The following is a 71,292-nucleotide window of genomic DNA, read 5'->3' as shown; positions in this document are numbered from 1 at the left end:
TGTTAAAAATGAGACTATTAGTCATGAAGCTTACAATGTTACTTTGTTTCAATATTACACTTTTATTCTTGTAAAATTTATGATGAAGTTCAAAAGCATTTTGCAATGGCCTTAAATTGTGAGCCAAGATTTATAGCAAAGGTATTTGATGCAATGAAATTTAATCAGTACCTTCCAGTATGTATTTTAGTAAGGGGATTGTCAATCCCATGTTTTTAAATAGATAAAATACAGGCCAAAGTTGACAATATTACAGTTGAGAAGAAACTATTTTGTCTTAAAAAAATTTTCTTAAAATTCTGAGATCATATAATCTAATTTTCTTAATAATAAATTAGGTATATGTGTGTTGTACATACAGAATTTTGTTATGGACAAATAAGGATCAACAAGCTTCTTTTGTGCAAAAAATAAATGATTTTTTCTAGTATTAAGACAAACCATAATGTGTTTTACAAACTTAGTGGTAACAGTTTTTTTTTATAATAAAATATTTAGGAATTATTTGGGTTGTTTATCAATATATTAATGACTTGAATTTTGACAAATTGAATTTGTATCAAAATAATTTTACGAAATAAAAAATTGATGTTCTATTACAAGATTGAGTTTTTATTGTCGACAAAAACCAGGATAAATACTAATAATAATACCCTTAATAAAATCAATGATGTTTATGTATTATGAAAATATTTGTGTTAAAGACATATTATTTTTCATATTATCATATATATTTCTTATATTGTTATACATATTTAAGTTGGTAGCATTGATCGTTAAGTGGTGACCTCGGGTAGAGAGGGAGAGACCGCCATGAAATAATCAAGCGACCAAGTGTTATAAATAAAGCAGTTTTTAATTAGTGTGTGCCCTTTTGTGTACCCCATTAGATAACTAGAAACAGTGAACTAAAGTGAACTTAAATAAAATCCAGAGAACAAGTGACTAGGGTTCTAGTTATTTAACATTTCAGAAGTGGATAAAGAAATTATAGCGAAAATAGCGTGGTTGGTAACATTTGGGCTCTGCGGTGGAACTCTAAATTCACCTATTTTATTAATAAATACATACCTAGCTTTCAATATTAGTGTATATAAATCATTTGTGTCAACGAAAAACAATACTTTGTTACATAAATTATCGATAATACTTAAAAAATATAAGCCTTGATATTAAGCAAATCGGTAAATCGGCCATCTATATTTACAATTTTTCGTGCCATGTTGCCGATATGTTTTCATTTTCCTTTAAGATTTTTATTTTATTTAAACTCTAGAAATTATCAAAATACCATTTTTAAATAAACAATTACTAACACAGTAGTTGTTATATTCAATCGTTTACTTAATTAACTAAGTTATAATATAATTAATACTATCAAATATAAAAATATATTGATTTTATTCAGATTAGTGAATCATTGGTTGCATATGATATTCATAAAATAAATATAATTGTACTAGAAGGGTACTAGCAAAGAATAATAGGTATTAAGATATTCTTGGGTACTAGGGTACTAGTAAGAATATAGGTATACAGTATGTCCCCGGATTGTCTTTACAAGAGGAAAACATTTTTTATTATTGATATTTTGAGAAAAATGCATTCTTCATAAAAAATGTTTGCTTGTTCTAAAATGGTTAATCCTGTTTATACTTTTTCCAAATTTCCATACCGTTTTTTAGAGCAAAGGAAGCAAAAGAAAACATGAAAATATTGTTGAATCTTTTCCTAAGTTGAAGTCCTAAAAATCAAAACGCGTTTCTATGGTATATAAAATATAAAAATAAAAAAATTCTAACAAAATAATAATTTAATATTCTAGTCTAATATTTTCATGTTTTTCTTAATTTTCTCTAGAAGTTTCAGATCTCTATCTCACCCGGAAGTGGTCGTACCGCAGAACCCAAATAGAGTAAACGACAAAATTAAAACTTAAGTTTAGAAGCCTCAAAGTTGGTATGGAGACTCAGGAGGGGTCTCTGATACTACCCTAGAAGTTTCAGACCTTTATCTCACCCAGTGGTCGTGCCACCAGAGCCCAAATAGAGTAAACGTCAAATATAAAATCTTAACCTAGGCGCTTTAAATTTGGTATGGAGGCTCCAGGAGGTCTCTGATACTACCCTAGAAGTTTCAGACCTGAATCTCACCCGGAAGTCATTGCCGCAGAACCAAAATAAGTGAACGTCAAATATAGAACTTGCTAGCCTCAAATTTGGTAGAGACTCCAGGATGGTCTCTGATACTACCCTAGAAGTTTTCAGACCTCTATTCACCCGGAGTGGTCGTGCACCGCAGAGCCCAACAGGTAACGACGAAATTAAAACTTTAGCTAGAAGCCTGAAATTTGTAGGGTAGTATTTATAACCCTCCTGGAGTCTCCACACCAAATTTGAGGCTACTAGCTTAAGTTTTAATTTTGTCGTTTACTCTATTTGGCCTCTACGGTACGGCCACTTCCGGGTGAGATAGAGGTCTGAAACTTCTAGGGTAGTATCAGAGACCCTCCTGGAGTCTCCATACTAAATTTGAGGCTTCTAGGTTAAGTTTCATATTTGACGTTTACTCTATTTGGGCTCTGCGGTACGACCACTTCCGGGTGAGATAGAAGTCTGAAACTTCTAGGGTAGTATCAGAGACCCTCCTGGAGCCTCCATACCAAATTTAAAGCGTCTAGCTTAAGTTTTATATTTGACATTTACTCTATTTGGGCTCTGCGGTACGACCACTTCCGGGTGAGATAGAGGTCTGAAACTTGTAGGGTAGTATCAGAGGCCATCCTGAAGTCTCCATACCAAATTTGAGGCTTCTAGCTTAAGTTTTATATTTGACGTTTACTCTATTCGGGTTCTGCGGTACGACCACTTCCGGGTGAGATAGAGGTCTAAAACTTCTAGGGTAGTATCTGAGACTCTCCTGGAGTCTCCACACCAAATTTCAGAATTATAGTTTAAGTTTTAATTTTCTCGATTACTCTAATTGGGCTATGCGGTACGACAAAAAGAAATCTATAAAATATGCGTGACAAATAATTTTTGTCTTATTATAGAGAATATAATATATAGGGTGGTCCGATCTGTATTCCGGAAAGTTTGGCAGCATATTTTGCAGATAAAAATAAGTAAAAAACTTCGTAAAAATCTACTAAAATGCTTAGTTCGGAGATACAGGGTGTAGAAGTTTCATTTTTATTTCGAATTTTTTCCAAATAATTTGTGAAGTAACGTCAAAGTTTAAATGAAAATTGGTGTCTGGAAGTTTTTTGATATGAGGAATTTGATAATTTTGGTAAAAAATCGAAATAAAAATGAAACTTCTACACCCTGAACTCCCGAAAGTAAGCTTCTTAGGACATACTATACATTTATACGAACTTTTTACTTAGTTTTATCTGCAGAATATGCTGCCGACGTTTCCGGACTATAGTTTGGACCATCCTGTATATATAGAAATTTAATTAACTGCTAATGTCATTATTATTGTTTATTATAATTAAAAATGGCGAATAATCTTTTTTTACATTACAAATATTGTTTTCCAATTTATATTATAATACTACCCTATGATCGAAAAAAAACGGCGCCGGCGTCCAGTTGGCTGGGAAATGACGATCGATGACATTTCCCATATAAATTTATATATAAAATGACAGCGATCTTCATTTCATAGCCATCGCTGACGCCGTTTTTTTTTCGATCATACGGTATATATTTCTAGAGATTCAAATGTACCAGCTCTCTAATTAAAAATATCTTCAAATACCCCAACTCTTTAATTGTTAAACAACTCAATACCAATAGATTTTTTACAATGAATTATCGATTATTCTCTTTCTAAATATTATAGGCAACCCAACTTTTCCTTCTTCAATAATATTTATTAAATATGTTATTAACATATTATAGTTATAAATAAATTAAATGATAACAAAAAATAATATTACCAAGGGTTTAATAAAATCGTTAGGGAAAAAGGTAGTATAAATTAAAAACAAAAACCGGCAACATTGCACCATAATTTCTGTGTCAGAATCGGCGACAGTTGAAATATTTGAAGGCCGTTCATGTTTATTATGTGTTTATTTGATAATCAAGCGACCAAGTGTTATAAATAAAGCAGTTTTTAATTAGTGTGTGCCCTTTTGTGTACCCCATTAGATAACTAGAAACAGTGAACTAAAGTGAACTTAAATAAAATCCAGAGAACAAGTGACCAGGGTTCTAGTTATTTAACATTTCAGAAGTGGATAAAGAACTTATAGCGAAAATAGCGTGGTTTGCCAGTGTCGCGTAGTGATGTTTGTGATTGTGTTTGTGAGTTATCAGTTGAGTGATTGAGGACTTGTGTGAACTTATGTGAACTGAGAAAAGTAGACATTATTTTAAGTGAAGTGAACTGAAATTTACTGAAATTTATTGAGATTATAAACTTAAAAAGACATTAACCTGTGAAACTCGTCCGCCTTTAGTTTTTACGACTAATACGCCATCTCTTCGAATTAGTGATAACAAGAATTGATTGCCATCTAGTGAGTAACCTTGGAACTAACGAATTTCAAAACTACAGAAGTTCTACCCTATTAGCAGAAATTTGAAAAGCGCCATCTCGTAACCACAATCCGAAGCTTAGTTTCATTCGCCAGATTTTCAAAAAATTGTCAAGAAGATTTTTAAATTTTTATTTACCAAATTGTCAAGAAACTTCTTAATTTTAATTGTCAAATTGTCAAGAAAATGGCTGAACGAAACGAAAACGAAAATTTTGAAGACAGTGTTAGTCACGAATTTGAAATGCGTATGCCAGGAATTGATGAAAATCTAAATATAAATAGAATGATGTCGATAATGTTAGAGGAAAATCGAAGAAGAGATTTAGTCATGGAAAGATTAATTGATAAAGTAACTACACCAATGTCAGAGGCTGGTAGAAGCGAAGATCATTTTCAAATTATGCCCGATTTAACGAAAAATATTAGATATTTTGATGGTGAAGCAAAATCGAATGCTAGCGAATGGTTAAAAAATTTAAAGAGCATGAAATTGCTGCATAATTGGCCTGACCAATTTGTATTGGAGACTGCTCGCATACATTTAGTCGGAGGAGCTAAACACTGGATGTTGAGCAAGATTGAAGATATAAGAACTTTTCAAGATTTTGAAAATGCATTTAAGAAAACATTTATTGGAAAAGTGAGCTTAGCTGAAAAATGGAGATTAATGGAGGCCCGAATACAGAAAAAAGAAGAGAGTTTAAGTAATTATTTTCATGAAAAAGTAAAATTATGTAAGGATTTGGGATTAGAGTTTATGGATACAAGAGAGCAAATTTTAGTTGGATTATATGATAAGAATTTATGTGACGTAACTTCTGGAAAAATGCATATTGATGTAGATGATTTATTGCACTCGTTAGAAGAATTTGAAAGAATAAGTAATAGAAGAAAATTGAGACATCGAGAGATCATAAGAAATGAAAAACATTTTGAAACAAAACCTGATACTAGAAATCAACAGCAACAATCAGAGCAAAATAAAACAGTCCATGAACAACGAAGTAGATATTTGCCACCAAGAAATGACAAAAATCAACCATTATGTTTTGTTTGTAAAAAATACGGTCATACATCGAAGTATTGCAGAACTAATTCTTCAAATGGAACAAGTCAATCAAATCAAAATCAATCAAATCAAGATAGGAATGTTAATGTTTGTATTACCAGCATGGATTTTAATAAAATGAGCCAGAAATATTTTCAAGAAGCAATGATTGATGGAAAACCAATTCAAACTTATGTTGATTTAGGAAGTCAAGGAAACCTGATTAGAAAGTCAAGTGCTGAACAGTTGAATTTAGAAACAAAAAGTATCAAAACCCCACTAGGTTAGGTTAGGTTAGGTTAGGTTGCTGGGGTTTGGGATCATATTTGATCCCTCACTCGGAGGCCTTGGGCCCATTGCGATACCCCTGTATTGTTTTACCAAACCTTCCTCTCATTCTTTCTTTGCGTTAAAGCACTTCCAGCTCTTTGCAAAGTTCCCGATGTCGCTGATGTTGGCTTCTGCTGCTTCCTCTAGTCCCTCCAAAAACCTTGCCCTAAAGTTTTAATGCGTCGGTATTCCAGTGCCGGACAGTGGCACAGCAGGTGCTCTATGGTTTCTTCTTCCTCTCCGCATTCTCTGCAGTAGTCGTCGTCGGAAACTTTCCATCTTACGAGGTTTACCCCCGTGGAACAGTTTCCAGTGACGACACCTACAATTATGCGTACTAGGTCCTTTTATGCTCTAGTAGCTGTTTTGTCTTTCTTTTGCTATCTACCACTGGCCATAGTCTTCGAGCTGTAGCACAGTCCTCACGGTGTTGCCACGTCTCTTGCTGCTTGGCCTTGATGGCAGTTCCTATAGCCTCCCTTCAGTGTGTTGATCGTCAAAAGTGGTGGGTCATCTGCCACGGTTAGCTCCCCTGGCCCCGTCTTTGGCGAGTCTGTCTGCTTCCTGATTGCCCACCACATTGCTGTGGCCTGGCACCCAGCACAGAGTAGCCCCACCCCGACGCAGCCAGGACAGTGCTTCTCGGCATTCCATCACAGTTTTCGATCTCACTGATTGCATGGTGATGCTTCTTAATGTGGGCAAGCTGTCAGAGTATATCACTATATCCCCTATTGGTCTATCAGCAATTTTCTCTCGTATACAACTAGCCGCTTCCCTTTATGGCGTAAACCTCTGCTTGTAGAACATTACAGCCATCCGATAGCCTCAAAGATCGTCGGATGTCTAGTTTCTCTGAGAAGATGCCCACACCTGTGCCCCTGAATTTGCGGGAAGCATCTGTGTAGACTGCTATCTCTTGAGTGTTCATTACTCGGTTGCTTTCCCATTCTTCTCTTGTCGGAATGCGAATTCTTATCTTTCTCCAAAATCATGTTTGGTGAGCATATAGTCCGTTTTCTGGTCTAGCAGATGTGGACTCGTGTTCACCATGATTTTCCCTATCACTGGCAATATCCTCGAGTGACCGTAGTTGGTCTGGTTCCACAGATTGGATTCCCTTAATCTTAGGGCACCCTTAGCGGCCAGATCCTTTACGAGCCAGTCGATTGATTGCAAGTCCAGAATTGCTTTCTAGCGCAGCTTGCGCTGTGTTGTTCATTCTGCTCCAGTTGTACCTAGAGCTGCTAATCGCTGTACTTTTGTGAGGCTTTTTATTAGTCTCTTTTAAGTACCGCTTCCCACCATACTAGTGCTCCATAAGTGATGATTGGTCGAACTATAGCAGTGTACATCCAGTGTATAATGTACGGTTGCAGACCCCATCTCTTTCCAAATAGTTTTTTACATGCATAGAATGCATTTATTCCCTTTATCATCCTTTCCTCCGTGTTCCTTTTCCAGGAAAGCTTCGAGTCCAGAATGATTCCTAAATATTTTGTCTCCTTAGCAAGTACAAGTGTCTTCCCTTCCAGCTTTGGTAGCGTGAACTTGGGTATCTTGTATTTTTCTTGTAAACAGAATGAGCTCGGTTTTGTCTGGGTTGATGCCCAAACCATTCCTTTTTGCCCATTCCGTTAACTTCTTCAGAGCAGATTCCATGATGTCACTGATCGTCTGCAAGTCTTTGCCAACGATCAATATTACCACGTCGTCTGCATATGCCTTTATCCTAATTCCCTTCATTGTCAGAGAGAGGTCAGGATCGGGTTCATTACAATCAGCCACAGCAGAGGTGATAATACCCCTCCTTGTGGCGTGCCTCTTGTTGCACACTTTTGGCTGAGCTGTTTCCCATCTCCGATGTGATAGTCCTGTTCTCTAGCATTTCTAACACCCAGTTGATGGTTAATTGCTCTACCTTTAGTTCCTCCATGGCTTTTTGATCGCCTCTGTCTTTACATTATTGAAAGCACCCTCTATGTCTAAGAAAGCCACTAATGTGTATTCCTTATCCCTGAGGGATTTTTCAATTGTACCTACTACCGAATGCAGAGCACTTTCGACTGACTTACCTTTAAGGTATGCGTGTTGCTGCAGCACATTGCTTCTCAATATCTGTAGTCTCCTTAATATGTAGATCTATCAGCCTCTCTAGTGTTTTCAGTAGAAACGATGATAGGCTAATAGGTCTGAAGTCCTTGGGTAAAGAGTGGCTTGGTTTACCCGCCTTAGGTATGAAGACCACTTTTACCTCTCTCCACTTCTTTGGAATATGCCCCAAATATAGGCATTCCCGGAAGATCCTGGTTAGTAGGGTATTGATGCTCCTTGGAGCTTTTTGCAGCATGATTGGTGTTATTTCGTCCACTCCTGCCGACTTGTATGGGCTAAATGAACGAATTGCCCATGCTACCCTCTCCTCTGTGATGGTCCTGCTGATCTTCTCTTCTTCTGCTTCGTCCCCTGATCCATTGTCGTCTCGGCTCTTGCCGATCGATTTCGTTTGGTTCAGGGTCCTTGCAGCCAGGGAAGTGGGTCTCCATTAGAAGATTGAGGGTCTCGGCGTTGGATTCAGTCCACGAATCGTCTGGTCTCCTGATGTTGCTTGGTACCATCGGTTCTTTGACAGTACCTTCCTCAGTCTGGCCGCCTCGTTGGTGTCCCTGATGGACTCACTGAATTCCTTTACCGATACCCATTTAGCCTCTCTTATTTTCTTTTTTATATTCGTTGAAACACTTTCTATAAACGTCCCAACTTTCTTCCGTTTTCTCCTTTTGTGCTTTATTGTATAGCTTCTTTATTCCTGTCCTAGTCTGCCGTAACTCCGCGTTCCACCACGGTTTGGTGTTTTTACGGGGTCGGCTAACAGGGCATGAATTTTTAAAAGCTCTAATAAGCACTTCTCCTAATTTCTCAACCGTATTGTCTATATAGTCGCGATTCGATTTCTCCGGCATATGGGTTAGTTCCCTTCGCTAGAAGAATACCTATTCACGAGTTTTTCATATTTACTCCAGTCCGTCTTTCTAGGATTCCTATAGGGTTTAACAAGCGGGACTTCTCGTTTAATCCTAAAGAGTATTCTCCTATGGTCGGGAGAAGGATCTCTCCAGATCAACCCTCCAATCCTCGACTATCAAACCCCGTCCCTCCGTGGTCAAGGTTAGATCTAAAACTTCCTGCCTAATTTTATTTTGCAAACGTTGGCACGTTGCCTCTGTTGCATATAGTAAGGTTATTAGAAAGTATAAAATCCATTATTGACTCACCTCTTTCATTGATATCCTTGCTTCCCCATTGGACGTGATGGCCGTTGGCGTCACATCCTATCACCAGCTGTTGGCCCATTCTTCTGGCTTCTCGAACCAGATTTCGGACCGCTTCCGGCGGGGGATTCTCTTCGTCGTATGGCATGTATGCTGAGACCAGTAGAAGTTTGAACCCCTTTTGGTCCTCGCACGTGGCCACGCTCAGATCGTTTGTGCTGTAAATGGATAGCAATGTAAGCTTTAGTGCTCTTCTTGCTACTATACACGCTCTCTTTTACCTGTAATCTGTGGGTGAAGTAGAATGTATTCTTTTGACCTCAGTCCCTGGATTTTGTCTCTTGCGATCCATGGTTCCTGGACTAAGGCCACGTCCACCTTCTTTTCACTCATGAACAGCATCAAATCCTCCGTCGCGGCCTCACAGTGGTTCAGATTAATCTGAACCACCCGCAGCCCTGGTTGACTTGGTGCCATTCTTGTCGTTAGGAAGCCTCGCCTTTAGAGCCCCGAGACCAAATTTGATGCTTCCTTCCGATTTCCTCAAGCGATCTAGTGATGCCTCGTCAATGGCGATCACTATATCCCTTCCTTTCCGTTTGGACTGGCGACTGATGAGACTACCCTCCAGTCCTGTGTCCATAGGTTCTTATTTTGTCTCGCCAAGATCTTCATCGTTGTCTCATCCTTCTCCGGTACTGGAGGAGGGATCCATAATGAGATCGTTTTTCTTAGGGGCAGTTGCGATCTGGGAATGACTCTAGTCGGGCTCCTGGCCAGATGTCGTTGCAGTTGCGGATTACTTGCGTTAGGAAGTCTCGCGACAACCTGTTGCTGCAACCCACAACTTTGACACCTTTCTGCCATCCAGCCCCGTCGAAGATCACTTCCTCGTCGCTGCCTCCCTCCTTTTCGGCGATAGCCATCAGATCCTCGACTCAACCGCCATCCACCTTTCGGGCGTCATTTTGCCATCTAGATCAGCTCGATCAATGACAGCGACCTGACATTCGTCCGGCGAATCGAAGCTAGTCGAGGGTTTAGCCCTTTTTGCTACGTTTCCTTCTCTCCTCGCCAGACCGACCCTTTTAACCGGTATCTTTTCAGATTTTGGTTTTTGGGGTCTGCTGACTTTGGAGATTCCACAATAGCGTCGGACCTCTGAAGCCTTCTCACCGATTTGGAGGACGGCTTCTCCCCTTCCTCAGGAATCACCTCCATTTTCTTTGACTGTTGGTCAGCCTCGAATTTGGAGATTTTTTCTCTCGTTGAGCTTGATGAGGTTTCTTTCCCGTTCGGTCAAGTCTTCCTTCTTCTTCAAGCTCATCTTTTTCAAAAAGTCTGAGCGTTCCGGTAGACTTTTTTGGCCTTTTGGAACGCCGTTAGACTTTTCCTCTTGATGCTTTTCCCTTGGCCTGCGTCGGCTTCCGGATTGAGCAGCCCCTCCCTCAGGAGTCGGAGTCTATGGAGAGATCATCATCGTTGTCCCTCCGATCTCCATATTCTCCAGTCGAGAGGAGATACTCCCGGCGCCTTTGCTGCCTTGGGTAGCATTCTCCTGTGCACTTGTGGTGGCTTGGGAAGATCCAGCAGCCAAGTGTACCACTGCTGGATCACTGTCGTCGTGGAAAATGAGCCCCCCAGAATCCGAATGGGGCTCGGCCACCTCAGTGGAGGTGGGAGGATTTCCCAAAGTTGGGCTACCTCCTGGGGTAAAATGTTCCTTTCACACCCTTCCATATCGCCGGTTTGGTTGAGATGTTGTTGCACTCAGCTGCTCGAGTTCGATCGCATGCCGCGAGCTCGATGATGATGCAGTATGAGCTCTATTACCCAGCAGGCCATCTCTCCTACCCGCTGGGCACCATTGCTGCCGTTAGCCTACTGAGACGCGTCTATGTGCAATGACGCCATTCAGCGATTCCCATTCCACGCGAACGAGGACGCCGGCAGTTGGAATTTGTGGAACCCCACTAACTGTAAGAGGATTTGGTTATGGAAAAGTGGACATATTAGCAGAAATAGAAGTTGAAATAGAGATTGATCAAGCTAAAGCATTTACAAAACTTTTAGTAGTACCCGATAATTATCTTGATATTCCATTATTGTTAGGACAACCATTCACTGAACAGAAGCACATAGTTATTATAAAAAGAGGAGATCAGTTGAGAATATTTGAAGATGAGCATATTGAAGATCAATCGAACTTGACTAAAATACAAATACCAACATTACCAATGCAAAAAGTTAATTTATGGTCAAACGAAAAGAAAGTAATACCTAAAAATTATATTGGATTTTTAGAAGTATATATCAAAGACAATTTAAAAGAAGATCTGTATATTGAGTCGACAAATGATGAAAGAAGATGTATCCCAAGATGTGTAGTAGCTGTGAACGAAAATTTGCAAACATATGTACCAATCATAAATTTAAATAATGCTGACCTGTCCATAGATAAAAATGAGAAAGTAGCAAGAGCTGTACGTTGTTGTGAAGTTCAAGAAGAGAATATTGAAGTAAATAAAAATAATTTGGAGATTTTTGAAGAAAATAGTGAAGATAAGATAAAAAAAGAAGATATTCATATAAATGACCATATTTCTACAGAGACACAAATGAAATTAATAAAGATTTTAAATCAATATTCAGATTGTTTTGCCAACAGTCTAAAAGAATTAGGATGTACACCAGAATTTGAATGTAAAATAGAAACCACAACAGATCAACCAGTTACGTATCGTCCATATAGATTAAGTCATTCTGAGAGAGCAAAGGTACGGGAAATGGTAGAAGAGCTGAAGAACGCGGGAATTATAGTAGATTCAAACTCATCCTATGCTAGTCCAATACTAATTGTAAAGAAAAAGACGGGAGATGAAAGATTTTGTATTGATTATCGAGGCCTAAATAAAATCACAACGAAAATGGAGTTTCCACTACTGTGAATAATTATTTGTGCTATACGTGGCAACTGCGCAGTCTCTAATTATTTGTGCTATACGTGGCAACTGCGCCGTCTCCATACATCGTCGCATTGCGGCGGTAGCCGAAGAAGAGCGAGGCCCCCAGGCAGTAGTGGTGGAGAACTATCGATAGTCGGCACTATCGATAGTTATCGATAGTCAAGTAATTTACTATCGATACTATCGAATACTATCGATAGTTTTGAAAAATTTCGGAACAAATTAAAATAAGTCAGAAATAATAACAAATCACATACATTGCAATTCAGGAAAGTAGTATTTATTTATGTTACATGCCAATGTTGTTATCCTATCAAATAAAACTTTTGTGTTTAAGATCAAAATTTTGCCCAAGATAATTAAATTAGGTTAGGATAACAAGTTACAAAAAAAAACCAACAACTAAGTTACAAAAAAAGGAGAAAGGAGATAATGTAATTTTTATTTTTATCGAATATCTATTTACAACATTTATCAGTAAGCCAAACATTTTTTTTTATAAAAGTTAAAATATCTACATTTTTTGGTTTGAGCCTCGATCTTCTCTCAGTAGCAATCTGCCCTGTTGTACTAAATACACGTTCAGATTCTACTGAAGTGGCAGGAACACAGAGATATTTCAGGGCGCAATGGTGGAGGGGATGAAATTCAACTCCATTTACCTGAAACAATAATATTCATATTGAAAGTAGGCATACATATAAGAGAACTGTTTTATTAACTCACCTTCCAAAAGAGTAGCGGATCACTATCTTGGTTGGTATTTTGTCTTTCTAGATACTGCCTTTTAATGATTATAGCATCTACTTTCTTTGATCTGAGTTTCTGAGTAGCCCTTTCATTCATAAACGAAAATAAAGTTGATAATCTGCTCTTATCACATCCTTCACCACTGAAACTTGAAGTACTAACGTTTCCAGCAGGCTCTTCGCCTTTCTCTTTTTCTTCGCTTTCTTCTTTATTCAAAAAATAAATCATTTCCTGTTCCAAATATTGACCAGCCGCTTTAGCATTATCATTACTCCGAAACCCCTCCTGCTTAAATGTGGGATCTAGCAAAGTTCCCATTTGAGTCAAAGTTCGTTTTTCATAAGGAACCAGTCTTTTTTCAACTGAATCCATTAACTTTTGATACATCTCTTTCCCTTCGTCTGTTGCAATTTGGTTCGTTAATGTTGTTAGGCTGTTATATATTCCAAATGTAAGAGGAATAATTAATGATATGGTAACATAGCTAGAGCCTGACACTTTATTAGTTGCTTCATCAAAGGGTCTAAGTAAATTTTCAATTTCTTTAAGTATAGTAATTTCCTCAATACTCAAAGGGGGTGGTGCTTTTTTCACCTTTAACAATGTTCTATTTAGTGCTTCATTTGTTTTTAATACTCTCTTGAACATTTGATAAGCACTATTCCACCTGGTAGGTACCTCTTGGATGACTTTTAATGGGGTATCAGTATTTTGTTCACTTTTAAATATTTCTGTGGCAATGTTGCTACTTTTGATGAAGCGCACAATCTCCTTACACCTGTTCAAAATTATTTTCACCGGTGCCAAAGCTAAACTGTCCTGAACCACTAAATTAATAGTATGTGCATAACATGGAAGATGCTTTACTTTCAAAATATCACATGTCTTGGTCATATTAGAGGCATTATCAGTTACTATACACGTTATTTTTTTTTTTATATTCCACTCCATAAAAACATAATTTAGAGCTGAAGCCAGATTTTCGGACGTATGGTTTATTCCGTTTTCTATGGGTTTTGTTGACAAAACAGCTGATTTTAATGTGAAGTTTTCTGTAATAAAGTGACAAGTTACAGTCAAATAAGATTCACTAGTAAGAGAAGTCCATGAATCTGTAGTTATTGCAACAAACTGTGTACTCTGTAAAATATTTTTTAAAGCTTTGCATGCCTCTGTGTACATTTCTTTCATAATTTTTTCTCGTATTGTATACTTGCTGGGTATCACATACCTGGGATTTAGGAGGGTGACAAATGATCTAAACCCGGTATCATTTACAATATTATACGGTTGCAAATCCTGTGCCACCATTAAAGCCAAAGACCTATCAAGTTCCTTCTTTCTGAGGGAATTTGAATCATAGTGAGCTTCACGCCTGAAAAATGGGCTTATCGAACGATTACTTGATCTCGCTGAGCTTGAGGCACTTGTTGCCATGGTACCCTCACTGCTATTATTAGTACTTCTAACGAAAGGTTCAGCAATAAGGTTAGGGTGATATCGTTTAAGATGGTCATTCAAATTACTCGTGTTTCCACTAGTCTTATATTCCCGCCCACAATTTAAGCACTTTGCTAGTTTCTTGTCATTGGATTTTTTAAAAAAGTTCCACACTTGGGACATCTTTGGCTTTGGTCGCTTCCTCTTGGATCTTCCACAATTTTCATAATCTTTTTCATCCACAGATTGGCTTGATTCCAGGTTATCTATAGAAACTCGTCTCTCGTTACTACTTTCTTCGTCATCACTCATTATGGTATTGCTACTGACAGTAGTAGCAGTACTGGTACTGGTACCTACAAAGACAAACCACGGTAAAAATATAAATTTAACAAACTGAAAGTTGGAAACAGAGACAAAGGCATGATGATTTTCAAGTATTCAAGTTCCAACTTACTCGTTCCTGGTTTATTATAAAGGATGAACTTGTCCAATTTGTCCATAATTTCATAAGGCCCTTTTATCGGCAAGAAAAAATAAAAATAACTAACAAAATAAGCTATCCTATCGCTATCACCTTGCTATCACCCGTTAAAAAAGTGCAAGTCACAGGTGCAAGTAAACAAAAACGGAAACGAAGATTCCCCAGAAGAAACGATATCAAATTGTCAGTTGTCGTTGTCGCCATTGTCGGTTCTGTTATTTTCTTGACATTTCTTCTTCTTTTCACTCTAAGCCTTTGCTGCCGGGAGTGCCTGGTCTATAGAGGCGACTATCGAAACTATCGATAATATGTCCTTACTATCGATATAATTTCGATAGTTAAAACTATCGATACTATCGATAGTGCTATCGATAGTTCTCCACCACTACCAGGCAGCAGTCGAGCACAAGACGTTAGACCAAACGCGTCGTCTTTGTTTTTTAATTCGACTCGATGTTTTATAAGGAGACAATAATTTTTGTTTAGTTAGTTGTCTCAAAGTTTGTAATTTCAAGTGACAATAAACCGAAAGTATACAGTCCACTGAACATTTTATTTCGTCGATGGTTTATTTGTTTCCTTAAGCCAAGGGGAAACTACAACTACCAATAATTGAGGATCAATTAGATAGATTGTCTGGAAAAAACTATTATACATCATTAGATATGAAAAGCGGATATTATCAAGTACCAGTAGAGAAAAATTCAAGAGCGAAAACAGCGTTTGTCACAAGTGATGGTATATATGAATTTAAGAAGATGCCATTTGGGTTGTTGAATGGACCGGCCATATTCAGTAAGATGATTAACCATGTACTAGGACCTTTAAGATTTACAATAGCAATGGCATACATGGATGACATCTTGTTACCTAGTGTAACAGAGGAAGAAGGATTAAATAACCTTGAAGAAATTCTAATTGTGTTACGAAGAGCAAATTTGAAACTAAATCTAAAGAAGTGTTTCTTTCTAGAAGAAAATATTGAATACTTAGGTTATGAAATATCGAAAGGAGAAATTAGACCAGGAAGAAAGAAACTGAAGAGTGTAAGTGATTTTCCAACACCTGAGAATGTGAAGAATATCAGACAGTTTCTTGGTTTAACAGGATATTTCAGAAAATTTATTAAAAGTTATGCCATAAAAGCAAAACCATTAACAAAACTGTTATCGAAAAATACTAAATGGATTTGGGACCAAGATCAGCAAGAAGCCTTTGAACTTTTGAAAGAAGAATTGACAAGTACGAGTGTGTTAAGATTGTATGATCCGAAAGCATATACTGAAGTTCATACTGATGCTTCAATGATCGGACTAGGAGCAATTTTGTTACAAAGAGGTTCAAATGATGAAATGCATCCTGTTGCATTTATTAGTAGACAGACTACACCCGAAGAACAAAAATATCATTCAGGAGAATTAGAAACTTTATGTGTTACCTGGGCATTAGAAAGATTGAGAACTTACCTGATTGGAATACACTTTGTTGTTGTAACTGACTGTAATGCTTTACGCACTACCTTCACGAAAAAGAATCTAATACCTAGAATAGGTAGATGGTGTTTGAAATTATTGGATTATGACTATGAGATTAAACATCGCCCTGGTAAAAATATGGAACATGTTGATGCTTTATCGCGAAATCCTATAGAGGTGACAGAAGAAACAGATTGTGGAGAGGGAATTCAACTACTTATTACTCACCTTGATGAAGAAGATTGGTTGTGTGTCTTACAAAGAAAAGATCAACAAATCCAAAGGATAGCTGATGTATTACAGAAGAAAGAGCCTGAAAATATCGAAGAAAGGAGATTGTTAACGGAATATGAAATTAGAAATGGAAGAGTGTACAAAAATGAAAATGGAAATTTGAAATGGGCAGTACCTAAAAGAATCAGATGGAGAATAGTGCAAAAATGTCATGATGAACTGGGACATTTAGCATTAGAGAAGACATTACAAAAGATAAAAGAAAAGTATTGGTTTGCCAGAATGAGAAACTATGTAAAGGGTTATATAGGTTCATGTGTCAAATGCCTATATAATAAAACGCCAGGAGGAAGAAGAAAGGGATACTTACATTCCATTGATAAAATTGGTATACCTCTACATACAATCCATATTGACCATTTAGGACCATTTGTGACCAGTAAAAGAGGAAATAAACACATTTTAGTGATAGTAGATGGATTTACTAAATTTACGATACTTAAAGCTGTGAAAAGTACATCGTCTTCGACAGTAGTAAACATATTAGAAGATTTATTCTATCTAATAGGGAAACCATATCGAATCATTACAGATAGAGGAACAGCCTTTACTGGAAATGCTTTCAAGAAGTTGTGTGAAAGGAACGACATTATACGTGTTCAAAATGCAGTGTCAACCCCGAGAGCAAATGGACAATGTGAACGTGTTAATAGATTGATTACTCCGTCTATAGCATCGCTTAGTAACGTAGATGATGGAACAGATTGGGACAAACAAGTAAACAAAGTACAATGGAGCATAAACAACACTATACACCAAGCAACGAAAAGTACACCATATGGTTTATTGTTTAGTTTTGATCCTAGAGAAATACAATATGATCCAGTTGATGACGAAATAGAAAACGAAACACGAAATAGTAGTAGTATTGAGCTAAGAAGAAAGAAGGCTATAGAAAATATTTTAGAAGATCAAATGAAGCAAAGAGAAAGATATAATAAGAACAGAGTGAAATCAGAAGAGTTTCAACCAGGAGACATGGTCATGTTAAGAAGCGAAAATGTTACTGCTTCTGGAGATTCACGGAAGTTGATACCAAAATACAAAGGACCCTATGTAGTAATAGAAAAACTACCTCATGATCGTTACAGAATTGAAGATTTACCTGAAATCCAACGAACTCAGAGATTTTACCGAGGCGTAGCTGCCGCAGACGCCTTGAAACATTTCGATTTGACTCAAAACTTAGAAGATTCTGAAGAAGACGTACAAACAGACGAAACTGACAGTGAAGATGATGAACCATCCGACGACAATGTTCATAAGTCAGAACAGCATGAACCGAAGATGGATTCACAAGAAAAACGAAGCCAAGACGACTGTAGTCAGGTGGTTGATTACGAACCTAAGAGGATTAAGAGGAAGCCTACTTACCTTAAAGATTACTGCCTTTCCGAGGACGAAAAGGATTAAGGATGGCCGAATGTTAAAGACATACTATTTTTCATATTATCATATATATTTTTTATATTGTTATACATATTTAAGTTGGTAGCATTGATCGTGAAGTGGTGACCTCGGGTAGAGGGAGAGACCGCCATGAAATAATCAAGCGACCAATTGTTATAAATAAAGCAGTTTTTAATTAGTGTGTGCCCTTTTGTGTACCCCATTAGATAACTAGAAACAGTGAACTAAAGTGAACTTAAATAAAATCCAGAGAACAAGTGACTAGGGTTCTAGTTATTTAACATTTGTTAGAGGACATTTTATGTAACAGTTTTTGTAACACAATTTGAAGGGACGAATAAAAAAAATAAAACAAAAACATATTTTTTCTAGGTTTATATTAAAAATACAAGATAGGTAATCATCAAAAATAATTATGAACCAAATGTTTTTTATGAATATACAACTTGAACAAAAAGTTGTTTAGAACAATTTTTACCAAATTTGCAAAAATTTTAAATTGAAACGCGTAATTCAGTACAAGTAAACATGAAATATTGTAAACACTTATTTAATATCATTTTGAGTGTTAACGACGAAAAGGTCATCTGTCCGTAGCGTCTTTTGTCAGAATATTCGTATATTTAGTGTATTATATACCAATATTGTACGCAGTTTTGAAACTGACAATTAAATAAATCATATTAATGTTAACTAACCATAATAAATGAAATTTCACTAAATTTAAATTGCCCCCCGTATGGTTGAAAACAGCAAATTGATATTTGATTACTTATAGATTACCACCTATATACAAAATGACACGAAGACCTGGAATATATGGCGCCCAACTTGATTAGACCTTCTGCGCATGTTGACGCTCATTCTCTATCCCTTCTATTTCTCTGGTCTATCCATTCTGTAGCTACGGGGTATCCGTGAGAGGGGAAACGATATTCTCTAGATGTTCTTCGTAAAAAATTAGGCGACGCGTCCCATCAATAAAAAATCGACAAATTTGCAAATAGCCAATAAAATGAATGGGCGGAGCGATTAGCGGTGACGTACTCGTCAAGTCGACGTATAAAATATATTGCTGTTTATTTAAATGTTTTTTGTCCGCATTCCTTTCATAGACACAGATCCAGCAGACGTACTGTATAACTGTCAAAACCTGAAACTTGCAAAGTAAAACAATGAATTTACGCTGCTGAACTTATCTACGATTTTTAAATAACCATGCAGGTACATTTTTTAAAACTATATAGTTTATTATTTGGCATTACGGCAACATTTCTTAATGGAACATTAAAATCGGGACGTTTATGAAAAATCCGCCCGGACCCACCCAGACATAATAAAAATCCGGACACATCCGGATTAATCCGAGCATGTCCGGATTTTCACTACATCCAGTTGGGTCCGGGCGGATTTTTCAGAAGCGTCCGCATTTTAATGTTCTATTAAGAAAATGTCGCAATAATGCAAAATAATATATTAGTTTTAATAAATTTAGTTAATTAAAAAAATCGTCGATAAATACAGCAGTGTAAATTCATTGTTTTACCTTGTTTTATTTCGTAAGTTTTAAGTTTTGAAAGTTATAGGTAAATGTATGTTTTTTTTCAAATGTCACAAAAGTATTAATTTTAGCGACGTGATTGACAATATAAAAGAGTCATTTTCTAGTCTCTTCGCCTAGGCATAAAAGTAAATCACTTTTACGCCTAAGCACAAAAGTAAATAAACTGACATAAAGTGTTAAATTTAACGAGCGTAGCCATAGTTTCCCGATACATCAAGGTATTACTTTTAAATATTTTTATAATATTTGGAATGTTTGAAATTTTTTAAAAAATGATTTGTGGCGTTTGAAAAAAATAGCATGTTCGATTTATTCGGAGTAAAAATTATTTTTTGTGCCTCGCCTATAATGTCAAACGTACAGCCTTGCCATAAAAAGTATGATTTTTGCTACGAATAAAACAATATACTATTTTTGCTCTTATATCGCTAAAAAATTATGATGTTCGGATTTTTGGAAAGGCTTGCCCGGGGTGTACAAGATTTCATCTGGTAACCCTAGCACGTAACCCATATACAGTCCTTAAGGTGGTAACCCCATATTGGCCCCCTTACACGTTGGCCAATGCATGTACTAATACACTGGCCCACAAAACACATACACAACACTGGCCAATGCGTTGGGCCAACGAGTAGAGGGGACTATTGGTCTTGTTGCCGGTACTGGCTGAGTTGACCCAAGCATTAAGCATTATTTTTTCCGTCTGTTTCCTTCTGCACCAATCCGTTTGTTGTAGTTTTTTCCAAAGACCCCAGTACACGTTTGGCCAACTAGTTGGGCCAATGAGTTAGGCCAACGTGTACAGAACCACTTGGCGTTAATTGGTGATTGGCAGCCAACGTTGGTTTACAAACCGAACGTTGTCGGTTTTTCGTGAACACATCAAAGGTCCTTGGCGCGATATACCAAACAGCGTTTACCATAGCGTTTACACGTTGGTCGTTGGTTGAGACTTGTTTGTGTTTCGAGTTGCTATCGGAAGGAAGTACAGCGGACAAAAAACATTTAAATAAACAGCAATATATATTTTATACGTCGACTTGACGAGTACGTCACCGCAAATCGCTCCGCCCACTCATTTTATTGGCTACTTGCAAATTTGTCGAAATTTTATTGATGGGAGGCGTCGTCTAATTTTTTTATGTTTGGTGCACCAAACCAAACCAAACCAAACCTTTCTATAAAAATTGAAAGCACTGTACAAATAAATTGCCGCGGCTGCGATGGTTTCCACATCCATCCTTCTCGTCTATAAATGGCCAATGCAGACTGAGCAACTTTACCAACGTGTAAGCACTGTACAGTACGTCTGCTGGATCTGTGTCTATGAAAGGAATGCGGACAAAAAACATTTAAATAAACAGCAATATATTTTATACGTCGACTTGACGAGTACGTCACCGCTAATCGCTCCGCCCACTCATTTTATTGGCTACTTGCAAATTTGTCGATTTTTTATTGATGGGACGGAATTGAGGATGATTTACGAAGAACATCGAGAGAATATCGTTTTCCCTCTCACGGATACCCCCGTAGCTACAGAAGGGACAGACGTACTGTACGTATTTTTGGCCCAACTCATTGGTCCAACTAGTTGGCCAAACGTGTACTGGAGCCTCAAGACACATCAGAAATGGCCTCTCTATAGGCACGTTGGCCAGTGTGTTCGCTAATACGCTGGTCTGTGCGTTGGGTTAACGTGTAGAGGGGACTTCACAAAACACATACGGGGACCATAGACAAATGGGGACTTATGGACCTCTTGGCTATGGGTATACCTTAGGAGTCCTAAGGTATAGCCACGGCATATAAAGGTTGTCGCCCACTAGACCGCTGCGCGGCGCGGCGCTGGGAAGAGAATTTTTTCCGGCTGCGAAGGAACTGCGCCCACTATAGCGCGCTTTTGAAACGCGGCAACGCTATTTAGTTATAGTCGAGGTGTTTTTTACTTACTGTAGTTTAGTTTTTAAAGCAATGAGTTCAAGTACGGACGAAAGCGTATTTTTTGTGCTCTTCTAACAGAGGAAGAGGAAGAGGGGGTGAGGAAAAGTTTGGACTCATACGATTAACAAAAAAAGAAGGAAGTTTGGAGAATTTTACCATCTTTTTCCAGATTTAATAAAAGACAAAATCATTTTTTTCAGTATTACAAAATATAAAGGAAACATTTTACGCACTCCTCAATTGAGGGTTTTAGAAGAAAAAACACCGGGTATATCTACTCATCATATTTTTTCAGAAGAGACAAATTACTAATATTTTTGATAATTCTTATTTATTCTGATGTGTATATTAGTTATGTGGTCAAAAAAACCCTGATCTTTTTTATATATTTAGGTAATTAGAATTTAAAAATTGGAGATTGTCACTTTTGTTAAAAAGTGGAGATTGCCAGTTTTGCCTCTACACCCCTCAATTATATTAAATCTTTGATAGAAAGGCATTTCGTCCATCTGTCTCTAGTGAGGGAAGACTAAAAAAAATATCATATTCCTTTATGAAAATCGATTTGCCTAATTTACCTTTAAAAATACAATTCTGCCATTGATACATATCACTAGTTCCTAGTCAAAAAGCCAACTGAAAAGACTCGAATGCAAAATTATTTCCCTTGTGAGTACGCACACTGCAACGCGCCGAAACGCGGGAGACGGAAAAAAGTTGCTAGAGTGTCTTCCGACTTCTTGACGGAAATCCCGCGGCGCGCTTCTCCGCTGCGCGCTCTAATGTGCGTTGGTCCATTTAAGTACATGGCAAGCAGACAAAAGAAATTTCCACATGGCGCCGCGCCGCGTCGCGCTGCGTTCTAGTGGGCGACAACCTTAAATCACACGGCAGGCTAACTCTCTTTGGCGGGAACGCTACGCGCATACCGTCGCGCACGCCGCCATTAGGGTTTCCATCAAATACGTTTTAATAAAATATACGGAGAGTACCCAGAGATATGGAAGTGGGAGAATGAGCTTCGACGAGTGCGCATCCAAATTTTTGTCGACGGCAAGATGATGTCTGCCATCTTGCCAGGTCTCGCTGTCACTTCCCCTCTTTAATTGACATCGATTTGTTTTGTTTTGTTTTTCGTTTGTGTTGTTATCTATAATTATTATCTCAATTATTCTAAACACTAATTCAAAAAGGCTTGTTGTATATTCATAGTCATTCTAAGAAAGCTAATACGCCGGGAATAATGATTAGTTTTCATGTGTAAGTTTATACAACATAATCGTGTTTACAGATGATTCAAAACTGTTTATTTTTAGTTTTCCTAAAGGCGATTTGTAAAAATCGTGATTGTAATTGGGAATGGTCAAAAATAAGTGTATGATGTGGCCATTTAAAGAGGATGTTTTTATTACGTGTGGAGGAAGAAGATACTTGGAATCTGTAAAACAGTGCACTCTTATAGTGTCCATGAAAGCACAAGTTCAAGTGACCAGAAATATATCAAATAAGATTGGTCCTTACTTGACAAGAAGATTATTTGGAGGAAAAGAAAACATAAGATAGGGTATTTTAATCGAACAGCGAAAATTTAACACTTTTATTGTAAAGTTTATTGTAGGTAGTTGTAGTTTTGTGCTAAATATTTCTAACATTAGCAGCGGCTGTGTTCAGAGTGTCAAGAGGAGGAGAATTCAGTTAATTAGATTTATGCACAGTTACAGGTATGAAGGCTTTTTCAAACATAGTATCGAGTTCTATAGTCAACATTTTTAGTATTCCTACAACTGTAAAAACAAGGAACATTGGACTGGAAAAATGGCAAGATTTATATAGAAAGAAAGGGTATTATGCCATAAGAAAATTAAATCTGTAGGCAGAAGTTTCTTATTTAAAAACTGTTATGGGGCATATATTAATTTGTATCTGTGCCACAAATCACTGAGAAAAATCATATAATATTCATAATTGTTAACGAGATGATATTTAAAGAGTGTTAAAAATGAGACTATTAGTCATGAAGCTTACAGTGTTACTTTGTTTCAATATTACACTTTTATTCTTGTAAAATCTATGATGAAGTTCAAAAGCATTTTGCAATGGCCTTAAATTGTGAGTTGTGAGCCAGGATTTATAGTAAAGGTATTTGATGCAATGAAACTTAATCGGTACCTTCCAGTATGTATTTTAGTAAGGGGATTGTCAATCCCATGTTTTTAAATAGATAAAATACAGGCCAAAGTTGACAATATTACAGTTGAGAAGAAACTATTTTATCTTAAAAAAAAATTTCTTAAAATTCTGAGATCATATAATCTAATTTTCTTAATAATAAATTAGGTATATGTACATACAGAATTTTGTTATGGACAAATAAGGATCGACAAGCTTCTTTTGTGCAAAAAATAAATGATTTTTTCTAGTATTACGACAAACCATAATGTGTTTTACAAACTTACCGGTAACAGTTTTTGTTTATAATAAAATATTTAGGAATAATTTGGGTTGTTTATCAATATATTAATGACTTGAATTTTGACAAATCGAATTTGTATCAAAATAATTTTACGAAATATAAAATTGATGTTCTATTACAAGATTGAGTTTTTATTGTCGACAAAAACCAGGATAAATACTAATAATAATACCCTTAATAAAATCAATGATGTTTATGTATTATGAAAATATTTGTTAGAGGACATGTTATGTAACAGTTTTTGAAACATAATTTGAAGGGACGAATAAAAAAAATAAAACAAAAACATATTTTTTCTAGGTTTATATTAAAAATACAAGGTAGATAATCATCAAAAATAATTATGAACCAAATGTTTTTTATGAATATACAACTTGAACAAAAAGTTGTTTAGAACAATTTTTACCAAATTTGCAAAAATTTTAAATTGAAACGCGTAATTCAGTACAAGTAAACATGAAATATTGTAAATACTTATTTAATATCATTTCGAGTGTTTTACGACGAAAAGGTCATCTGTCCGTAGCGTCTTTTGTCAGAATATTCGTATATTTAGTGTATTATATACCAATATTGTACGCAGTTTTGAAACTGATAATTAAATAAATCATATTAATGTTAACTAACCATAATAAATGATAGAGTTTCACAAAATTTAAGGATATTCCTCGTATGGTTGAAAACAGCAAATTGATATTTGATTACTTATAGATTACCACCTATATATATTCTTTCTAGAGCATTCTTGAAATCCCGTAGATGTCTTAGGAACAGGATATCCTATGGATATAGTCTGTCGTATATCTTATGCACATCTAGCTGAGATGTTGGAAGCTCAAATTCTCTATCCCACTTCTATTTCTCTCTGAGAGTACTGCTTGAAATTCCTGTCCTGATGTTGAAGGATGGCTATAGAATGTCAATGCATTTCCTACATAAGTCTATCCTTGTTCGGGAGGAGGTTTTCTGCGCTTGCTCGATCTAATAAGAACTTTGATTGGACAGTTCCAATATTTATGAAAATGTTTTGTTTTGGTTTTATTTATTTTATAAAATGGTTAAAGACGTTCTAATAATGGAATTAAATCTTTCGAAAAATTGGAAGTTTTTTTCTTCACGTGAATATTTTGAAATCAAATAAGTTTGATAATGATTCACATTATGCGCAGTATTTATCAATTGAGATATTTTAATCGTATCCAACATGTTATGGCAAAACACTTTTTCAAACTAAAAGTTTTCAGATATCTTCGATGTGTTAGTTATTTTCGAATCGTTTATTTTTTTAATATATCTATTACAAATTCATCATGGAGCAACAGTTTTTAAAAGTAGTGTTAATTTTGATGCTCTGGTGCAATACTTCTACTCGTTAAAATAAGTTTATTATAAATATTACAAACATTTAAAAAAATAGGCTATGGAATAGGTATATGCTCGCAAATTATTTTATATCTGTCTCACAATGGGGGGCTCCTAGTAGCTGAGTAATAGGTATCTGAGCCTGAGTGCGATTCTGTAAACATTTCCTGTCTAGTGACTCATCAATCGTATACAAACAGCATAAAGCTCGATAGGGTTAATTTCTTGCTACTTAGAGCTTACAGAATCCCATTGCTGAGATTTCTAAAATTCTTTTTCTAGATAGGCTTTCCCGCATCGAAAATGATTCCTATTGAAGATTCACTCTTTGGTCGGAGATCCTAACGAGCAAGCTTGCCTTTCCTCCCAGAATGAAAGCACTAGTAATGGGCTCTTTTTTCAAATAATGTTACTAATATGGCATTATCAAATCTATTAAAAACTTTTAAAACCACATTTTTCAAATTTACCATTAGAGGCAAGAACTCTATTAAAAACACCTAGAAAAACTTTGACCAGGTTATTTTTATCCCGGTGAGTTTTATTACTTTGGTCTAGAAAAAGCAGATTTTAGTACCTTCTCCAAGGACAATATAAAAACATTTTTTTAAAAAAATCTCAATATAGTTTTTCACTAGTAAACTCGATGGTTAAATCATTACAAAGTACTGGGATTCAGTTATTGTCGTTTTGAGATTGTGCTTTTATACTTACTATTATGAAAATGTTACTGAATAAAATATATAGTTGCAAAACCCTTTCTACTGAACTCCTTAATTTCTTGTTTTATGAGGGGATATTTTTGCTTATTTAGGTACTAATTTTGAATCAGACCATTTTTTCAAAATGAACTCATTTATATTTATATCATATCGTTCTAAGTAGACTTTGTTGTGTTAGACAATTATTATTAAATAAAACGAATGAAAAAAGTGACAGGTACGATATTTTTTTTAAATTCAAAAAAATAATTTAGTAAAAACCACAATTATTAAGAATGTAATCGGGAGATTAATATGTTCAAGTATACAAAAAATCATAATGCTTATAATTCATGCACTAAATGTTGCTCAAGAAGGATCTTATATAAATAACCCGTATTTGTTTTCCTGATTTAGAATTTATTAAACGTTCAGATGAAGATTTTTTTGCTACTACGCTAAGAGGAGCATCACACAGGAACATCTATTCTATGTAATTTTACCCAGTTTTGGTTTAGTTTCCTCATTTCCATTAGATTTGGCGCACCTTAATATTTCTCTGGGTTATGAAAAACTACTTGTCACACGGTGGTGCAGCACGGCGTGAAAATGACTGCCTTCATAAGGGATCATAGGCGTCGATAACATTCGGCCATTCCTGACTTTATGAGTGTCCCTCACTCCTCTGAATCACACTAAAAAGGGCAAAAATAATCCAAGAACCTTTTTAAATTGCATTTTTAAAAGCTGAAATAAAATATTGAATTAGCTTGTTTCCTGCTGATACTGGACAATTGATACAAAACCACTTTGACAAAACCTTATCAGCTAATTGCTACCATTCTTACATCACACTAAAAGGACAAAAAATAATCAGAATCGTTTAAAGCGACATTTTAAATGCTGAAATAAAATTCAGCAGTGTTTATATTATCTAGTTCAGACCTCACAGAACCTAAATTAATCTATGCAGAGAGTCTTTTAAAAATACTACTTGTTAAAAAGTTTTATTTCCTTTATTCTGTGGAATATATGTCGAATGTAACATCCATAATGTTAGATTGCATTTGGCTGCTGATACTAGGCAATTTGGATACAAAACCAATTGACTAAACCTTATCAATAATTGTTACCATTATCTCAACACTAAAAGGAGAAACATTATCAGAATCATTTAAAGGCTACATTTTAAAAGCTGAAATAAAATATAGTTAGATTGTTCACTGCTCATACTGGAGCTACGTCTTTTTGCTACTTAAATAAATAAAAATAAAATATCGTAACTCACTCAGAAACAATACCCAAAAAACTCATGATGGACAATATTAATTCAGGGACAAAAACAATTTCAAAAGATAAAATAAACGAATTACTTATTATATATTGGTGTTACACGCAATCTGCAGCTTGCGTGCAACAAAAATAATGTTAAATCTCAACTCTAAAATCTTAAATCTAAAAATCTAAATCTAAAAATTTAAATCTAACTATGGGCTCATCGCTCATTCCAGCCACTGAAAAACAAGGAGATTAAGGTGGTAGGAAGAAAATTCAAAAATGTTTGTGATTTTATAAAAAAAACCGCTGTCCCTCGTCAGAACCTCTGGAGTTTTTCAAGTGTCAGAATCTGATAACCATTTGTGAAATCTTGGTTATTAAGTGAGATTACATCAAAATATGTTAAATTGCCAAGTTCTAAATAACAGTTTTATTGTTTTTCCTTTATTGCATATTTCAAGTCAATTTTGGGCCCCACGCCTATTCCAGCCACTGGAAAAGAGAGCAATCCGAGGTCGAACTAACCAGACCGAATACCGGGACTCATCCCTATTCGCAAGTCTTGTCCGTCCCTACTCACCAAAGCGCCCAGGTGGTAAACTCATACCTTAGCAACCACCACACGCCTTTTCCAGCTATCATACTAACGTTTACCTTGAAAAAGAGAGTACCGGCGGGTAGAACTAACCCTACTTCTTCTTTTTCTCTATCCTAATACAGGTCTGAATCTACCATAACCAAATCCATAGCTTGCCATACCTAAGCTATTCCACAGTAGTTCTTGTTCTGTAACCTTGCATGCCATTCTAGGATGTTTCTAACTTCATATCAACCAATCCTCAGCTGCTTAGAAATTCAAATGAACCTGTCTTACCTTGGAAATTGATTGGATCCCTATTAGCTATGTCGAAGTGATCCTTAGCAGATCCTTAGTAGATCTTAACGTTGAATATAGTTCGCTACGCATCCAATTTTTTCTTTATTCCGCGAAGTGTCAACCAGTGTTGTAGCCAGCGACCCAACGTCTTCTCAGAACGACGTCGTGTCGCCCAGCCACACTGATTGACACTTCAACTGACCAATGAGCTTTAGCAGCTAAATTTAAAATTGACAGCTGTTTGAATTTTCTGCAAATCTGATTGGTTCTTTTTGACGTGTCGCTTGATATTTCCCATAATTCGCTACTAATTTACGCCGAAACTCGCTAACGTCGTGATCATTTACGCCCGGAGGGATAAACGTAATTTTTCTGTCAGATACGCTAATTTTACTCCTAGTGCTTAGATTCCTACATACAATCCAAACTGAATGTTTGAAACATTTTCAACCTAGATATCGTCATGCAAGTCGTTACACATGCTAGAAAGTATGCCTCTCTACTTGTCCCATTCCACGTGGATGTCAAACAGTATTCATGTACTTGAAATCATAAAATAAGGTTATATTGAAAATATTCGTTTTTTTTAGTAAAAGGGTATCCCTAAATGATTACTTTATTCGGGGTTGTAAACCTATATATTAACGTCGCATAAAGATTTAAGTACATACCTAGGTAGCTTAGTTTATGTATTTGGAATTAAAAATAATATTACCGCTTTATTTATTTTTGTTTACGCATAATATGAAAAGTGTATGCATTTTATATAAGATTAAGATAATCGGATTTGCTAGTTGTATATTACATTATACATTTTTGTTAACTATATACGTATACATATTTTACCGAAACATCTATGTTATTTCCGAGAATTGATATTTATTTTTATGTCGTTCTTGTAGTAGTTTGTTTTCAAGATATCTACAGCGTGTTTTGAAAATTACTATATAATAGTACTCTTGCGTCTAGAATTTTACCCATCTGTGACATGTACATGTATTTTCTAATTAAAAAGAAATTACACTTTATTAAAAAAGTAGCCCTGTGTACTTTAATAAAGGCTTCTCTGTTCAGACCTTCTACAAAGTTGGGTGATAAACAATAACTTGGGTTACTGGCCTAACACAAAAAACTTTAGTACTATAACAGCATTAATTATGGGCTGCTCTTTACCCGAAAAGGATACCTGGGATCTGTAAAAATAAGAATAATTGGAAAGAATAAAATTTATGGTCTTTTAACATTCAGCAATATTTGCATTTATTACAACACTATTCGAAGGGTTATTTGCTATTAATTATGGCGTATACAAAGATAAAGTTCCTGAAATACCTGGCGAAATACCTGAAGGAAAACTGAAAAACTCTGAAATATAATGAGGTGGTTAAAATTATATTATAATAATTGAAAACAATTATAATACTTAACTAAATTATGTGAATTTTTTGATATAATTCTCATATACAATTTGCAAAACCTGACGTTTTAGAACCTATTTAACTTTTCTACAAGGCATGCTTTCAAACTACATAAATAGGTACAAAACAAACGATAACTTTTCTTAAACTACTACATTAAAACAATCATCTTAAAATGAATTTTCAAAATATTAGATCGAAAATGGTTGTATACTAGAGGATTTTCATGAGGTGTCTATATTAAATTATCTGGCAATTAGTATACAGGCTGTAATATTAGATATGCCTTAATAAACGTTTGATTTGCCCCTAATATCCAACTTTAAATTTTACATATCTACTATTTCTCTTCTAAGTATAAAGATAATTACCAAGTACATTCATGTAACACCTAGTATATTTCTGATATAGCAATACTAGACTACCTAAAAGTTGAATATGTTTCAGTAAATTAAAAAATATAGCTGAAATATTAATAACACATCTATAACTAAACTTAAAGTAATAAAATAAGTAATAGAGTAAAATGGGGTATAATTAAAAATGTATATATGAAAAATATAAATTATATATTTATGAAACAATCGATAGCAGGTACTTCTAAAAACTGAAAACCTTTGAAGACATTTTTTACTTTGATGTTTAATATCAGTTTTCTTCAGATATACCTGTATATACCTAATATATTTTTTTTATTTACCTAATAAACAACGAGAATTATTAAATACATTTATTTTATGCGTTTATTCTAGATCTTTAGAAGTCAATCGACTTTTATTTAAATATTTGGTTTTAGAAAGCTCAACAAAATATGCTCAAAGCATTTCATAAATCATGTTTATTAAACCACCGTATCCACGTTTCTACCTTGATAAAGTTTAATGGAGAATTTAAAATAACACATACTCAACATAACTAATATACTAAATGACACATAACTCTAGAAATTTCCATTCCTCAGGAGGACCATAGATAGATATTTATTTAACTTTTTAATTTTAACAATAAAATTTTACTTTTACGTGAAAAACTTTCTGTTTATGCTGAGGTTCGCAGCCATCTTCTTTCGCATTTCGCAAGCGAAATCGACCCTTATCAACCGACTACGGTAGCGCCCTCTCTCAGAGACCTCTTGAACCACGAGGGCGATTCATATCACTGAAATTCAAAAAATCGAAAAATCCGAACAATTACTTTAAACTCAAATCTTTTACAGAGCACATAAAGGCAAAAAGGCCAATAGGCCAGTTTTTAATCACGAAGGCATTAAAAGGTATGTATTTTATTTTTGTTGTTGTGTCATAAGTGCTCAAGTGTTAAAGAACAGTGTCTCAATTTTAGTAGAACTTTTTTTGTATAAAGCCAAATCAAACATAAATCGTCATTTGCTATTTTTATTTATCTCGATTTTTTTCTAGCCACTTTATAATCGTACCTTTAAGAGGAGGTTTGTTCAGATAATGTGTTGGCTCACTACCTTTTTGCTGTTATCTTTCGGAGTTCTGTAACTTGTAAGGGGCGATATGACGCTTCTTTCCAGCACTCCATTTTTTTCCGCTAATATCTTCGGAGCACTAGAGCCAACAGAATGATCCCTCCGGTTTTCTTTTCGCGCTTCGCCGATCCGACGACGATATCCGAAATCCGACGCCCTACGGGTACCAGGTATCTGAGACGATCGATCACCGAATCGATCCCTCGAAACCGACGCATTTATGAAACGATATGGTCAAAGAACAAAGTCAAGTCAATAGTCGCTCAGTAAGCGTTACGGCCTAAGAACGCTGGATTAAACTCATCGCCACTTCTGATGCCGATACGGGAGATTAATATAATTAGCAGAAATAAATATTTCTAAAATATAATTCTCACTAGCTTGACAAACAATGTATTCTCTGGCCCGAAATCAACAAACTCTGACATTCAACTGTTTCTAAAGCCTACTACTCCCGCTACTGCAAACATCAGCGGACACGGGGTGCAGGCACGGCGTTTAAAATGACTGCCATATCATAAGGATCTCATAGGCTGTCGATAACAAGAAATTGTCTTAAAAACTATGATACAAATTGCATATATATCAATTTAATTTTTTAAAATTCACAAAATAATTTAGCCTCAAAGCTTATACTAATACTGTCTTAAGAACTTATAATTACAAATATGCATATCTATTTCACTCGACTTAAATTTTCATACAAAACATGAATTGACATAATATGGCATGGCTATTAATAGATATGCCCATGTATTGTGTCAAAAATTTTATTTTTTGCAGTGCAGTGGCGAAATACTCCATAAAGGATTTTTTGGAAAATTTTTTTATAATTAAGAAGTATTGTCAAATAACAGTCCCATCAGAATGTCCTAAAACATTTTATAATGCTCCTAAAATCATTTACTGCCCATGTATCCTTATGATCAATAATCCAACATCAAAAGGCTGGCCTAGGGATGAAACAAAAGTAATTCTTCCTCCTCTGGTTTTTGGATATTTTATATTAAACAAATATAACTCAAGATAGTATGTACATATTAAGTTTATACATAATAATCATAGCTAGATACAAAAAATATAATTATTTTACATTGTTGCATTGAAAATAGCTCTTTTTATTATGATTAAAAATACAATAATAATTTACAATAAGACAGTTTGTGTGTAATATGTGTAAGCATTGATAATTAGCCTTATGTAGTCTCATGTTTTAGTCTTTACATTATAATGTCTTTTTTATTTTAAAATAGTAAGACTAAATATAATGCCTGTTTAACAATTATTGATTTTTGAATAAAGAATGTTTATGTATATTTACATAAGTCTATCCTTGTTCGGGAGGAGGTTTCGCTTGCGCTTGCTCGATCTGTAAGCTACTTTGATTGGACAGTTCCAAAATCATATGTTATTATGTTTTGTTTTGGTTTTTATTTATTTTAAGTTGAGGTTAAAGACGTTCTAATGTATTGGAATTAAATCTTTCGAAAAATTGGAAGTTTTTTGTTAAATATTTTGAAATCAAATAAGTGTTTGATAATGTAACATTATGCGCATATTTATCAATTGAGATATTTTAATCGTATCCAACATGTTATGGCAAACACTTTTTCAACCAAAAGTTTAGTGATATCTTCGATTTAGTTATTTTCGAATTTCTGATTTTGCTTTCATGATACAAACGAACATCGAGAAAAATTTCTATTATTCATTTTGTTAGTTGGCTTCAATACCACACAAAAAAGCAGTAGCCCATAAATATTGTTCTATTAATTAAACTACAGAAAAAGTCTATATAAAACTAAATCACAAAATTGTCAATAAACGCACAAAGATTAAAATACAAACGAAAACACAGTACACGTGGAAAACAGAAAGTTAGAGAAAACTCTAATGGCGACTGCCCAAGTCCAAACTGAAAACTAGAGGTGGGTTGTGAAATCGCAGTCCGCTACTTTGTCACAGCTCCACCAACGTCGCAGTATGTGACTGCTCCAGTTCCAAGAAAATCGCAGTGACATTTCGGAGCAGTTTACAAGTTTAGGACATCTGCGCTCGTGAGTAGCAATAGGAGCAATAGCAGGCAATAGTGTAGAATTCTGAAAATGCTCCTAGCCCGAAATCGCCCGGTCAGATTGAAATTCCAGTCACAGCCGTCGTAGGTATCTGCAGTGCGATTCTGTAAACATTTCCCTGTCTAGTGACTCATCAATCGTGATACAAATAGCATAGGCTCGATAGGAAATTTCTTTTGCTACAGAGCTTACAGAATCCCATTGCTGATTTCTGTAAATCTTTTTCTAGATAACTTCCTGCAGCGTTCGCTTTTTTCTTTCATGAATCCTAAATAAGATATTTATGTATTATATATTAATCACAAACAGATGTTTTTTTGACAAAAGGTAATTTAACTTGTTAAAGTATGTTTATTTGTTAGTTAATTTTGAGATCTGTGCTTTTGTTGTTATATCCTAAATCTTTTTTATTTGATCTTTATACATTCAATAAGTTTATTGAATATCTATTTTTTCTTGTCTGATGATAGGGATAAATAGCCGATTTAGGTCACTAATAAAGACCATTTTTGACAGTTTCGACTTTGAATTGAATATAACATTAAGTTTTTTACCATGGGCCACCACTCTGTGAACGAATGAACAAAAGACTCTTAAGATATTTATAGCAAAGTCAAAAAATACTTAGAAACACTCAAATTCTTCTGAAATAGACTTAAAAAATATAGCACATCTATCAAATATAGACATCAGTATAGTACCGTACAGCCGCGATTTTAAGAGCTCACTAAGGAACTGTCTTAAGAAAAGTTCGAATCTTATTCGCAAGGGCCTGGAGGCTTAGGGGCCCGTCGGTGACTTACCCCTGATTGCACAGACGTTAAAATCGCCACTACTGATCGAAATAAAAAACTGCGTCAGTTGGCTTGGAAATGACAATCGATAACATTCCCCCTAAATTTTACATATAAAATGCCAGCAATCTTCATTTCATAGCTATTGACGCCGTTTTTTCGATCGCTACGATATAAATAAATAAAAACTAGACGATGATGTTGCCTATCATAAATCACACCTATAGTCCTGTAAAAAATATAATTATTTACATTGTTGCATTGTAAATACTCTATTAATTAAACTACAGCAAAAGTCTTTTATAAAACTACATTTTTAAATTATCAATTAACGCTCAAAGATTAAATACAACACGAAAACATTGGAGCACGTGGAAAAATTAGCAAGTCCAGAAAAATCTAATGGCGACTGGCCCACCCTCTTAAAACTGAAAACAAAAAATCCACGCCGACGACGCGTCCAAAAATAAATCGATAACCCATCTCGACACCATTCGGCCAATAGAAAAGTAGCATTTCGGCGCATGTGCATTACATCCATCTACTGAACAAGGATGGACTTATGTCAAACTCGATCTTCTGTCCTTCAATACTGGGACATAAATTCTCTCATTGCTCTTATGGGGAGGCCGCAGTATATTTTAATTAAAACGTATTTGGTTTCCATCAACAGTAATCAACAGAAAGTAACCAGTGTCGTAGTTTCTTTCATCGACTGCGCACACTTTCGGCTGATTCGAGTCAGTAGCGTACGGATTAATTTATTTTGTTTACTTCTTGAGTTATATTTTATAGTTGTTGTTTTATTTTTGTTTATTGTGTTATATATTTGGTTTTTCTAGTTTATTTTCGTTTCTTGTGTTATATAATTTATTTTTGTTTTTCTGAACATTTTTAAATCGTTAATTTTTACGTGTTTTTAAAATGCCTGGGCGAAGTTGTGCAGCAAAAAACTGCCCGAGTAGAGGACTAAACTGCAATAAAAGTTACTTTCTGTTTCCTAGAGATCCTATTAGGTATGTATATACATATGTGATTAATTATTTTAACATATTTTAGTTAAAAAAACAGTAGTATACATATTAGGACATTCAGCTAAATAGAAAGATCTAATTAAAAATATACAAGATCAGCATCTTTATTAAATGTTAACAAACTTATATACAGGGTGAGTCTTAAATAAGTGCAAATATTTTCAGGGCTGGCAGATCTCGATAAAAGAAACATATTTTCTCCTTACTTTTTCAGATAAATCCAAAATAACCGAGTTATTTAAGTTTAAAAAAAAATGTTTTTTTTTTAAATGTTGAGTTGAGAGCCACCGGATTTTTTCTGTATTTGCATCCCTTTTAGTGCCGCAACCATAGAGTAAAGCCGTAACTATGAACCAAGTTCGGTAATCACATCATGATCACATCCAGATGTCGACGGATTTTTTGTCACGTGATCACAGATTGGATGGAGTAACCTGAAATTACCGAACGGTTTGGAATGTTCCGATCACTTAGGGAAAAGTGACAAGTTTGAAATCCCAATTCCCAATTGAAATCTATCAACGTTCAAAGACAAAAGGACCAGTAATTTATTTTTTGAGTTTTGTACGTGGTTTTGCATTAAGCAACAAAATAAACAATTTAAAACTTGACATCAGCTTGGAAATTTAACCTCACTAACAAATTAATCTGTTTGCTCCGTCAAAATTCTCCGAGCAAAAAGATCACCGTCCGATTGCTCCGATTTTATTTACCGAACGGTTGAGATTTACTTCCCCTACATCTGGACGTCATAAACGAACGATCGAGATCGATCCGAGCGGTCGGACGTGAATACCGAACGCGCCTATGGTAATATCAGAGATTAAGAAATTATACCGTAGGAAAATTTGCGGTGCACAGGCAGTTCTAAAAAGTTTTCGAAAAATATACAGGGAAGTTAAAAGAAAATGCACGATTTTCAATATCTTTTTTTAGCGAAAAAAAACTCATAAACGTGTTCCTGGGGTCGAAATATACCACCCCTGAAAATATTTGCACTTATTCAAGACTCACCCTATATGTATATAAAATATTAGCAAAATTAAAATGTTAAATATTTAGTAAAATTTAATGTTGTATCTAGACATTCAACATTAAATTCAAAAATAATTATATTAATAATTATTAAATAAAATTATAAAAATAAATAAAATGAGTATATCGAAAATAACAATAGATTAGTAACAAGTTAACAATACATTTTTAGGGCAAGAACATGGGCAATTGCATCTAATAGAGAAGACTTGGTTGAAAATATAAATAAGGCCCAGAAAAGGTACAGGTTGTGTTCTGTTCACTTTGAATTTAAAATGTTTACCAATTCACTTTGTAACCGTATAAAATACAATGCGGTACCTACTTTGTTTCCTGCCATGAAAAAAATAGAAGTTTCTCAAAAAAATTGTGGATTTATTAATTTGTGAAATTTGAATATTAATAAAATTTGCTACGCCCCTTGATGGGCATAATTTGTACGTAGCCTCTTTATATTGTTCAATAAATATTTTATTGGTATTTTTTTAATTCTTGTTTGTAACTCCTGGCATGTTTTTGTTAGTTGCATGTTTTTTAATTTTAATTGTCTATTCTCTACAGTGAAATATTTAATTGATCTTTTCATTTTTAATTTTCGAGAAGTATGCGCGGTTAACGATTCATTTGTTTGGACAAAAGTATTGTAAATAAAATTCAGTTTCAGTCAATTACAGTATTTTTTTAATACGACCCTGTCGTATTTTCTGAGAAATTTTTTAATACGTTTTAATCCGGCCCTGACTAGGAAACCATAATGGCGCCGACAAGGTCAAATTTTATAGAAATTTTAAACAATGGAATCTGAGTAGAGTTGGCGTGCCGATTGTTTTATGTGCCGTGGTATAGCCATAGCCCGTTAGGACGCTGTTTCCCGCCTTTTAGAATTACAAATTACAAATGTAGTTTTTATTCCGTGCTTGTCTTGTATATAATTAAAAAAGAAGTTGTAAATAGGATAGTTGTATTGGATTTTTGGATGTTTTAATTAATTCTTATATGTATTCATCAACGAGTTATCAGTAAACAGGATATGTACAGTCAGTTGAGTCATACCGCGTCAGACCTGATTCAGACCCGCTAGGCGGATTTTGTCGTCAGCTATTCTCTGGTCGTCAGCCATATGGTCCCCGCTTGATTACTCAACATCGACCCTTCTCGATCAGAGATATAGAAGGTAGTACACAGAGGTAGTAGTTCTCGATCGAGGGCAAAGTCGAGGGTGTGTGTCATTTATTCTATGGTGGTTCTTCTCTATGGTAGAAGGATGGTAGTCTTTCTCTAGCCAGATAGTCCTAGTAGATTAGCTTTTAAATTAATTAAAAAATTAAGTAAAAATATATATATATATATATATTTAAGACCCGGATAGCTCTAGCAGGAGTGGCCATTAAACCAATATATATTAAGAAGAAATAAGAAATAACGAAATAACCTCAAACTAAAAAATCAGAAAAATAAAAAAAAATCATTTTGTAATGTTTTTTATTAATTATCCTGTTTTATTTTAAAATGGTGCTACAATGTTAACCAGTATAAAAGACAAAATATTAAACGTTACAAAGAATGTCGGTTTATTTGTTTCTGACGAAAAGGAACAGAAATCTGGAGAGAAATCAAATTTCAATGCAGGTAGTTCAATATTGCAGCATTTTCAAAATTCTTGGTGCGAATTGCACGATTTAAATGAGCAGAATACCAAAAGGGCTAATGAAGTTGCCGATGATATCGAGAAAATTTCAGGGAAAATCAGTAGTAGCCGAGAAAATATTAGTCTAATCAACCATGTCTTAACCAATTCAGGTATAACCAGCAGTATTTCACAATGTTTGGATCAAGTAAAACAGCTCTATTTTACTTGTGAAACTATAGAGCATAAGCTTTTTGAACTAGAAGAATTAATAGAGTATCGAGTGTGTGAAAATGAAAAGCAAGGACATTTGATTGCACTTGAAAGTTTTAAGGTCAGGAAAAATGGTAAGAATATCTCATTTTTGTTATGTGAGAGTTTAAATATTTTCATGTGCAGAACAACTTGCAATATTTAAAGAATCGCTTGAGGAAGGCTACCAAAATAAAGTTAGAGAGTATGAACTTCGTACGAAAGACATGCTGGAAATGAGACAAAAAGTTTTCCATGAAGCTTTCAAAACAGATCTGGAGATTTACAAAAGCCAAGGAACAATACCAAGTAAGTATTGACATGTTTGAGAGGGAGTTGTATATATCTTCTGATAATACTTCAAAATAATAAGGGTTTAATTATTAGAAGTCGACTTAAATAAACAACAGAATGGAGCCATTCTAGAGGAAATTCAGTTAGACTTTGACCAGATTGAATTGGAGAAATTTTTTGAAGATAACACTGATCAAAAGACTACTTAGTTTTGTTTTTATATAAAGGGTTTTTCTAAAAAGGAATTGAACAGTTTTTATGAAAAACCATGTATACTTGAATACCTTAATAGGTGCAATATTATCTTAAGAAATAAAACAAGGGTACAATTGTTAGGATTTAAGAATAGAAATAGTAAATAGTTTAAAAATATTTTCATATAATCTTTAAATATATTGTTATTTTTGAAAGCAACATAATATAAAACAATAAGTGTTTAAAAAAGTTTATTTCTCCTTTTTTTCGAACTTTCATCTGTGATCTATGTACAAACTTAGATGAATATGAGATCTAACAAAAATATCACCAAGAGATTTGATTTTACATATATAAAAAGAACAATTTGACAATAACAATCAGAGCTAACAGAAAAATTAAATGTATGGTAATTTTTTTAAATAAATTAATCTATACTATTTTGAGGTTTACAGGTAATAAGAACAGAATAAATATATGTATAACAAGTTTAGATCCTATGACTATGTGTTTCAGTTTCATTTAAAAAAGACTAAATACTACTTTACATCAACTGTTTTTTAATAATTTAACATTTTTAATGCATATTGCATATCGTGATGAAAATAAAAGCAAAATTTAACACTGTTTTTAATTCTTTTATGATATCTTTTTATGGATAATTTATTTAATTTTTTAAATAAATTTTTCACAGAATTTCAGAAAATAATATACATACTAGAAATATTCGTTTTCCCTTCTTTTTGTGTTTTTTTTTAAATATTTTTTTACAATATCTTAAATTAATATATATTTTTAGTGGTAATGGAAACAATCTACTTTTCGATTATAAAAATATGGTGTGAGCTAAACATTACCTTATCATAGAAAAAATCATATATGTATGTACGCATGATAAAAAAGTATCTTGATCTATATGTAATTATTTTTTACCTTTTTGGTGTTTTGACTTATATACCTATGAAAAAATAATGCCACAATCTAGCTTAAGAAAAATATGAAAATAACTAATTTCTGTCAATTTCCCAGACAATCTATTTTTTACTTAACTATAAATATTATTAGTATAATGATAAGTTTAATGTTATTAAATATAATGGGTGATAATTAGTGCATTCTGATGATATATTGCAAGTACTAATATATACACTATCGGACAAAAGAAAATCAACTTTTATGATAAAGTATAACATTTAAGGTATTTAAATTGCAAAAAGCAATCCGGAAAATCAAAATTCATGTATTTTAAAAACATATAGTAGATAAAATGTTATTGCTTTCAAACGTCAGATAAAAAAACATTTCTTTTATTACCGCCACAAAGGTAGAGCAACTTTTACATTTGACTTAAAGAGAACGGAAATCCTTTCTAAAAAAAGGTAAATTTAAACTTATAGTATCTTATTTCTGTTTTTTTTTCCACTGTTCTCAAATGAAATATTTTCTGAGTTAAAGTTGCTTTAATTTTGCAGCACTAATTTAGCATATTCAACTAAATTTTTACATAATATTATGTTATTTGTCATTTGAAGACAATAATCCTATTTTACCTATGACAAATAATAATAATTTAAGGTGTAGAAGTCAAAACACTTTTCTAATAATAGAATAAATTAATGAAAAACCAAAAGAAACTTTCCAGGTTTATAAAACCTAAAAAACATAAATACATTATTTGTCTCTATACTGAGAATGATATTTTTACAGAAATAAAAAAAAATATTGAGTGTATTCTAGTTTGAAACATCAATTTTTGACTGCCCATCCAATAAACTTGACTGGCTTTGTTTCCAACATGTCCAACATGTGATTATGATGAGGCGTACAGCGGAGCAGAGCACATGCATTAAATTGATGTGACCCCACATAAGGCGCGTAGCGTAATGCGGATTGACGCGCTGGTAGTGTATTTTCGCGCGTACTGCTCATTTTGGTATTGAGACTGTTAAAATCCGCCTGCAAACCCGCTACATATGGGGCCACTGTACGCGCTCTTCTCCGCCATACACTACGCTACCTTCTCACTACCAGCTTTATGTTGGGCCACGTACTTAAAGTTGACATAAATAAATATTGGATAAGAAGTCAAATAGAGATTTTTTGCCGCCTAAGTTAATATGAATCACGCCTAGAATTTTAGAATAAAGATATAACACAAGTGACACTTATTTTGGGCAATATCAAGGTAAACTGAAGAATATATGGGCCATTTCAAGAATAGGGTACAAAACAGTTAAAAATATTCCTCTAGGATCTTTAAGTATATTCATAGCGCAATAAATGTTACTTCAGAAATTTCTTCATTCCATGCCTATAACTATAATAATAATTCTCAAAGACTGCACTATATCTGATTTTTTTTATTTTCTCTTATCATATACTCAAACGCAAATGTATCATTCATATTAAGCAGATTTAAACTCACAAATGAAAACAAAAATACAAACTCATTTGCTTATTGTCATTGGGCTAATTCTTCATTATTCACGTATACACTGCAACCTTTGAGACGTTTAATATAATAATCTAACCTTAAAATATACCAAAAATGAACACAGTACATGACACACTGGCCCTCGCTTCATGTACAATAAGCACATGTTCACAAGGTTGAAAACAATTTTATAAGAATACGACGACGAATAGAAAACTTACGAAATTCTTGGAAAATATCCAAGTAAGGTAGTTTTGTCTTTTGTTTGAACTGAAGCTGTTGCTGATGCAATCATCATCGAATTGGCCAGTTGAACCAGTATTTTCACATAAATTAAATCCTTTAAGCGTATTTTTTTTCAAACATTTTCTTGGAGATTTTATGCTTTTTATGACTTTTTCATGGTTAAAAGTGACCCAGAATCGCTCAACTAAATACTGCTAACATCTGATTAACTAGATTTTCTCTTGATATAGGAAAATAACCTAATTTTTTCGAGCGATAGCCTGATTTTTTTTAAATGGCCTTTTTCTAGTAGGCCAGCTCGTCCTTGGGCTGCCAGTACCTGTTTGTTAGAATAAGGTAGGTGGCGGACAACCTCTGTCACGCCTGCTTTGACAGATGGTGTTGAGCAGGTCTACCATCTCCGTACATACTCAAAGATGCTATATAATGATTTGGCATCACCTGAAATCGGTTTAAATGCAAAAAATTTCACAAAAATTCAAGTGAGACGACTAGGTATTATTATTTACCTCAAAAATTACATCTTGGTAACCGTAACACAACGTGCTGCCGAAAGGATTGGTTGTATTGGTGGAACTGGCTCTATTGAGTACTACGGGTCTTTCGCTGGGCGTCAACTGCTTACATACCTCCGACCAGTTTGAGTAAGCCGTTATAGTGGTGCCACCTAGCGGCAATTCGAATTCGTTTCTCATGTACATGTTGAAGTTGTAATGACCTGGGTAATTCGTATGCAAGACGATTTTTTTCGCCAAATGTGTACGAGCGTCAAACAAGACATCCTGAAATCGTGCAATCAGGTTTTAGAATAAAATATATTTGAAACTTCTTAATTTTTGAAACTATCGACAACACTGTTTAAAGTTAAAATGACTGGCCATGTTGTCATGTGATTATTTTCAAAGGAGAACTTGAAGAAATAGGAAAAAATTCCAATTGTGCACAATAAAAAAAGATAAAAATATTTTTTCATGATAACAGAAATTGAAGTGAAAGAACTTAGTTAATCTTATCTTTCCTTTAAAGATAATAGCGTAAACTTGTATAAAGATCATGCAAAAAAAATAAATGGATTTTATCTATAAAAACAACAATTATTTTAATATTATATCAATAATAAAACTATAGTATAATAGTAAAGGAATTTGTTTTGAATATAACAGAATAATAACAGTTCTTACCAGTCCCAATGTGAAGTAATTAAAAAAATAATCACTTCGATTGGTTGTGACCCTTCTATGGGCATTCGGGGCGTGTATTCTCATTTTGTCCTCGCTTTTGTAAAAGACCTTCAGAGGAGCACCTAATGCAGAAGAAACATCCTGAGCTGACTGCCCTAACAGGACCTTCCTTTCAACGTTCAGTATTGTAGAATCGATAATTCTGTTGTTTGTACCTGAAAATTTCAATGTGAATTATCAAACTTTACTTTAAAATGAATAAAAACTAATTGTTCTGCTAGTATCTCCTTAACTTACCTGCCAACAACTGTAACTTGAGCCCCTTTGTATAACCTTCACCTCTCAACACTTCCACTTTTTGCAAGTATAATTGCCCATGATAACAGCTCAACGGTAACTCTGGGGCAGAAGCCTGATCTACACTACTTCCTGAATAAATTGCAAGCCTTGAAACCACCTTAAAAAAATAGATTACCACAGAGTTTTTCTTGATTAAACTATATAATTACTGGACTATTTCCTGGAGGAAATTGCAAAGATGCCAGATTATGTGTACTTCCTTTTTGATATTTTGAGTCCACAGGGAAATAGAAGCTTAAACCTCGAAAATTCAGTGTAAACACTTGTTTTTCAGAGTCATATTCGCCTGGGTGGGTAGCTCCAAAAGAGTGTTCAATTTGTTCTATAGATGGCAGAAGTTCAGGAGAGTTGAATGTTAATCCACTATAAACATGGGTTAGAATTACTCAGAATTATTTGGATAATATTATAAAACTTACCAATACTTAAGTTTCACAAATTTCATATTATACACTAGAATAATTTTTAACCTTTGGGATATGGGATCAAAAAATAACCTAATGCCATCCTGGGGCAAGTTTATTACTAAATCTATTTCTAATGGTTTCTGAAATAAGCATACAAAATATCAGAATATACCATAAAATAATTGAAGCACTTACGGCATCATTATATAGTACTTGTACACCTTTTATAATACCAATTTGGGCTTGGATAATGGCAACAGCCTGAGAGAAATGCATTCCTAAAATTAAAAATAGATTATAGTTTTATTCAACAGGTTACAAATTATTTAGATGTCATTGGTTAAAATCTGAAAAAATTATAAATTTCAAGATAGTAAAGAAAATTCAATGTCATTGACACATTTTATTTTTCTTTTAACTGGCTAGATTCAAGGTGAGTTGAAAAAACTCTTAATAACAAATGAGTGAACAGAAAAAAGCGGTAATCTAAAAATATAGCCAGGAAAGAAAACAAATTGATAAAAAAGGATAATAAAAAAGCCTTTACTTATACTTACCTATCTGTCAGTCCAGTGAACTACGCCATTATCAAAGGTCAAAAATGATATTTACTTTTAAAAAAATCATAAAACGAAATAAAAAAAAACGTAATAAACGTGCAACATGAAAAATTAAAGTATTTTAGCTTTTGGGACTCGGATATAAATAAAACGCATTTCAAATCCTATCAGCACTACCCACCTAGTACGAACTCCCACTGTTCACAGCCTAACGAACGTTCGGGGGCCACTTCTAGCGTCAACATCTTCTTCTGGGACCGATAAACTCCCGTTTCCGTAACTTTTCCCAACAAATCACTTAAATTTTCCAAAGAAAAACTCGTTGAAATGTCCACAATCCTTTGTCTTGGACAGCTTATATCGCCATTTTGATTGTCAAAGATTTGACGGACCCGAAACTGTCATTGTCGAACAGCTGATTGTCATCTGGCCGAACAAAAAACAAGAGCACTATTAAAAGTATTAAAAGAGCAGTCATTTGTCATTTCTAATAGCGACTGTATGGTCTTTTGTTTTAAAGGTTATAATCGGGCGAATTAATATCGATTCCTTGGTAATCAAAACCATAGATAAAAAAAATAATCTTCTATTAAGAATCAAAATAAATCAAAAGAATGGTATCACAAGGGTATCACGAAAGATTGTGATTGGCTGGATTTCTTGTGTAAGAAATTTGAAATTAATAGCAGTTAATAGATTTAAAAATGCATTTAAATTACGAATATGTACTACGTAGCTCTGTACGTAGGAAAAGGTTTAAACCTTTAATATACCCCGTAATAATTAATTGTTTTACTTTATTACAATTTACAATACAGATGACAATACACAGTGATACTAATTAGACCAATAAATACCTCAATCTAATGTATACGAATCTAGTAATTATTTATTAATATAGGTATTCAGAGAAATTTTATAAACAAAGAATGGTAATTACCCAAAGAATATTTTATTATCAGGCATTATGAGATTTACAGAAAATTGATTTTTAACTTGAACCATTCTCTCCGAAGTTGTAAAAATAGTTTTCTGACCTAAATAAAACTGCTGGTATCTAGATGAAATCAAAAAAATTACCATGTTTGTAGGTGTGTGTTGACAAGGTCAATCTGGGTCAATCTAAAACTATTAAAAAACTCGATATTCTTATTTTTTTATTCATAAAAACTAGGTAATGAAAAAACATAGATTTTGAACTTAAGAACCTAATTATATGTTATCGAACTAAATTAGTGTGCATTATCGGGTGGTGGAGCCATACAATTGCCTGTAGGATATCTTTTCTTAAAATTCTCTATGAGTAAGGGATCAATAAGTCTAATTCCATCAACTTGGTTACCTAATGTTATCCAATTTGGTTGTATATTATGTGGCCTTCCAAAAAGCTCAATTTTTCTAGTACCAGGGGATAATCTAAGATAAAAACAGTCATATTTACCAATTATAAATAATAATCAAATTGTGCTTACCTCTCAATCATACCATATATCTCATCAGGTTTATGACTGGTAGCCCTAACCTCTGCAACTATAACATCTGAATCTAAACCTCTATTCAAGTCCTTGGGGTTACCTTTCATACCAACCAAACAGTGTTCTTTTCCATGATTCAACCAATGCCCTGTTCTACCTGTCCTGATAATTCTTTGAAGTTGATTCGTTTTAACCCAAATAATTTCATCCACTCTCTCATAGCCCCACAAATTCAAACATTCCCTTCCTAATTCCATAGCCCTACCAGTGACCCATAGAAAAATCAAACCATCATCTTGCAACTGAGGAATACCAAGTTGTCTCATTTCATCATCTGACATAGTGCCATAAGGTAGTTCCATGTGGATGTCCCATGGAGGGTCAGCCATAATGACTGCAAATTTACCTAAAATCCATTAAAGAACAAAAAATAAGGTAGGTTATTGAGAAAACTAAAAATATAGACCTAAAACAGTCATATCTAAGTAACGTAGATCACACTGAACCCACTGAGGAGGATACAAGGTGGTGCTTTCAACTCTTCCAACGATAGGCTTATTTTGAATTGTCATATGATGGTCCGTACTTTTTCCTGCTCTATCTACTTCATAATGAACATATTTGCAAGTGTCCATGTGAAAACAGGTGTTTAAAAATGAACAGTCGCCTAATGATTCATCTGTATGTTTCTGAATAATTTTCTTGAAATGTAGCTTTTTACAATCAGTAATTCCATTTTTTTCACAGTCTAATTTTGTGCCATGGGGGCAGAATTCCATAAGTTGCTTTCCTCCTAATAAAAAACAGATATAAAATGTTAGTTCATAAAAATCAGCGATTCACCTTGAGATTTGAATCTCTCTGTCAAAGACCTTTCTTTTGCGGTTGGTTTACTTAACAAGTCCATAATCTCCTCCCCAATCTTCTTAGTTTCTTTTTCTTTAGTAGACGGCATAGAAAGAAGTGACTAAAATAAAGGGTATAATAGAAAGTTTAAGGGAAATTTCTGATTTCTAACTAATATATCTGTTGTAGGTTCTTTCTTTTCTTTTTTTCTTTTATCATCATGATCATTTTCTTCACAATTTATACTAGTCTCTTTTCTTTTTCTTTTCAAAGTATCTTTTAATGTTGGTCTCTCTGGTTCATCTATAAATTCAGCTATCATGGCATTCACCTAACAACAAATTTTGTGCAACTTAAAATATATAAAAATGTATTTTTATGTGTACCTTAGTCACTTCCACTGATGCAACTTCTAAAAAAACTAGTCCATCTTTCACAGAATCTTTAACCATAATCAGCTTCTGCATTGAAAACTTTTGCAATAAATTGCATACTTGCTTGTGCAATACTTCTGCAGATGATATAGGCTTTATTCTCCCAACCAAATCACTAGAGGATGTGGGTAAAGGTAATGTTACATTGGCAAGTTCTTTTAAAAGCATTTTCTCGAGTTCGGGATCGATTTTTACAGGGTCATCAATGTCAACAGCCTTTTCCGTTTTTATTTTAATTTCATCTTTTACGGTTACACCAGCAGTAGGTGTAAAAGTCTCAGATTTGGTTACAGTGAATCTAGTGGTTACCAAATTCGAGCCTAGAATATCTTGTCTCTCTTTTTTTCGTTTCTCTAGGCGTTCCCTGAAACTATTGCGCTTCCTTTGAACCTCTTGTATTTCTTCCCAAGCGTCAGACATTATTTAAGTAAAAGTTTTAGAAATTTGAAAAACCATAAACAATTTTTTTTCTCCCAAATATAACTGAATACCACAAAACACCACTAAACCTCTGACTAAATACATTATGTGTTTTTAAAGCTTCAACTGTATTATAACCTCACCAAAAACTGAATCATAAATTATAAACTGAATATAACCAAAAAATTAATTCTTCTCTACAAAGTTACAATTTTTTTAATCGATTATATGGGCCATATTATATATGGCCTAAGCTACCAGAGCTATCCGGCTTGTTAATAAGGTACTTTCCTCAATAGGACTATCCCGCCCAAAAAAAGTAGGCGTGTCTTTTTTGCTGCCAGCTGCCAGGGTAATCTGGACGGTTCTTCTTTGTTTACGAGGAATCCAAACCGCGGTTCTCGGCCAAATTATTTTTAGTAACTTACCGAAGTGGAAAGAGCATATGGAGTGTAGAATGTAGTCGCAACCTCTACACTCCATTAGAGAGCATAAAGTAACTAAATTATTTTAACTACGATAACTAATTTATTGATAAAGGTGTGGATCCGGTGGTTGACCTTGAAATGAGTTTTTGCTGCATATAGTCTGGAATTATTTTCAGTAGAAAACAAATATGTGCTTTTCAGTGTTTTTTTGTCAATATATACCGTATGATCGAAAAAACGGCCTCCAGTTGGCTGGGAAATGACGCTTGAGGACATTTCCCATATAAAATGACAGCGATCTTCATTTCATAGTCATCGCTGACGCTATTTTTTTTCAATCATAGTACGCGTTATATTATTTACATTATTATTTTAATATATCGCACAACACGTGAACGCTTATTATGTATTTTCATTGTCAATAAAATTAAATAGAAATAAAACTCTAGGTTCCTATAATTAATCTAAATTCTCTAGATTATTATGCTACGTTTAAAAAGTGCTTTATTAAAAATTCAGATAATTAAAAGGGATGTGTCCAAGTTTTTTCTTTTTTTTAATTTTTAAATGCTGTAGCTCCATATCATGTTCCTAATAGGTTTGATTTGGTTTGGTTTGGTTTGGATTCCATCAAAACTACGGAGGCCTTAAAAACAGCAACATTAACAGCAACATTTCAGCAACATTAACAATTACCTTGTTTAATTCTGCTTATACATATATTTGCATTAATTTTTCTTCTACCTTAAGATTTCTCTGTTCTTACACCTAATTTATGTGATTTTCTTAGCATATATGATTTATAAACTATATTTTTCCTAATGGAAGGATGGAAGGATATGCAAAATTAAAATATTTTAACATTTTTTTCCAGACAAAGCATAATATAGTATTAAGATTAAGACATAACAATTATTATAAGAAAGATCTTAATATAAATCACAAATCAGAAACTAACTAAGTCTTAATTTGGTCTTGTATAAACACAGGTATAATAAAACTAATAAGATGATAAGATCAAAACTCAACCTTCACCATATTGTCAAGATTTGGCATTATAACAAGAAATTACAGTAAATTAAGAAAAGAATATCAAAGTATTCGATATTAAATACTGTAATGGATTCTACGACACAAACCATCTCCCTTCTAGAGAGAAAAATATAAAACATAAAGCTTATTTTAGTCTTATCAAAACTCTTCGATAAAATATATGTCTAAAATTGCTATTAATCCACTAACTTCATATTTTTAAGAAATTATATGATACAAACATTATAATCAAAGTATATTATATTAGTAACATTATCGGTAAAATGTTACCTCTATCTCCCATTGGCGTGTATTTTTCTATAAGACTCGTCATGGTAGTACTTCACATCAATACATATAATCAAAACTATTGTTGCCTGTAAATAACTAGAAATTAAATAACTTGAAAGAAATAAAATAATTCTAATAAGTTTAAAACCATTAAGAAAAAATCCGTAAATGATAATTTTTAATTCTAATGTAAATACAGGGTTGTTCACCACATACGACACGGAGTATTGTAGTTAAATGATTAGATTTTTACAAATTGTAAGTTTTAGTTTCGTTGAAGGACTATTAGAGCTACAATTTAAAAATATTTTTACAAGATACAGAGTGTCCCAAATGAATAAAAAATATCAAAGTTGTATTTTTTTAAATGGAACACCCTGTATATTATTGAATTTTTAGTTTCTACGATTAAAACAAAGGTAAATTTGATTAAGGTTTATTACACTTAAACCTCGCCGTTTTTGAAATATTTTCAATTTTGAGAAATTGCAGTATAAATTTTAAGGCTTTATTTCTCTGAGTGTATCAAAGTTTTTAATACTAAATATTTACTGAAGTTTATTTATTGATTAGTTATTGTGTTGCAATAATAAAAATTATACTACCTTATACAGAGTGTCTAAAATTTTATTTTAAATAATTACTAGCTTTAAACGGCAATAACTTGTTTAATTTAAATGGAACGCCCTGTAGATTTTAGGAGAATCAGGTGCATAATTTAATTGTCTATCAAATTGTATTATTGTTATTCTGCCGTTTTTAATAAGATGTTTGCCAGATCATTTTTGCAATTTTCAGTACCCGTGTGTAATATTCGGACACAAAGTTTTTTAAATGTTCCTCTAAACTGGATGAATTTATATATATAAACTGGATGGGAATAATGATAGGTTTACAAGATATTGGAATTACAAGAATTACAGGAATTACAAGATAAAGTTGTCGTACCAGATTTTTATGAGTGCAACTGTACACTCAAATCTCGCATCTCGCGACAAGCCTTGTATATTATTTGGTTTTTGTAATAGAGTAGTGTTTATATTGTCGCGACCTAGCTGGGGGTTGTTTGCTAGGGTCGCTATACCAGGTTCTCTCTCTCAATCAAAACAACCATTGAACAAAATGTGCATTTATTTAATATTAAGTTCACAGTATATAACAATTTCGGAGAATGCCAAGACTTAACGGTTTACTTAAATAAGTACTTACAGGAACATCTTCAGTCTGCGCTGTCTTCTGCTAACGGACTGATAACGCGAATTACTGACCGTAATAATGCGACTCACATCGACGGACTCACTCCTCGACTCTCTTCAGCATACATTTTTATATTTTCTATCCCTCGTGGTCATCGCCGGTTACGTCGTTCAATCTGTTTTCATCTAATTACATTCACCCGGCTATGACCATGAGGCAATCGAACTTTGGTAGCCTGCGTTTGATTATCGACCCGAGATTGTTGTATTTTAATTGTTTAATTATTAATGTTATTTAAAAACATATCTGGGTCGATGTCATGCAGGTAACCGATCTCTTGGGCCTATATCAAATTGTTTTTTCCCAATTTGATCTAAACCCAAGTTGACATCTATTTAAGTCTTGACAATATAATATAAAATTCTGTAATGACGTTATAAGACCATAATAAAAGTTAATTTTTTTCTTTTTAATGTATTTAAATAAAACCTTGTTTTTGAAAAAGTTTTTTTTCTTAAATTTATTTTTTACTTTTTAGTTATGCTGGTTTCTCAGTGCCACACACTTAAAGAATTCTTTTTCTTAAATAACTTCTTATGGGCATCCTAATAATAGTAATAATATGTATATCGATTTTCATTAAAAAAGGAGAACTTAAAAAAAAAACGACAGCTGTCAAATTTGACAGTTCAAATGTGAGACAGATAAAATGAAAACCGACTATGGGGTAGGGAGCATCCAATATATCGATTTTTATCAAAATCGGACAACTTTGAGATTTTTTTTTCAGCTGTCAAATTTGACAGCTCAATTTTTTTTTCATTTTAACCCATGGCCATCCTATATATAGATTTTTATCAAAATCGGACAACTTTGAAATTTTTGACAGCTGTCAAATTTGACAGTTCATTTTTGTTTTGTCATCTGTCATTCCAACGAGAAGATCCTTGACAGTGATAGATGTGTCTGTCATTTTAATTTCAGAGTAGTTTATTTTATTTTACAAAGAAATAAGTTGGTACAACTGGAACGCATAGCAGGAAATTAATATATGTATTTAAAATTTGACTGACAAGTAACTTCAAAATATTGTGAAAAAAACTGTATAAAACTGAAAAAATGTAATCGAGTTATTTTATTTACTAAAAACCGGTATGTGTTAATACAAAACAAACAAAAACAAGACACCACATACCAAAAAATATAAAAAAGAACTATTTCTTACTTTCAAGCTTTATGAAACTTCCGGCATTTATGATTATATTTATCAATATAACTTATGTACAAATAATACAAATTTGTAATATTCCACAGGAATAAATAAAACAACATAAATAAAACAAACTATTTTATTAATAATAACACTTACCAAACTTTATACCTCACAGGATGATTAATTAACTTTAATCTGAATTTTTTTAAACCAGTACCTTTTGACATTATTTTTCTGCAGTACTAAAATCCATTATTTATCTATCGTGTGATGTCGATATTTTATAGCTACTCCAGTTTTTAGTATGTGTTTAGTATGGTCCTACCATATTCGAGATGCACTTATCTACGACGAGATGGTATACGAACTTTATTGATAGTAACTTTATTGGTGTATCTGTATAAGACTTTCTGCCTGGGCAGCGAGTATTAACCATAAACTGTGCTCTGGGTTCTACAGTTAATTTTCACTCGATTTTTCCTCCACATGACTTCAAAAGACACAAAACACACGTAATAACAGTAATAACACGAATTAAAATGCATCATCTTTCAAACCGCAGGGTATTTGACAAAAGTTGTCACAACATTATAACCTATAATTTGGCAAGACTTTGACAAACGTCAAAAATCTAAAGGCGAGTTCATACGCATCGGCGTCCGTTTGTCGTCCATCGTTTCGTCTAACCCTTGGTCAAACCAATAAAATTGAAATACGATCTGTCATTTTTGAAATAAACCAATAAAACTGGTTAAAAACAACAAGTGACGACGCATGACGAATTTATATTTAAACCCATCCATCGCTAACTTAAAAATTATTAGAAACTTTTTTTAGTAAAATAAATAGATTGGTATAGGACGTCATCTGCTTTTCTTCTGTCATCGTCTGTCGAAATCTTACCTGAGAAAAAAAACAGAGTATACAAAGCAAGTTAAATAAAAGCTTGTAAAATAAGCTAGGGACTGCTTTCCATTGGTAAAGATACCTCTTACCATAACAACATTAGACGTCCTTAAAACCTACAATATTATTACGACAACTATTATAAAATAAATTGCACTTGATGATATTATTATCATATTATGATGAATATTAACAAAATTTGCTTTGTATGTAGCCTCTTAAGATTGTTCAATAGATATTTTATTGGGTATTTCTTTAATTCTTGTTTGTAACTCCTGGCATGTTTTTTAATTTTAATTAATTATCTATTCTCTACAGTTAAATGTTTAATTAATTTTTTCATTGTTACTTTTCGAGGAGTATGCGCGGTTAACGATTCATTTGTTTAGATAAAAGTATTGTGTAAATAAAATTCAGTTTCAGTCAATTACAGTATTTTTTTAATATGACCCTGTCTATCAATAGTTTATTTTCTGTGAAATTTTTTGATACGTTTTAATCCGGCCCTGACTCGGCACCCATAATGTTGTTTTCAAGGTCAAATTTTATAGAAATTTAAAACAATGGGATCTGGGCGTGCCTTTACCATTTCAAATATAACTTTATAAGGAGGTTGTTCTGAAGCAAGGGTTTTTTTTCCTATTTTTGGCCACTTGTCTATTACGACATTCAGCCAGCTTATTTCTTATTATTTAATTAGCGTTTAAAATTGGACAAATACAGACTCACACACACATTTAACACCCATGTCCGAGGCCGGAATCGAACCGGCGACCTTGCGTCTACTAGAAAGCGACGCAATCATTTCGACCACAAGGCCGACATCAAACAAGGGTTCTGAAGTCCACAGTAGCAACTGTAGTTGATCCAAAACACTTAAGAAGAAGAGATAATTATAAAGTGTCAATCTGTGGTCAACGGTCAACTACATTCGACATATGTCACTGTCAAATTCAAATAAAAATGGAGGCCCAAGAAAGCAAAACATTGCAATCAAACAGTTTATTAAATTATTATTTAACCATGAATATCAATAATATTTGTAGGATATGCTTAGAAAAATGTGGTAAATTAACTCAGATATTCGATCCAGTAAAACCTGCACATTTTTCTTTTCTGATAATGGCGTGCGCTTCAGTACAGGTAATACCAAGGTAATACCCTCCAGATTTCCCATTGATGTTTTTTTCTTGTTTATTTCTTTATGAAGGTACACGAAGGTGATGGTTTACCACCGTATATTTGCCAGCGGTGTGTATCACGTTTGAACATAGCTTTCCAGTTTAAAACCCAGTGTGAGTCGTCCGATTCAAAACTAAGAGAATGTTTCAAGAATTACAGTTTGTCCAATACTTCTGATTTTTCTGAATTTATTGAATCAGATAAAGATCAAGGTGACACAAATTGCCAGTCAGGCAATGGGGCCAGTGAAGCTGAAAACAATCAAGCCATGGTGCCCAAGGAAGACACTAATATACAACATGTAGTTGAAATTAAGAATGTATAAAAATATGTTGAAATTTCAAAAAGATACTCCTGTTTACTTTATTTTTTTTAAGGTCGAGAACAGATGTATGGAGAAACAGAACAATTTACCTAATAAAGAAGAGAACAATGATCTATCAGAATATAAAATACAATATGCAAATAGCTGTGAGAAAGAAGATATAACTGTACAATTTGATGATATTAATATATTTAATGAAAACGAAGAAACAGATAAAGATTCTGACCAGAAATCTAGAAAAATATTGAAAATGCATCAGTGTAAAACATGTGGAAAAGTTTTTAAGTCCAAATCAAGTTTAGTTCACCATGTAAGGACACACACTGGTGAAAGACCATATGTATGCCATCTATGTCAAAAGCGGTGTAGTATAACAATATAAAAATTATTTAACCAAATAAAATGGCTTTTCTAGATTTGTAAATGGCGGTCATCTACATACTCACATGAGAATACATACAGGAGAGAAAAATCATATATGTTTAGCATGTAATAAAGCTTTTGCCACAGCTCAACAACTAACAAAGCATACTATAGCAATACACACTTCTGAAAGACCTTATGGATGTACTTACTGTACAAAAAGGTAAATACAATAAAGTAATAACTTTTTGCATAAAAAACTTCTTAAATTATAATAGGTTTGCAAGTTCCAGTAATTTAAGCACTCACATCAAGATCCATACTGGTGAAAAGAATTTCCATTGTGAGTATTGTGGTAAAACTTTTTCTACAAAGGGTCAGCTACAACAACACATGTTAGTACATACAGGTGAAAAAGCATTCCTATGTGAATTCTGTAATAAAAGGTTTTCACAAAAAGCTCACTTAATTCGACACTTAAAAACACATAAAAATCCTTCAGAATAATATATTATCTTTTTTTTGTATATAATTCATACAGTATCTACTTCTAATTACTATAAGACTGATATATTTATTTTATTATTATTTGTAATTATTTTTAAGTTTCTATTCTCTAGAATAACAGTATATATAAAAAAATTTTTAGTATACATTGAATAAAAAACAAATACTTCAATAGATGATTTATTTACAAGTACAGGTATCTTTAGGATATAATACATAAATATATAAAAAACATAATTTTATTGCAAATCAACTATGCTGAGGTCACCTCACGTGACACCAAATCATTAGTCTGAATATTATTGTTCTATATGAATAAGACAGAGTACCTTTATATGTGTTCTCTTAAAAAGTCAACAGTACAAAACAGCTACTTTTAACAAGTTTATAATATTATTTGTGCTTTTTTATGTACTGACAATGTTCAAAAATATATCTATTACTTCCTAAATTTTTATGTCCAAGTTTGAAAAATGTCTTCTAGAAGTTCTATGAATATGCTCTTGGCGTAAAACATTCACAAAAAGTAAATTTTATATTAAACTATAGCACTGTAAAAAATACAATCAATGTATAAATGTGCCCTAATAAGACTCTAAAAATATTTATATTAAATAAAAGGCAGAAGAGAATGATCTTCAAATGGCAGCCGACATTGAATCAGAATTTAAATATGAACCAATCCCTGATGGTGAATACAGTAAGCAGTAAGCTTTGGTGTTACAACAGTAAAATAAAACATTAATTCACCAGAATACACCAAAACACTTGGCATGATATCATCATCAGCAGATAAAAACTCAAGAGTTTTAACTATCTTGTTAGTTAAACGCGCGTCTTGTGTTAAAAGTATTTTGGTTTATTGTGGTGAATTCGTGATTTATTTTGCTCCAATGTCAGCTGAATAATAATATAAAATATAAATGAGTTCAAAAATTTCAATCTTAATTTATATTTAGTATGGCAGTTTTTGGTATAGTAAGTAATATTATGTTAATATCAATCTATATTCAACAAAAATCCATTAAGCCTAGTATCTATAATTATCTTCAAAGTCCATATTAAATAGCTACCTAGCAATCAATCTTTCTTAAGCATCAGACCCCATTCACATTGAGAGACTTGTCCACTACGCGTCGAGTTGGTTCTATTATACATTATGAATGGAGTGTATTCACAGGGCGACGCAGTTTGAAGCAGCGCTGGTTTTCGGTTTCATTACGTTGTCGTTGTCGCACTGTAGTCTGATCTACCATTAATACGAAGGGGCGCGAATAGGCGGCGTGGGAAGTTTAGTCCTTATGAAGCTTAGAATGGGAGTGGACGACTGATTGTACACATCTTTTTCGAAGAACTATCGATAAATTTAGGCACGACATGGCTTGTAGCGTAAGTGTTTAGACTTGATTGGCGAGTGGACAAAACTCACTCAGTATGAACCTAGCCGTATGTTTAGGTAACGTTTTCAATATAAATTAAACATGTTTGTTCTTTTTAACCAATTACAAAAAAAAAGATTAATAAAGTATTTACAAAACAATAGTTTAATAGGAAAAACTATTAATAATGAAAAACATAAATATATACAAGCCTACAAAAAAGTACGTGACCATGTGCTCAATTGAAACTTAAAACAGTCTTTTTATCTCCTTAATTCACGTCAGTAAAAAATAAAATTGTTTTATGAAAAATCCCCACCCTTTGTAAATATATTCCCCATATACACATGATCAAAATATAAAATTAAGACTATATTCTTTGTTCCGGTTACAAACACCACTTCATAAAAATCAAATAAATAAAAAAATTGTTAGTAGTTTGGCTTGATGTGAAAGATTTAACCATTAAATGTGTCTTAAAGACAATCTAATAAAAACTATAACATCAAAAATATTCCTTTATCACAACTATTGGCACCATTGAGCCTCCTACAAAAAAAAATAGTTTCATATATTATATAATACAAAATTTTATTTTTTACCTTGAATGTGGGATCATATCCTCCTTTACTTCGCATTTGATTCTGTAAAGCTGCCACTTGATCCCCAGGCATTTCTATATCTCGACTGCCAATATGCCCAGTATGGACAAAATTTGTTGGGTTTCCAATCATTGATCTAGAGTAAATATCATTTAGTAAATTTATAATTCAAATAAAATATAGCTGATAAAAAAAATCTAACCTATCTATCCTACGTCTTCGTTTTTGGGGCTGCGCCACACAACAACTGAACCACGAAACCCAAAGATCATTGACTGTGGCCGCCATCTAAAAAGTAAAAATACTGAAAAATTGATGAGCGATGTGTTGAAATCAGTTGACACCTTGAAATTCAAATTGAAAAAGATGAACAGAATATAAAAGTCTACAGTATCTAAAAATAACTGTTTTTTTCAGCTATAGTTTATTAAACAGACAAATTAAATACTTTTTAATTATAAACAGCAATGAATGCTATATTATGGGTTTTTAAAAGGTACAAAAATTAGTAATACAAGAAATAAATTAAAGTTTGAACCACAGATAATTATTGGCGAGTATAATTTGCATTTTTTTATAGATGTTACGAAAACTAACTGAAATTGAACGTGATTTCCACGTTCGTCTAGGCTACGGCTGATTATTAGTATTCTTCGAGGTATTATGCTGATAAAATTATTAATTAAATGACTACATTATTTGTCAAGCGCCTGATAAGGAACCATCCATAAATAGTAATAAATTTCTTACAAAAACCTAACAATTAAATGAATCTACTGAATTACCCTTAAAGTGTAGCCTATTTTAGAAGTAGAATTAATAATATATACCTACATAAAATAAGTCACTATTCACAAAGGAACTATAAAATCAAAAATAACACACAAAACACAACCTCTACCACATACCAGTGTTATTATATGTCAGATAGATGTCAGGATGCCAGATGTCAGATCACAGACAGCATTGTCAACGTCAACAGTGTCAGACATAGAATAACTAACTGAAAGAAATGAAAACTCCTATGTTAAAGCCTGGAAACACGCGCTCGCAGCGATCAAAAGCGGGCTACTGGCAGAACTAAAAGTTCATGCCATATTTTTAAATGGACCTTTACTGCCAGTTCATAAGTTTTTACTTATATTTGGTAATTTCAATCTAGTTTTATGAACTTATTTGTAACAAAACATTTTACAAAATAAAAATAATGTATTTTGATACAAATAAATTAATAATCTAGGTTGAAATTATCCCTGAAATTAGAATAAAACACGAAAAATTTGTAACTTGATTATTTTATTATAACATTGTTAATAAAATTACATATAACACATTCAACACTATACAAGTATATATAAAAGTTATCAGAATTTATACAATCAGTTATAAGTAATTATAAAAAAGGTTATAAATTATAAATAAATAATTCATTATATAAAAGACATATAGTTACCGTGAATATAATTTGGTATAACTTTAATCTCAACTTTAATGACCTATTCAAATAGAAACATCTTACAATTCACATTATATAATACACAAAGCCAAGGGACAAAATTGTTATTAAATCTATTCTCGATGACTCGAAGCATTTTTTTTTCAAATAAAACAGGACATATAGGGCTTATAAATAATACAAGGGTATAGAAAATATATAAATAAGTAAATACAAATATATTTTCAACCTAATGATTAATGATTATACTCGTTTAAATAAATAAATGATCTTTTTAAAATTACTTGTTTGTCTTTGCAAATTTGTATATTTAATATTTATCTAAAAGCGTACACTTACATAAATTACTGCACAACCTTTAAAATTAAGCTTTTAATATGTTATACAAATTCTTGATTCGATATAAATACACTTAAATAAAACTTTAAAATTAATGATCTTCCAAATTTCTGAGACAGCCATTTTGTTGAAAGAATTTGTTTTGATTATGAGAAATTTCATAAAAATTATCACAGGGATTAATTAATCTTATATATGAAACTACTTGGCTTTTAAATTTCACAATCCTATCGTCCAAAATACTCTAAATTCGCAAAAATCCGTAAATATTCCCATAAAAACAAATCACAATTCACTTCCACTTCACAGAAACTGACAGACATTGCCAGATATGGAATGACGTTTATTTTTCAATTTATTTTACTGATCTAACTGATCCGGGTCACTTAGAAATTAAATTTTTATTAAATTATTTAATTATAATTGTTTCTGGCGAAAGCAACTTCATATCAATGTTTATTCATAGGGTAACAAAGCACATCGCTGTAAAATTATCAACATTTTATATAAATATTTATATTTTTCAACTACTCCAACTACTCCAATTACTCCACAGAGAATCAAACGAATTGTTAATTAAACTATACTCTGTGTACTCTGTGGATGACTTGATAAAATCATGATGAAATTAAAGTCCCTAGATGAATATCTAGGGACTTTAGATGAAATTTCTACGCAGCGCCATCTATCCCTCTACTGGCAGAAACTCCGCCGTGTTTCCAAAATTCAAATGGCAGTTTCATCCGCCTGGTGTCAGATAGAGAATAGGCGCATTCAGTAAACACACCGGTTACTCCCAAGTTGAAGATTAATTATCGAATTCAAGAAAACGCTAAAAAAGTTGGAGTGGACTGTTTATTTACAGTACGTCTGTCCGTTCTGTGGCTACGAGGTATCCGTGAGAGGGGAAACGATATATTCTCTCAATGTTTTTCGTAAAAAATTAGGCGACGCGTCCCATCAATAAAAATTCGAGAAATTTGCAAATAGCCAATAAAATGAGTGGGCGGAGCGATTTGCGGTGACGTGCTCGTCAAGTCGACGTATAAAATATATTGCTGTTTATTTAAATGTTTTTTGTCCGCATTCCTTTCATAGACACAGATCCACCAGACGAACTGTACCTATGAAACGTAACTCCTGGCTCTTTCTTATCGCTGCTGCTTTTACACTTGAAAGCTGAACAACTAATCACCATTGGGTATTACCCACCATTGTAATAAAGTTTATACAAAGTTTACTGCACACAAACTATTAAAAATCGCTAAAATTGTCGCTGGCGACCAAATGATGACTCATTGTTTGCCACCAAAAGAAAGGTCTCTAAGGTCTCTGCTAAGGTCATAAATTCTGCTGCAGCCCGCATAGGGGCGTTACATGTCCTTATATTCTTTAGTCATTGGTTTTAACTAGTGATGGGAATAATCGAATTATTTTCACCATCGACAGAGCCATCGAATAATTAGTAAATAATTCATATTTCACAATCGAATTAATAATTCGAATTATTTAGTAGTATTATAAATTTAACCTAAAAATAAATTCGTCCCAGCTAGTGCTCGTCTAGGGGCTATTTTAAACAAATCTGAACCATTGCCATACCTATATTCTATCACTGAATAAAAAAATTAAAAAAAAATTCTTTATACAATGTATTCTATTAACTGTGCCGAAGCCGTTTAATAAATTAAACCATAATTTAAAGTTTTAAATTTAAAAGTGCCGAGTTTATGATTGTTTCAATTCCTATTGAAAAGCTCATATCTAAAATAAAAGCTTCTTCTAAAACGATATAAGTATGTCCTTGTTTACGTGCGGTTCGTATTTCATTTTATTTTATCAGTTGCAATCAATAATTATTTATATAAAAGAAGAAAATTAATTTTAGTGTTCGGTGAAATTTGGGTGGAGATGATTATTTATTATTATGTTATTATTTGGAGTGGAGATGGAAATGAACCAAATAATAGTAGTATTCCTTCGTTCTGAACGAAATGAAAATTTTCACTTAAACTGATTTATTCCTACGTGGTATAGGAAATAACAATGATTTCTGGATTTTTCTATATCGGATCGTTCCTTTCTTTGCCGATTCCCTTTATAAATCAGTTTAAGTGAAAATTTTCAGTTCATTCAGAACGAAAGAATACTACTAATAGTACTATACTAATAGGCTTGTTCCATCATATCCTATTTGTATGTTTTTTAAACGTTTTTGGATACTACTTATTATAATAAGTGCACCATTAAAATTTCAAAACGAAATCTTTTGCCGTTTTCGAGATATGAGAGCTTAAAGTTTGTAACGGCTAGACGAGGCCACGCCCCCTCGTGACGTAGTTCCACTACGCCCTGTGACTACGCCCGACTTCGGCCGTCAATCAGTTCGTAACGGAAACACTCATCTGAATTAATGTGATTTGTCATTTTATCGTTATTTAGACTATTTCGTTGGTTTATTTTCACAAGATGCATTCGGTAGGAGAAGGGTTCAATAAAGCTGATTTGGTCAATCTTCCAGAAGCGGACATTTTTATGATAATGGATTATTTTAATAAAAATAAGGAGTTTATTAGTTCAGAAATGAAGGAAATAAAGTTACGGTAATGGTGTGGATCCGGTGGCTGACCTTGAAACGAGTTTCTGCTGCATATAGTCACAGACACTACGCATGCGCACATCTTCGATGTTGCCAGATTGTAAGTTATTTTGGAATTATTTTCAGTAGAAAACAAATATGTGCTTTTCAGTATTTTTTGTCAATATATACCGTATGATCGAAAAAACGGCGTCCAGTTAACTAGGAAATGAAGATTGAGGACATTTCCCATATAAAATGACAGCGATCTTCATTTTGATAGTCATCGCTGACGCTATTTTTTTTTTCAATCATAGTACGCGGTATATTATTTATATCAAGGATTTATATTATTATTTTAATATTTCGCACAACACGTGAACGCTTATTATGTATTTTCATAGTCAATAAAATTAAATAGAAATAAAACTCTAGATTCCTACTATATTAATTAATCTAATTGCTCTAAATTATTTAGCTACGTTTAAAAAGGGCTTTATTAAAAATTCGGGAAATTATATGTCCAAGTTTTTCCTTTTTTTTTAATTTTTAAATGCTGTAGCTCCATGTCATGTTCATAATAGGTTTTCTGCTACTTTAAGATTTCTCTATTCTTACACCTAATTTATGTGATTTTCTTAGCTATAATATGATTTATAAACCATATTTTTCCTAATGGAAGGATGTAATAGGATATGCAAAATTAAGATATTTTAACATTTATTTTCCAGACAAAGCATAATATAGTATTAAGATTAAGACATAATAAATATTATAAGAAAGATCTTAATATAAATCACAAACTAAGTCTTAATTTGGTCTTGTATAAGCACAGGTAGAAAACTAATAAGATCAAAACTCAACCTTCACCATATTGTCAAGATTTGGCATTATAGGAAACAAGAAATTGCAGTAAATTAAGAAAAGAATATCAAAGTACACGATATTAAATACTGTAATGTATTCTACGACACAAAACATCTCCCTTCTAAAGAGAAAAAGATAAAACATAAAGCTTATTTTAGTCTTATCAACACTCTTCGATAAAATATATGTCTAAACTTGCTATTAATCCACTAACTTGATATTTTTAAGAAATTATATGATACAAACATTACAATCAAAGTATATTATATTAGTAACATTATAGGTAAAATATGTTACCTCTAGCTCCCATTGACGTGTATTGTTCTATAAGACTCGTCATGGTAATATTTCAAAACATCAATATACATATAATGAAAACTATTGTTGCATGTAAATAACTAGAAATTAAATAACTTGAAAGAAATAAAATAATTCTAATAAGTTTAAAACCATTAAGAAAAAAAAAATCCGTAAATGATAATTGTTAATTCTAATGTAAATATATAAATAAATGTTATTATTATGCAACCACTTCCATATCTCTGTTATTATTACGTACAATTTTATATATTCACAATACTTTCATTTCACAATCTTCATTATCCTTCTTACCTTAATTTTGGATATCAAGATAAATCTGAAATTATAAAATTAATTATAGAATTTGTATTATTATTGATTAACACTCAAAAAAAAAATTCAACTGCAAATAATTCGAAAATAAACTGCAATTTGGCAACATCGACGATGTGCGCTTGCGTAGTATCGATGATCAAATGCAGCAAATATGGCCTTCAAGGTCAGCCACCGGAACCACACCTTTACCAAAGTTACAAAGGTACCTCAGTAAACCTTTTAATTTCTATTTTATTTTCCTTCTAAGATATTTTCTATTGCTTAAATACCTATATCTGTATCGGAAAGCAGTGGCGGCTCGCTAGGGTAAAAAAACAAAGGGTTATTTACCCTATATGAAAGAAGGCAACCTATGCATTTTCTTAACTAACCTATGCAATCTTCTTCTATTTGTAACATTAATACAATTAATTAGCATTTTGAGGCTTTTCGGCTAATTATTGAATTAACAATTGTTTATTGTTTATATTAATAATATAATTAAGTTAGAATATGAATATAATTAATATTGAATTAATACATAATAATTGTACAAGTAAATAAGAGACTTTCCTCAAATATATATTTTTTTGTTTCCTTTAATGACTAAAGTAAATTTTAAAGCGCTAGTACCTTAAAGTAATATTATTATATATCGGAGTGTGGGGAAAAACATTTTAACACGCTTGTAGAAAAATATTTTTAATTATTTTTGAAATATTTTAAATTTTAAAAATTTTAATTTAAAAAAAAACAAAAATATATTAATTTTGATCAATTATTTATAAATATTCTCGCCAAAAATTCTCGAAGCAGAAAAAATCAGTGGTTTCATATATAGATGACAAATACTGAATTGATTTTAAGATATGTGATTGACTAGGGCTAGTTCGAGGTTGGTCCGCGAAAAGACGTAATACAATAAATATATAGAAAAATATTTCTACTTTAAGGTAAAAACTGATACGTAAGCTATGTACTTTTTTCTTACAGATCCGGCAGACAAAATTATGGTAATAATGCCATTGGATAATATGTGAAGTTAAAACAACAGCAATCACTATGACAAGTAGTGGCAAAAATTACACCGGAGCACAAAATTAATGCAAAAAATTATAATGTACAATGCATTATTATATCCATATATTTTTTTTACTTTTTCTGGGGTATGAGGTTTTTTTAATAAATTGAAAGATTTTTTTTATGCGACGTTTCGCTCCAATATAGTGGGCTTTATCAGGCACTTTATTCTTGAAGTCGCCTTGCTAGCACTAGTCTGTATAAATTAGTGTGATGACTATGTTTTTTTACCCAAGAAAAAGTAAAAAAAAATATATGGATATTATCTAAAGGTTTAAGAAGTAAGAAACAATTAAAGCATTATTATAAATACTAGTGAAAAAAAGTGTAGTAGAAGCAAAGTGTAATGACTGTGCAAGCACGCGGTAGCATTTCTTATGTGGCTGCATAAATTTGATGGTTTGAAATGCGCTCCTCTTGATTGCTCTTGATCATGCATTTTAAGATCCTTGTCTACTGTATTGGTCCCGAAATGAAAGTTTTCATTTGCTTCCTGCCTCACGTCTTTTAATATTTCCTTAATAATGGCTCCTTGTTCTCTTTTTTTCGCCAATCCTCTTGACTTTACAGTATTTGAAGCAGAAGAAGTTTTTTCGACACTCAAAAATGTAAGGAATAACACCTGATTTTAATTTTATTCTTCCCGATTTCATAGTTTTTAAGTACATATATGTAATTTTCTGTCTTCTTCAACCTATATTAAAAAAAATAGGAAACACTACTTGTAAGTATTAACTTACATTAAAGTGATCTTCACAACAAAATCTGGTGCCTCTGTCAGGGACAAAATCATGTCTTCGCATTGCATGCTGCCATGCTCGTCTTAACTTTATGTCGGACGGTAAAGAAATAAATAGTTTTTCTGGGGAATTTTTATTCGTATTTGTGCATTCTGGCACTACACAACGTTTCCTTGTCTTTTTTACACTAATATTGAATAAAAGAAAGACTTTAGTACTACCCTTGTATTATAAACAAGGGTACTACACTACGTTATACTATAAATTTAAAACACACTTTCTGTAATCGGGCAAAGCAGACCTGTGCATTGTATCGAGCGCGGTCGCCAGCCGACCTGTGGTGCTATGACGTAGCGGCTGGCCACGCCCCTTTCTCGCGCAATAGATGTTTGTACGTGTTTTTGAGGTACTAAACGTACGAATAAAATTCTAATTTTTGGTAGATCTGTTATTTTTTAGTTGTACTTTCGATTGGTAAAATAAAAAAAAATTGTGGAACAAGCCCATTACCACAGAATATCTAGCTACGCAACAGAAAAATACTCGAAATGAAAGAGCTAAAATTGCACAAATAAAATACTAGATGGCGCGACAATATCATAATCAGAATATAATTGGAAATTTTCAACTTTCGGTTTTGGATCGATGTAGATCGACGGCACGTCGACGGCCTTGAAGCTCGGCTAAAAATGCACAGTTGCCAGATTCAAACAGACTTTAACTGGCATCCCATTCTTTTTCTGGTGTATAATAATTCCTTTCTATTCTTCGTTTCTTGTCAGATACACTTATATTAATTATTCGTTTGGCTTTTAAAATAGTTTTAATTTTAAGTATATTATTAGAAAACATATGCTCTCAAAATACATTTTTAATATATCTACACTACTTTATTATGTTAACTAAGAAAATAACTTTAACTACCTTTAAAATTAATAATATACAGGGCGATTGATAGTGATATTTATTAATGCTGAAACGTTAGTAATGAAATATACGTTTAATAATAATGGAAACGATTTATTAAAATGCAGTACAAAAAATGTTAATTGACTAAAAAATACTATAATAACAATTTTTTTCTGTTTGCCACGTTATTTATATAGACCTAGGTAGATTTTAAAAAGTGACACAGGTACAATTAATAATATATTACTTAAGCATAAAAGTTGCTGTCACCGACATCGTACAATAAATTAAAATTCATAAAATAAATTAAAATTATTAATTAAACAAATCTTTATAAAGAAACGCAAGTATATCAAATTTGGGCCCAATCGAACGCCAGGAAATGGTATCGTAATATGGTACTACATTATGGTACCCCTTGATATGCTTCATGCTTCCATAATATTGCAATGTCATCAAAAATACGCAAGTATAATCAAATATAAGCCCAATCGAACGTCAGGAAGTGGTCGTAATATGGTACTATATTAAGGTACCACTTTATATATGCATCATAGTAGATGCATTATAGTACCATCATATTACAATGTCACCGAAGATACTTACTATACCAAGTTAAGCCCAATCGAACGCCAGCAAATGGTATCGTATATGGTACTATTATGGTACCTCTTGATAAGCTTCATGGTACCATAATATTGCAATGTCATCAAAAATATGCAAGTATATATCAAATATGAGCCCAAATGAACGTCAGAAAGTGGTATCATAATATGGTACTATAGAAGGTACCAATTTATTTGCTCCATGGTGCCATCATATTACGATGTTACCGAAATTACGTAGTATACAAAGTTTAAGCTCAATCAAACGCCAGGAAATGGTATCGTAATATGGTACTACATTATGGTACCCCTTGATATGCTTCATGGTACCATAATATTGTAATGTCATCAAAAATACGCAAGTATAATCAAATATGAGCCCAATCGAACGTCAGGGAGTGGTATCGTAATATGGTACTATATTAAGGTACCACTTTATATGCATCATAGTACCATCATATTACAATGTCATCGAAGATACTTACTATACCAAGTATAAGTCCAATCGCACGCCAGGAAATGGTATCGTATATGGTACCTCTATCGTATATGGTACCTCTATGTACTATTATGGTACCTCTTGATACGCTTCATGGTACCATAATATTACAATATCTCTGAAGATACGTAATATACCAAGTTTAAGCCCAATCGAACGCCATGTATCGTAATAAGGTACAATATTACGGTATCACTTGATATGCTTCATGGTACCATAATATTGCAATGTCATGAAAAATATGCAAGTATGTATCAATACCGTATGATACCGAAAAACGGCGTCCAAAAGCTGGGAAAAAGACGAATTTTGACGCGATTTTCATTTCACAGTTACATCCGCTAACGCCGTTTTTCCCGATCATACGGGTATGAACACAATCGAACGTCAGGAAGTGGTGTCATAATAGTAGGACAATAATTATTATATTGTCGCCGAATTACAATCAAAATTCAGGATTGAGTTAGAATCAAACGTCAGGAAGTGATTTTAAATGAGCTCGTAAGATTTAACTCCAACTAACATGATGAGTAAAAAATATAAACGTTTGAAAAGAGCTCTAATCTATTTTAATATGTTTAAAATGATGTAGCAAATTTGAAACTAGGGCTTTATCAGGAAATATTACAATATAAATTACACAATGGCAATACTGCATAAAAATTCTTTTAAATTCTGTTTGTAGAAAAACTGTTTTCTTTTAAATTTATCGCCCTCTGTTATGTAGTAGTAGAACTACCGCATCAAAATATCTGATTTGGAGACAGGCTTTTAAAGCCTGTCTCCTTTTGAGACCTACGATTTTATACATGTAACGAGGCTTCTGTTGCGTAGCTAGATATTCTGTGCCATTACTAATATTCGTATCTGTCCATAAGAGGTTATGTTTTATCCTTGTCTATATATAATATAGTCTGACAATGAGGGGTATTGTGAGCTGCTGCCACCATGCGGCCTTTTTTTGAACCTTAAACATGAATGAAAATCGCCAAGAATTTTACCCCTCAATTAAAATGGTGGGAGATGGGCGGATCTAGGTTTAATAGTATATTTCAGTATATTTTTAACTTTCTTTTCTGAATCCGAGTTCCGAGTTTTTAACCTTGATTTAACCTTGGTCGGGCACAAATTTTATTTCCATGCAAAAAATATATAAAGAAGCAATTTTTGACAGAGAAATTTTTATTTTAATATTATTATATCTTTAAATAAAATTTTGAGCTAACTTCCAAACAGATGCACAAGAAAGAATGTTTTCAATAAAATGAAATTAAATTGTACAGAATTTTTTTTTCAATATTGAAGATTATTTTATATCTATTAATCCCTGTATATGAATACAAGACAAGGATACAAGGTATTAATTGAATTAGATCTGTATTAGAAATATAAAATATAAGAATTATTTAATTATACGCATTGAAAATAGTTTTAGTTTTCCTGAAGAATTTTTCTACATATTTTAATAAGTGTAATCAATGGAAAAAAATATTTTTTCTTAATTTTGAATGGTATTTTTATTGTAAATATGAACAAAAGACCATATTTATCTATATAAACAAAAGAAAACAATTTGGAAAATTTGCCTACAGTATGTCCCCCAAGTTTTCTCTAAAACAGTGTGGAAATTTGACAAAGAATAAACGGGATTAACCATTTAGACAAGCAAAATCTTTTTATGAAAAATGCATTTTTTTTAAATGTTAATAAAAAACTGCTTCTGTAAAGACAATCCAGGGATATACTGTATATTAGATACTTCGATAATGTTTATATATGTTATTCAATAAGGTTTATAGGGAAAGGAAGAATGACTGGAAAATTGGGGATAAACTGCAAGTACTTTTTTCTATGGGATTTTTGTATGAACTAAAGATCATAATGTTAGTGTTAGTGTATGAACCCGTAAGTTGTTTGTTTGTAAGAATTTATAATATATTTTAAACACATTTATTAATTAATAAAGATTTATTCTGAAGTTTACAATTAAGAATAAGCCGCCAAAATTGCTAATATTTATCTTCTGTTCTTAATACTCTTATAAAAAATGGTAATTTCTTGTGTAGATACACTGTATTTTTTTTTATAAAACTTTAGGAGGTTTAAAATTCTTTTGATTCACTAGGGTTGCGATATATGTATGTATGTATATTTTATCTTTGTGATGTTCATTGTGAAATTATTTTTCATTAAAAATATTTTTTCAAGAGACTAAGACAAACAGAAAAAATTGAACAAATTGAAATACTAAAATCACTCCATCAATTTGGTTCATAAACTTGTTGTAGTAAGTATTAGTACGTACGTAGGTATTATATTTATGTGTTTAAATCAAGTAAAATTTAGTTGAATTTAGATATCGGTATCTTCTCTTGGATTTAGAATGAGTTTAAACTTACAAAGAAAACATTTTCAATAAGACTAGGTATGTAGTTTTATTATTTAATTTTATTTTTTTTTCCTAACCAATTGTGTATATCAAGCATACCTTATATCTTTGTAGAACAAAAACCCGCTTCTTTAACTTATCATAATAAAAAATAAGGCTTCCTTTGTTCCAACACAAACCAAGTTTCTAGTTAATCATTAATTTATCACTAGAAAACAATTACATATCACATTTTTTGCACTGATAACCACTGTCAAATCACTATTTAATGTTAGCTGTCAGTCTCTTAAGACTTCGGCTGCAAATCCACTAATGGATGTGCATGAGCACATTAGTCCACTTTTTTATTTAATATTGCATGGAGTAGATCTTCCATTGTCTTGAGTCCCATCCACTCTCTGATGTTACCAAGCCATGACATCCTCTCTATCCCTTAATCTTTCCTTCGATGATCAACTGAAGGAATTGGTATCTATTGTTACGTATCACGTAACCCCATCCTCTGTTAATACACTTGTATGCATAATACCGGCAACTTTTTAGGAACATCCGGGTTTGTAGTCCTAATTTTTGGGGCATCTAGTGGATTCAATCAGCATGTCCAGCTTGAAATCATTCATAGTTGACTGGTTGGTATATTTTCTAGCTTGCTGCTTCTAGCAATATATTTTGATATTGTATGCACTAATTTAACTGTTAGGTCACTAATTCTATGACAATGGCAATCGTGTTAACCTTAAAACAGAACATAATTGATATTAAAAAACGATAAATACGATCAAAAACATACATAGATTTATATCGAAGAAATGTTATAATTTTTGCTACAGTAGATTACAGTACTTACCAGTCCTATTATTTTCGGTAGTTCCACAATAGTTCTGAACGCAATATATGCCTGGAAAATCAATATTGGCCTAGGAATTTCTGAATTTCCCTTTTATTTTCAGATTTTGATTGTTTGTTTTGAAGTATCGCGTGAGGTTAGGTTTCATCTTTCATCAACAACAGTTTGCGCGCGCTCCTTTTTCGTTCAAAATTTGTTCGATTGTTTATCGTCTCTATTTTCTTAATTATGCAGTCGAATTATTCTTTTTGGTAATAAATGGAATGTTGGGAATTTTGTTATTACTCTGATTTAAATATTCAGCCCAGAATTTTTTTTAGATACTCATTGTTTTTAAGAAAGACTCTAACATGACCCCAACTAACGGAAAGTAAAATCATTCCTAATAAGGAAACTCTAGTAATCGACCAATTAGAGAGTGACAAATCCCACTTTTCCTAAAAATTCGAGATTGTAGCGTAGGGGAATACGAAAACTTCTGAGGAGCCCTCGCCACCTGGTGAACAGAGCCCCAAAGCATCCGATCATTGTCTATCTATATCATCTATAATCAAGGGTTTTATGTTCATTTGTAATTCGGTTACCATAGATATAATATAAAATACTACTAATTTTTATCTCGATATATCGAAAAAGATAATTCGAATTAGTTAGTTTTAATTTACTATCGAATTAGTCGTATTATTTAATTCGAATTTTCCCAACACTAGTTTTAACTGGTTCGAAGAGTTATAACTTTTCATCCGTACTTTTACATAGAGGCATTTTTTTATTTTGTACGACAATGTGACGTCACATCTATCGTTAGTTGCATACAACTCCCTAAAAAAGGCATCAAATTTGATTTTATATTAAAAAAGAAAGATTCATCACCAAAAAAAGACTAAAAAACAAACAAAAGCAACCAAAACTTATTCGTGCAACCATAAAATGTACATAAACGTGCAACTTTGTGTCGATAGACAGTCAATTTTTATTCGCAAGAGCCTCGGCTACTATCAAATTTTCACCACTGTGACGTCCAAGTGACGTCATATTGTGCAGCTCTGTTACGGCTTTTTCTATTTTACTGTTGGCAACGCTGTCTGTATAGATTGTGAATTGTGATTGTGACAATCTATGGTGACAATTTATCGCCATTTTCAGATTTCCAAGGTGAGTCGATTTTAAGTTTTTTTTCATTTTTACACTGCAATTTGATATTTTCTTATAATTTTTTCCAAAATCTAAAGGCAGGACGATAATATATTGGTAATATGTTTCCAAAAATTTCTGTTTTTTTTTTGTAGTAAATACATACTTCGATTTTGATTATCTAACATTTTAATCATAGTATCCTTGTTCATATTGTTACTTTTTTGTATTATTTAGTAAAATTATTGGCACTTACTCATAATAATATTATACAAATCAATTTTTAATGAATATTTACTTTTTAATTCTAATAAAGTACTTTAAAATATGGGATTACATAATAATATCCTTAACCTAATATTTTTAGAGTATTTTTGTAATATTTTTTATACAGCAACTCTTACTTTGTTTTTAGTAAAATTCGAAAATGGCTAACAACCTGTTAGCACTCACTTGCAAACAACTACTTAAAAATGTTGCTGCTAAACATTCAGTACAGACTGCCTCTATGAGTGCTAATGTTGCTGGTTCATTTACAAGAAAACTAATTGGTAAGAGAGAAATTGTAGGACAAGGTTTTAGTGGAGAACCCACCTATATTGATAGGGCTGACTTTCCTTTTCCTGCTATTAGATGGAAGGAACCCAATGCTGACATCCTGGTATGTTTTACAACATTTACAATAAAAAGCTTACAATTTGGATTAATGCTAATTTTCCATACAGGCTTTGCGTGAAAAAGAGAAAGGAGATTGGAGCAAGCTTTCTTTAGAAGAAAAAAAAGCTATCTACAGGGCTTCTTTTAGACAGACATTTTCTGAGTTCCAAGCACCAACTGGCGAATGGAAATATATTCTTGGTGTTGGATTTATAATATTGTCTGCTGGAATTTGGTGCTTTTTCTTCCTGAAAGCTTTTGGTAAAGATAACAAAGAACTTGCAAAGAGGTCATGTATATGTATTCCCTTAATTTTTAGTGTATGCCCCATTGCCTGACACCTTCAAGAA

At 32.9% G+C, this 71,292-nt stretch overlaps 7 protein-coding genes and 2 long non-coding RNA genes across 16 annotated transcripts in view; 4 read left to right on the top strand and 5 right to left on the bottom strand.

The window, feature by feature from the left end:
* Positions 1–12,591: 12,591 nt before the first annotated feature.
* LOC115882542 (zinc finger BED domain-containing protein 1-like) lies at positions 12,592–15,008 on the bottom strand. Its single transcript, XM_030900698.1, has 3 exons — positions 14,816–15,008; positions 12,895–14,714; positions 12,592–12,830 (listed from the first exon to the last, which is right to left on the bottom strand). Exons 1-3 carry the CDS (start codon positions 14,859–14,861, stop codon positions 12,627–12,629), a joined length of 2,070 nt encoding a protein of 689 aa, XP_030756558.1. The 5' UTR covers positions 14,862–15,008; the 3' UTR covers positions 12,592–12,626.
* Positions 15,009–18,862: 3,854 nt separating this feature from the next.
* LOC115882302 lies at positions 18,863–35,121 on the top strand. The gene is made up of 3 exons (XR_004050170.1): positions 18,863–18,908; positions 31,086–31,089; positions 34,676–35,121. It is a non-coding gene; the product is annotated as an uncharacterized LOC115882302 (long non-coding RNA).
* Positions 35,122–37,508: 2,387 nt separating this feature from the next.
* On the top strand, positions 37,509–38,684 carry LOC115882524 (dysbindin protein homolog). 4 transcript variants are annotated; one of them, XM_030900671.1, is made up of 4 exons: positions 37,509–37,700; positions 37,812–38,045; positions 38,098–38,259; positions 38,338–38,684. In XM_030900671.1, the coding sequence occupies exons 1-4, from the start codon at positions 37,592–37,594 to the stop codon at positions 38,451–38,453; spliced, it is 621 nt and encodes a 206-aa protein (XP_030756531.1). In that variant the 5' UTR covers positions 37,509–37,591; the 3' UTR covers positions 38,454–38,684. The 4 variants fall into 4 exon arrangements, with proteins under 4 accessions (XP_030756531.1, XP_030756510.1, XP_030756502.1 ...); XM_030900650.1 differs by having other exon boundaries at positions 37,509–38,045; positions 38,119–38,259; XM_030900642.1 differs by having other exon boundaries at positions 37,509–38,045.
* On the bottom strand, positions 38,678–44,056 carry LOC115882519 (UPF0183 protein CG7083). The gene is made up of 8 exons (XM_030900629.1): positions 43,809–44,056; positions 43,263–43,345; positions 43,080–43,207; positions 42,810–43,023; positions 42,598–42,757; positions 42,301–42,515; positions 41,629–41,901; positions 38,678–41,560 (listed from the first exon to the last, which is right to left on the bottom strand). Exons 1-8 carry the CDS (start codon positions 43,870–43,872, stop codon positions 41,477–41,479), a joined length of 1,221 nt encoding a protein of 406 aa, XP_030756489.1. The 5' UTR covers positions 43,873–44,056; the 3' UTR covers positions 38,678–41,476.
* Positions 44,057–44,764: 708 nt separating this feature from the next.
* On the bottom strand, positions 44,765–46,999 carry LOC115882514 (N6-adenosine-methyltransferase subunit METTL3). Its single transcript, XM_030900614.1, has 7 exons — positions 46,947–46,999; positions 46,335–46,900; positions 46,121–46,279; positions 45,946–46,069; positions 45,569–45,895; positions 45,100–45,508; positions 44,765–45,043 (listed from the first exon to the last, which is right to left on the bottom strand). Exons 2-7 carry the CDS (start codon positions 46,800–46,802, stop codon positions 44,860–44,862), a joined length of 1,671 nt encoding a protein of 556 aa, XP_030756474.1. The 5' UTR covers positions 46,803–46,900; positions 46,947–46,999; the 3' UTR covers positions 44,765–44,859.
* Positions 47,000–52,793: 5,794 nt separating this feature from the next.
* On the top strand, positions 52,794–54,422 carry LOC115882488 (zinc finger protein 568-like). The gene is made up of 5 exons (XM_030900567.1): positions 52,794–53,012; positions 53,080–53,370; positions 53,429–53,739; positions 53,792–53,962; positions 54,018–54,422. Exons 1-5 carry the CDS (start codon positions 52,833–52,835, stop codon positions 54,244–54,246), a joined length of 1,182 nt encoding a protein of 393 aa, XP_030756427.1. The 5' UTR covers positions 52,794–52,832; the 3' UTR covers positions 54,247–54,422.
* LOC115882496 (CDC42 small effector protein homolog) lies at positions 54,417–57,197 on the bottom strand. Of its 4 annotated transcripts, none has more exons than XM_030900577.1 (4): positions 57,062–57,197; positions 56,430–56,515; positions 56,228–56,363; positions 54,417–56,174 (listed from the first exon to the last, which is right to left on the bottom strand). In XM_030900577.1, exons 2-4 carry the CDS (start codon positions 56,513–56,515, stop codon positions 56,154–56,156), a joined length of 243 nt encoding a protein of 80 aa, XP_030756437.1. In that variant the 5' UTR covers positions 57,062–57,197; the 3' UTR covers positions 54,417–56,153. The 4 variants fall into 4 exon arrangements, with proteins under 4 accessions (XP_030756437.1, XP_030756444.1, XP_030756452.1 ...); XM_030900584.1 differs by having other exon boundaries at positions 57,058–57,156; XM_030900592.1 differs by lacking the exon at positions 57,062–57,197 and adding an exon at positions 56,825–56,925.
* An 11,148-nt stretch (positions 57,198–68,345) lies between these two features.
* Positions 68,346–69,710, bottom strand: LOC115882482. The gene is made up of 2 exons (XR_004050197.1): positions 69,152–69,710; positions 68,346–69,039 (listed from the first exon to the last, which is right to left on the bottom strand). It is a non-coding gene; the product is annotated as an uncharacterized LOC115882482 (long non-coding RNA).
* Positions 69,711–70,199: 489 nt separating this feature from the next.
* LOC115882466 overlaps positions 70,200–71,292 on the top strand; it is a 1,400-nt gene continuing 307 nt past the window's right edge. The window contains exons 1-4 of one of the 2 annotated variants that reach the window (XM_030900540.1): positions 70,200–70,306; positions 70,701–70,946; positions 71,011–71,203; positions 71,262–71,292. The exon at positions 71,262–71,292 is cut by the window's right edge and continues 307 nt beyond it. In XM_030900540.1, coding sequence (XP_030756400.1) covers positions 70,713–70,946; positions 71,011–71,203; positions 71,262–71,292 — 458 coding nt within the window. In that variant the 5' untranslated portion in view covers positions 70,200–70,306; positions 70,701–70,712. Of the gene's footprint in view, positions 70,403–70,700; positions 70,947–71,010; positions 71,204–71,261 lie in introns of both variants that reach the window. The other variant, XM_030900547.1, reaches the window with a different exon arrangement.

This window comes from Sitophilus oryzae, unplaced genomic scaffold (genome assembly GCF_002938485.1).
Source record: "Sitophilus oryzae breed Bouriz unplaced genomic scaffold, Soryzae_2.0 scaffold_1112_pilon_pilon, whole genome shotgun sequence".
In the NCBI taxonomy this organism is placed as follows: domain Eukaryota; kingdom Metazoa; phylum Arthropoda; class Insecta; order Coleoptera; family Curculionidae; genus Sitophilus; species Sitophilus oryzae.
This window is presented reverse-complemented; position numbering and strand designations above follow the sequence as displayed.

Coding starts and splice junctions, on each gene's coding strand:
- LOC115882542 (XM_030900698.1), bottom strand. CDS start 14,861: ATGGACAAATTGGACAAGTTCATCCTTTATAATAAACCAGGAACGA. Junction 14,715..14,815: donor TTATAATAAACCAGGAACGA/GTAAGTTGGAAC, acceptor TTGTCTTTGTAG/GTACCAGTACCAGTACTGCT. Junction 12,831..12,894: donor ATCCGCTACTCTTTTGGAAG/GTGAGTTAATAA, acceptor TTATTGTTTCAG/GTAAATGGAGTTGAATTTCA.
- LOC115882524 (XM_030900642.1), top strand. CDS start 37,592: ATGTTAACCAGTATAAAAGACAAAATATTAAACGTTACAAAGAATGTC. Junction 38,046..38,097: donor TTTTAAGGTCAGGAAAAATG/GTAAGAATATCT, acceptor TTTCATGTGCAG/AACAACTTGCAATATTTAAA. Junction 38,260..38,337: donor AAGCCAAGGAACAATACCAA/GTAAGTATTGAC, acceptor TTTAATTATTAG/AAGTCGACTTAAATAAACAA.
- LOC115882519 (XM_030900629.1), bottom strand. CDS start 43,872: ATGTTGACGCTAGAAGTGGCCCCCGAACGTTCGTTAGGCTGTGAACAG. Junction 42,758..42,809: donor TTCCTCCAGGAAATAGTCCA/GTAATTATATAG, acceptor TATTTTTTTAAG/GTGGTTTCAAGGCTTGCAAT. Junction 41,561..41,628: donor ACCAAGATGTAATTTTTGAG/GTAAATAATAAT, acceptor AACCGATTTCAG/GTGATGCCAAATCATTATAT.
- LOC115882514 (XM_030900614.1), bottom strand. CDS start 46,802: ATGTCTGACGCTTGGGAAGAAATACAAGAGGTTCAAAGGAAGCGCAAT. Junction 45,896..45,945: donor AGAGAGATTCAAATCTCAAG/GTGAATCGCTGA, acceptor GTTTTTTATTAG/GAGGAAAGCAACTTATGGAA. Junction 45,509..45,568: donor CTTAGATATGACTGTTTTAG/GTCTATATTTTT, acceptor AATGGATTTTAG/GTAAATTTGCAGTCATTATG.
- LOC115882488 (XM_030900567.1), top strand. CDS start 52,833: ATGGAGGCCCAAGAAAGCAAAACATTGCAATCAAACAGTTTATTAAAT. Junction 53,013..53,079: donor TGGCGTGCGCTTCAGTACAG/GTAATACCAAGG, acceptor TTCTTTATGAAG/GTACACGAAGGTGATGGTTT. Junction 53,963..54,017: donor TGTACTTACTGTACAAAAAG/GTAAATACAATA, acceptor AAATTATAATAG/GTTTGCAAGTTCCAGTAATT.
- LOC115882496 (XM_030900577.1), bottom strand. CDS start 56,515: ATGGCGGCCACAGTCAATGATCTTTGGGTTTCGTGGTTCAGTTGTTGT. Junction 56,364..56,429: donor CGAAGACGTAGGATAGATAG/GTTAGATTTTTT, acceptor TATTTACTCTAG/ATCAATGATTGGAAACCCAA. Junction 56,175..56,227: donor GATATGATCCCACATTCAAG/GTAAAAAATAAA, acceptor TTTTTTTTGTAG/GAGGCTCAATGGTGCCAATA.